This window comes from Bufo gargarizans, chromosome 5 (assembly GCF_014858855.1).
Source record: "Bufo gargarizans isolate SCDJY-AF-19 chromosome 5, ASM1485885v1, whole genome shotgun sequence".
NCBI classification, from domain to species: domain Eukaryota; kingdom Metazoa; phylum Chordata; class Amphibia; order Anura; family Bufonidae; genus Bufo; species Bufo gargarizans.
In genome coordinates, this window is record NC_058084.1 from 387,586,644 (window position 1) to 387,658,732 (window position 72,089).

Here is a 72,089-nt window from a genome sequence, read left to right on the forward strand (position 1 = left end):
ATCAGAAGTTTAAGATTTCAAATTTTTGTAAATTATTACTTAAAGGGGTTCTGCAGTTTTTTTAAAACTGATGATCTATCCTCTGGATAGATCATCAGCATCTGATCGACGGGGGTCTGACACCCAGGACCCCCGCCGATCAGCTGTTTGAGAAGGCAGCGGTGCCGCGGCCTTCTCTCTGTTTACCGCAGGCCCAGTGACATCATGGCTAGTATCAATGGCCTGAGCGGGGCTAAGCTCTGTTCACTTGAATGGAGCTTAGCCCCACCCAGGCCATTGATACTAGTTGTGACGTCACTGGGCCTGCGGTAAACAGCGAGAAGGCCGCAGCACTACTGCCAGCGCCTCTGCCTTCTCAAACAGCTGATCGGCAGGGGTCCCGGGTGTCGGACCCCCGCCGATCAGATGCTGATTATCTGTCCAGGGGATAGACCATCAGTTTAAAAAAAACTGCAGAACCCCTTTAAGACACTATTCATTAAAATACAATCACCAGGACAAAAGGCCTGGGGAGTTGATTTCCCTAGGATACAATCAGAGGGATGGGGAAATATATTTGGGAATTTGAGTTTAATATCTCACAATTTTGATCACGTATTGGTACAATTTAATATTCTGCATAGATTATACGTTACGCTTTTATGACTTAATAAAATGTGGCTTAAGAGATAGTTCTAAGTGCCCACGGTGCGATTCTCCTGGGGCTGATCACCTACATATGCTCTGGTCTTGCCCAGAATTAAAAGAATACTGGACTGCGATTAATAATTTTGTTGCTCATGAATTGAGACTCTCGATTCCGTTTATGGTTGAGTGTTGTATACCGAGTGATCTCTTCAAAGGTAAATTGGCATAAATAAAAAAAAAAGATTCTTTTGAATAGAATACTGTTCTTGGCGAGACTCTTGGTCTCCCGAGTTTGGTTTTCACTAAGGGTACTTTTACACTATCGTTTTTCTTTTCCGGCATTGAGTTACGTCCTAGGGGCTCAATACCGGAAAATAACTGATCAGTTTTATCCTAATGCATTCTGAATGGAGAGCAGTCCGTTCAGGATGCATCAGTTCAGTCCCTCTTACGTTTTTTGGCCGGAGAAAATACTGCAGCATGCTACAGTTTTCTCTCCGGCCAAAAATTCTGAACACTTGCCGGAATGCCGGATCCGGCCCCAAGTGTTCTGGAAAAACAGATCCGGTTTTGCGGTCTGCGCAGACCTTTAAAAATGAGAAAATAAATAAATACCAGATCCATTTTTCAGGATGACAACTGGAAAGATGGATCCGGTATTACAATGCATTTGACGGATCCGCATCAGTCTCACAAATGCATCCGTTTGCGTCCGGATTGCCGGATCCTCTGCAGCAAGTGTGACCATGGGTAAACTTGGTCAATAGGGTTAAAAGCTATGAGAATGTTCTATATAAGCAAAAGAAGTCAGGAGAAGTGGACTAAGATATGGGAGGAGGTTTTAACCTTTCTCGCATGACCTTTCTTATTCTCTTCCTAACCTTTCTTTCCCTTTTTCTTGTATTGGAATGATGGAGGGTTTTGAGATGCACCCGAGGTTAGGGAGGGGTGGGGAAAGGGTGGTTATGGGTAAGGTAAAATAATATTACTATATTATAATTTTGTATGAAAATGAGAATGGTTTATACATCTTTCATTCGAATAAAGATATATATAAAAATAAAAAAAAAAGGGTTGTGTCGCTTCAGCAAGTGGCATTTATTATGTGGAGAAATTTAATACAAGCCACTTACTAATGTATTGTGATTGCCCAAATTGATTCCTTTGCTGGTTGGATTCACTTTTCCGTCACATTATACAGTTATGACCACTATGCAATCCATCAGCAGTGGGCGTGCTTCCACACTATAGGGAAAAGCACCAGCCTACGTGCGCGCCCCCATTCCTGGCCAGCAGTAGAGAGGCGGGTGCTTTGTGTGGAAGCACGACCACTACTGCTGGATCTGGATCTGAAACCATACAGAGACAGGACGATCACAGATCCTCCACTTTAGAACATCCGTCTGCTCTTCACACAGACTGAAGTGAGAATTTTAAGTACGGTAGATGTATCTCACACCTATACCTGCTCAAGGTCGGGATGATCATGGTGGTCTTGTAGCACTGAGCTACCATGTTCAGATCTGTATGGCATTATCTACATGAAACATGCATGTTCTGTTTTCTTCATTAAAAAAAAAAAAAAGAAAAAAAAAAAAGCTAACTTAGGGAAATTAGGACTGATGGCTCCGATTGCAATAAATGTACAGCAGTTATGTTACCAAATTTACTGATTCCCAGTAACATTACCATGGGAGTCCCCAACGTTTCCTCCACTGCAGGGAACAGCTAATGTCACTTCTACCTTAAAACAACATCATGCAAGGGACTTCAATGACTGTTTTTGTAAAAACTCTCAAACATATTACAATAACTTATATAAAGTATTCTTCCGTTAAAAAAAAAAAAAAGTAAGAATTAGTCTTACCGGTAATGATGTTTCCAGGAGTCCGACATGACAGCACTACATGGAGGTTATCTCCCCCGCCCACTAATGGGACAGGAAACAGAGAGGTTAAAAGCTCCCCCCCCACCCACCTTCACCAGTGTTTTATAGATTATCACACAATAATGGGTATCATAGCACAAAAGAAACAAAATTAACTAATAGGGAGGGAACTACCAGTGCTGTCATGTCGGACTCCTGGAAACATCATTACCGGTAAGACTAATTCTTACTTTCCAGGACGTCCTCCATGACAGCACTACATGGAGTAGGAATACCAAATTAATCCAATAACTAGGGAGGGACCGCAGCCTGAAGAACCTTCCGCCCAAAAGACTGGTCAACATTCCCTGACACATTTAATCTGTAATGCTTACAAAAGGTTTGGGAGCTTGCAAAGGTGGCCGCCTTACATATCTGTTCGATAGAAGCATTCGCATGCTCGGCCCATGAAGCCGAGACTGCTCTTGTAGAATGAGCCCTAACCTTTTGGGGACAGGGGAGCTCCTGGCTCTGATAGGCTTCTTTAATGACTATTTTAATCCATCTTGCCAATGTCGCTTTAGAAGCTTTCTTGCCTTTATTGCGGCCTGAGAACTGAACAAAGATTTGAGTCCAGTCTAAAAGGTACTGGTAACGTCTAAGTAGGAAAGGAGGGAACGTCTGACGTCTAGAAGGTGGAGCTCCTTCTCCCTTTCGGTCTTTGGATCTGTGTAGAAGGTTGGTAGTACAATTTCCTGGTTCCGGTGAAAGAAAGAAACTACCTTAGGTATAAAGGACGGGTCTAGCCTTAATATGACCCTATCTTCACAGATTGTAAGGTACGGCTCACGGATGGTGAGGGCCTGGATCTCCCCTAGCCTACGGGCTGATGTGATGGCTACTAAAAACATCATTTTTAAAGGTTAGGTTTCTTAAGCTACTCTCGTGTAGGGGTTCAAAGGGTGGTTTTGTTAAGGCATTAAGCACTAGCGACAAGTCCCAAGGTGGAACCGGAGATCTTAGTGTTGGTCTAATCCGCGTGGTTGCCTTTAAGAACCTGCTTACCCATCGATTTTCTGACAGAGTAATTTAGAAACCAACTCAAGGCTGCAGTTTGCACTTTGAGGGTACTGGGCCTAAGACCCATGTTGAATCCTTCTTGGAGGAAATCAAGAATATCTCCTAGACTCGGGAGTAGGGGATTCTTCCCTCTCAGCGTCATCCAGGAGCAGTATTTCTTCCAGATTTTATTATAAATCGCCGATGTCACCTGCTTATGGCCTCTCTGGATAGTGGCTATTACTTCGTCCGAGGTGGTGCCCAGAGCTAGGTCTGGCATGGTCAGACAGCAGGGGTGCTGTTTGGCCACTGGGTCCCGCCGCCGGCCGGGATGGCGCCACAGCGCTGGTGGTCGCCGTGCAGCGCCGCGCCAATTTCAGGTTAGGACCCACTCATTGAGGCGACCTTGACGCGGTGAGTGGGCTTACGCCTTTTGATCAAAATGTACACTAATGCCTCATTTAGCGAATAGCATAGAGGTGGTACACATGCGCTATTTAGTGCTGTCTCCTGCAGAAGTGCAGGGATGAGATCATAGCGTTTGCAGTGGATGTGCGATCCATTTCCTTTTTTTCTCAAATTGTTTATTATTATATAGAGCTTCTGTCCCTGGGTCAGCACTCCGTCCACTAGTCAGGTGATTTTAATTAGCCCAGTATCCTGTAGTAAGGGTTAAATTGGCCTATCATGCTCTCAGTTGGAGTTCCTGTGAGCTTCAGAGCAGGTGAGCTTAGACAACTGTTCACATGGTGCGGTGCTGCACGGGGGCCACTGTGCTGTTTTCCTGGCTGGTTGGTGGTGCCCAGAGCTAGGTCTGGCATGGTCAGACAGCAGGGGTGCTGTTTGGCCACTGGGTCCCGCCGCCGGCCGGGATGGCGCCACAGCGCTGGTGGTCGCCGTGCAGCGCCGCGCCAATTTCAGGTTAGGACCCACTCATTGAGGCGACCTTGACGCGGTGAGTGGGCTTACGCCTTTTGATCAAAATGTACACTAATGCCTCATTTAGCGAATAGCATAGAGGTGGTACACATGCGCTATTTAGTGCTGTCTCCTGCAGAAGTGCAGGGATGAGATCATAGCGTTTGCAGTGGATGTGCGATCCATTTCCTTTTTTTCTCAAATTGTTTATTATTACTTCGTCCGAGAACCCCTGTAATTTTGGATCTATAAAGGTGTCTGCTGAGGAAATCTGCCGACTGGTTTTTTGAACCCTGTAGGTGTACTGCAGAGATTGATAGCACATTCTCCTCGGCCCCGGAAAAATTTTTGTTTGTTAGACTCTGGAGAAGAGGGTATCTTGTACCCCCCTGATGTTTGAGGAAAGAGACCGCTGTCATGTTGTCTGATAGGATTCGTATGTTTCGACCGCTTAAAAGATCCTGACTCTGTCTGAGAGTCTCCCACACGGCCTGAAGTTCTCTGAAGTTTGAAGACCTGTTCTTTATGGTCTGACTCCAAGTTCCTTGGTAGTAGTAGATTCCAACCTTTGCACCCCAACCCTGTTGGCTGGCATCTGTAGTTACTACGACGTATGGACTTGGGTTCCAGGAGACGCCCTTTGACAGGTTGCTTGATGTCTGCCACCAATCCAGGGATCTCCGAGCATTCTCCTTTATCAGGATCTTCCGGTCTATGGATCGGTGGTCCCCGTCCCAGGCAGACAGGATCATCTTCTGTAGGATCCTCGTGTGATGCTGACTCCACGGTACCGTAAATATGCAAGAAGTCATCAGGCCCAGGACGCTCATGGCGTTTCGGATGGTGCACACGGATTTTCCCTGAAACGTTTTCAATTTCCTGACAAGGTTCTGCTGCTTTTGAGGTGGAAGGAAAGACCTCTGTAGGTTCGAATCTAGCAGCGTTCCCAGGAAGATCTTTCTGGTCTCTGGTACTAGGTCCGACTTTTCCCAATTTATGATCCAGCCGAGATCCTGTAAGAGGGATATTGTTGTCTGTGTATGTGCCGCTAGAACTGGAGCAGAGTCTGCGGTTAGGAGAAGATCGTCTAGATAGGGTACAATCTTTATTCCCTTCAGTCTGAGAAAGGCCACTATCTCTATGACTAACTTTGTAAACACCCGGGGGGCTGTTGAAATCCCAAAGGGCAGGCACTGAAACTGATATTGGTTTACTTTCCCTGCTTCCCTTACCGCGAACCTTAGGAATTTTTGGTGGTCCGGATGTATTGGTACATGGTAATATGCATCTTTTAAGTCCAAGGTGCACATTACCGCTCCCTGAGAAATGAGGGGTGTTGTCGATCTTATCGATTCCATCTTGAAACGACGGTACTTTATGAAGACGTTTAGGGGTTTTAAGTTGATTATGGTTCTGAATGAACCGTCTGGCTTTTTGACCAGGAATAACCTTGAATAGAAGCCCCTGCCTTCCTGACCCGCAGGGACGCGAGTCACTGCGCCCAGCTTCTTTAATTTTGTGATGTCTTTTAAAAGATTTTCTTGAGGTGTACCTCCTCCGTACCCTGTCAGCACAAATTTGTGTTGCGGAACAGACAAACTCTATCCTTTATCCCTCCTGAATAATTTGGAGCACCCAAGGGTTCTGGGTTATTTGGCTCCATGCTGGGAGAAAAGATTTTAATCTTCCCCCGACTGGCCTGGCGTCATTGTTTGTCTTGGGAAGTGTTGGGGTTAAGCAGAAATCCTCTGCCCTTACCCCCTTTAGGATAGGACCATCTTCCCGATTTACCCTTATCTTTATACGTTAGGTTCTTCGGCTGAAATTTTTTCCGAAAAAAATGTGTCTTCCTAGTTTTTGTTTCAGGAAACCCTATCTTTTTATCTGAGGCCTTTTCAAGAATCTTGTCCAGGCTAGGGCCAAACACATATGATCCTGAAAATGGAATTGTACATAGTTTTTTTTTTGAGGTGAGATCACCAGACCAGTTCTTTAACCACAAAGCTCTTCTTGCGGTGTTTAGAAGGGCCCCACTTTTGGCTGCGAACCCGACTGACTCAGCCGAGGCGTCCGCTGTAAAGGCCGTTGCCATCTTCAGGAGTGGGATAGTCTCCAAGATGTCCTCCCTGGGAGTTCCCATTGACAAGTGATTCTCCAGCTGAGATAACCACAATAGTAAGGACCTAGCCACAGATGTGGCTGCAACGTTAGTGGAAATCAAGGCCGCAGAAGCCTCCCAAGATTTTCTCAGGAGACCGTCGGCCTTGCGGTCCATGTGGTCTTTCAGCTGGGAGGAGTCCTCGAATGGGATTGCTGTTTTCTTAGCTACTCTGGCGACCGGGGCGTCTATCTTTGGGATTTCCTCCCATAGTTTAGTGTCCTCTTTGTCAAAGGATAGACGACTTTTGAATTCTCTGGGAATAAAAAGCCTCTTTTCCACATCTTCCCACTCATCCAGGATCATCTGTTTTAGGCTGGAATTCAAAGGAAAAACTTTTTTTCCGTTTAGTAATCAGGCCTGCAAACATTTCCTCCTGAATGGACCTCTTAGTTGGTTCGTCTGGGATATCCATGGTCTGTCTAACCGCAGTCAGAAGGGAATCCATATCCTCAGATGAGAAACAGTATTTGCGTTTCTCCTCGTGGGATGAGGAAGGTAAAGACTCTTCTTCCTCCTCCTCTCCTGAATATTCCATCTCAATAACCTCTGGGTCTGATTCCAAGGCTTCCCTAGGTCTTTTAATCCCAGTGGTCTGCTCAGCCACCTTAGGCGTTATTAAGGAGGAAACTGATGCTTTGACCTCTTTAATGATGGCTCTAAGGTCTGTTAAAAGGGACGACTGTTCCTCTTTCATCATTTTGTTAATGCAATCCGCACAAAGTTTCTTTGTATACAACTCCTGAAGCCTTTTGCTGCAGATAGCGCATCTCTTAGGCTTCTTTTTAGCATCCACCTTTAAGGTAGGATCTTTTTCCCCCTAGGAGACATGATGATAGAAACAGGCTATAATGCTTGCTAAACCTATCACCGTACACCACCCTGCAGTGCTGGGTTTACTCACATGTCCCTGGGCAGGAGGGTCTGGGGACTGCTCTCTCATACTTGATGACTCAATGACTTGAGGGACTCACACTCAACCCCACCAGACTTTAAATGCCACTGGCACTTACCCCTCCTGGCGTGGATGCTCCTCCCATTCCTTCCGGTCACTGCAGGGGTTCCGGATGGGACGCGAGGCCCAAACGCTAGGCCTCTAGCGTCCCTCGCCGCGGGGATCAAACACAGGGCGCCGCCATGCTGGATCCGGTGTCGGAGGTTACGCACATGCGCACTCCTTCGACGTCACTTCCGGATCAGCGCCGAAACCGGAAGTAAAAGAAAAAGGCGCTCCGGCTCCCGCGTCTCCCCTGGAGAGAGCATCCTGCAGCCCAGAGCCCCAGCGGGGTTGCAGCTAGCATTCCCCAGCCCCTGCGAACCTCCTTCCCAGCAGTGAGCCGCATGACCCACAGGTACTGGAGGGGCTGGGAGGCTAAGGGACCCCAGCTTAAGGGTTTTAGCCTGGCGAGAAAAAAATAGAAAAAGGGATTTAAAAAAAAAAAAAAAAAAAAAAAAAAAAAAAAAAAAAACCACTGGTGAAGGTGGGTGGGGGAGCTTTTAACCTCTCTGTTTCCTGTCCCAATAGTGGGCGGGGGAGACAACCTCCATGTAGTGCTGTCATGGAGGACGTCCTTGAAAATTGCTTTTTTACTACTACTTTATTTATACTTAAATATTTTACATTTCATATAAACTCTGGATATTGAAATGATGCACATAGTTCAGTTTTGATCAGTACAAAAATCATTTATATATAAAACAAAAACAATATCACTCTTTACGCTGCTGCAGTCCCAAGGTAAAATCAAAAGGTAAAACCTCCTGCGATATTTGAGAGAACTGATCATCATATGACCGCAAAGTCCACAACTTCTCCAGTTCATAGGTCTCTCTGGTTTCAGGCAGCATGAAATGAACAACAATATTCCCTAGTAAAAAAAATAGAAAATATATATAATTGTATGACGTCACTAGATTTTATGTAAGTCACAAAACTGAAAGAGGTTCTCCAGAAAAGGATAATGGCTATTGGCAGGATAGGTCATCATTATAACATCGGGGGGGGGGGGCTGAGTCGGGCACCCCCCGCCGTTCAGCTGTTTTAGGGATCCGCCACACTCCCCGGAGCTTTGATGAGCATGGCTGCCTCTCGGCCGCTCACCAAGCACAGCGCCGTATACTGTATAGAGGCTGTACTTGGTATTGCAGCTCAGACCCATTTACTTCAGTGAGGCTGAGCTGCAACTACACCATGTGACCGATGTACAGTGACGTCACATGGCCTAGGCAAAGGCCGTGGCGCTCACGGAGCACCGGCCTCTTCTAACAGCTGATTGGCGGAGGTCTCGGGTGTCAGACCCCGCCCTGATCTGATATTGATGACTTATCCTGAAGATAGATGTAGAAAGGAAGATGGCTCCGGCAGCATGTAGCAGTATCAAAAACTTCTTTATTCGTACCTCCAGACACAAATGGCAACGTTTCGACTGTTCACCAGTCTTTATCAAGCCTAATGACATCAGTGTTTGTAGGCATATAAATACCCCCCCACATTAAAAGACACGCCCCACATTGTATCAACATAGCCAATTATTGTAATGGAATGAATCTATGCAAGTTGCTACTTACTGAAGCCGGCATGGCCTCATAGTTGTGCGCACCATATGGGATGTCACGTGAGAGTCGCGCAGACGATGACGACAGTGTGTGCTTCTGGCTGCCCATTGGCCGGAGACGTCAGTGCCGGCCGTAGTCATGGTGACTGATGACACTTCCGGCATGTGAAGCCGGCGAGCCGCGACTGCGCAGTGGGGGTGACAACACGCTGTGGCGCACATGACGAGGATAGAGGCCATGCTGGCTTCAGTAAGTAGCAACTTGCATAGATTCATTCCATTACAATAATTGGCTATGTTGATACAATGTGGGGCGTGTCTTTTAATGTGGGGGGGGTATTTATATGCCTACCAACACTGATGTCATTAGGCTTGATAAAGACTGGTGAACAGTCGAAACGTTGCCATTTGTGTCTGGAGGTACGAATAAAGAAGTTTTTGATACTGCTACATGCTGCCGGAGCCATCTTCCTTTCTACATATGTATTCCAAGGCCTGATGGATCAAGGGCCTACGGCTAGGCTGCTGCATTGATCAACGCATTATCTTGAGACCATAAGGTGCTGCTTCTACACCTTCACGTTTATCCTGAAGATAGGTCATCAATATAATTTCCATGAAACTCCCTTTTAATTTGGATTATTTTCCTGAACTGAAGTCTATAGGGGTCACAGAATGAGGCGAGCAAGCAGTGGCAGAAGACTCCCGTTCTCCCGACAGGTAGCGGACCTAGCCCAGTAATTCAGCTCAGCCGTGTTGAAGTGGAGCTACGGTCCCGGGCACAGCTGCACTTCAGTGTAAGTTAGAGCATTCCATGAACTTGCAGTAGACGCCTAGAGTGATTTATGTTAAATGATAAATTTAATGAGAAGAAAAGAAATTATTGACGCCTTACCAAAATCTATACACATCCAGTCATCTGTGTCCTTTCCCTCTAGGCAAACATGCGGCTCATTTTCTCTCTTTAGAAACTTATACTGCAAAAGAATATAAATGACATTTATCATTGTCGGTCAAGCATATAGGGGGTCATTTATTAAGACAGAGCTTATACTTGCATCATCGATCCCTCTCCACCGATGTTCTGATGGTGCCTGGGTCCCCACTGCACTCAACCTCCTGTTCCTGTCCCAACTCGGCAGGAACTGGCTGTGAATTCAGCTCAGTCACTGGCTGCAGCGATGACCCGCCTCAGCCAGTAATTTCCAATCGCATTGGGATGACAGAGGGGACCCAGGCACCATCGGAGGAGAGGGATCGATAGAGTGAGTGTTAACACTTTTTTGTAGTTTTCTTTGCAACATGAGTATTCTACTGCAAAGGAGGGAAAAGGGGGAACGGCAACACCGCCGTGACTGAAGGGGGGGGGGGGGGGGGGGAAGGCAACACCGCCGTGACTGAACTGAAGGAGGGAAGAGGGGGGGGGGGGAAGGCAACACCGCCGTGACTGAAGGAGGGAAGAGGGGGGGGGGAAGGCAACACCGCCGTGACTGAAGGAGGGAAGAGGGGGGGGGGGGGGGGGAAGGCAACACCGCCGTGACTGAAGGAGGGAAGGGGGGGGGGGGGGGGCAACACCGCCGTGACTGAACTGAAGGAGGGAAGAGGGGGGGGAAGGCAACACCGCCGTGACTGAGAAGGGGGGGGGGGGGAAGGCAACACCGCCGTGACTGAAGGAGGGAAGAGGGGGGGAGGGGGGGGAAGGCAACACCGCCGTGACTGAAGGAGGGAAGAGGGGGGGGGGGGGGGGGGGAAGGCAACACCGCCGTGACTGAAGGAGGGAAGAGGGGGGGGGGGGGGGGAAGGCAACACCGCCGTGACTGAAGGAGGGAAGAGGGGGGGGGGGGGGAAGGCAACACCGCCGTGACTGAAGGAGGGAAGAGGGGGGGGGGGGGGGAAGGCAACACCGCCGTGACTGAAGGAGGGAAGAGGGGGGGGGGGGGGGAAGGCAACACCGCCGTGACTGAAGGAGGGAAGAGGGGGGGGAAGGCAACACCGCCGTGACTGAAGGAGGGAAGAGGGGGGGGGGGGGGAGGCAACACCGCCGTGACTGAAGGAGGGAAGAGGGGGGGAAAGGCAACACCGCCGTGACTGAAGGAGGAGGCAACAATTATGTGACTACTGTAGGACACAAAAAGGTCTAGTACATTGTTAGCGTGTAGGAAAATGTTTTCTCACTCTCATTAACAGAAACAAAATAACTGTCTTGGAGGAATGATACAGTTTAACTGCTAATACCTTATTCACATCTCAGTGTTTTGATCAGTGATTTCCATCGGTGATTGTCAGCCAAAACCAGGATTGGAGCCTCAGACATAAGGTATAAGGGTCCATTCACACGTCTGTAGTGTATTGCGGATCCATAATACACCCAGCCGGCACCCCCTATAGAACTGCTATTCTTGTCCGCAATTGCAGTTTGTGGCCGTACTCCGGAAATGCGGATGCGGAGAGCACATAGTGTGCTCTCCGCATCCATTCCTGCCCCATTGAGAATGAATGGGTCCGCACCCGTTCCCGATATTGTGGAATGGACACTGACCCATTTGTGGACGTGTAAATGGACCCTAAGGGAAAGATCTGCACTTGGGTTTGGCTCACAATCACTGATGTGTGAATGAGGCATGACAGCTAACATTTGCTAACAAAAGGAGCACCGCCGTGACTAGCGGGAGGCAGCAGCAGAGCGGGAGCACCGCCGTGACTAGCGGGAGGCAGCAGCAGAGCGGGAGCACCGCCGTGACTAGCGGGAGGCAGCAGCAGAGCGGGAGCACCGCCGTGACTAGCGGGAGGCAGCAGCAGAGCGGGAGCACCGCCGTGACTAGCGGGAGGCAGCAGCAGAGCGGGAGCTCCACCGTGACTAGCGGGAGGCAGCAGAGAAGCAACAAGATGTGAATACTGGAGGAAACAAAATGACTGATGTGACACTGGGAGGGAAGGAAGAAGAAATACCACAGGGTCTGTTGGAGGGGAGGAGGCGGCAATACTGCTGTGACTAATAAGAGTCGGGATGCAACACTACCGTGCCTTCTGAAGGGAAGGAGGGGGTAACACTGCTGTAAATACTGAAAGCAGGGGAGGACAACACGGATATGCCGGTTGAAGGGAAGAAGGGGTGAATCCTGGAGTGCAGAGAGGAAAACACTGCTGTGACTATGAAATGGAAGGAGGAGGCAATAATTCAGCAAGTGCTCGAGGGAAGGAGGAGAAAGCAATGCTATGACTAGTGGAAGGAAAGAGCAGAACTGCTGTGCCTAATGGGGGGCAGGGGGCAACACTGCTATTACTGTGAGGAATTTCAGAGAACGTCTGTCTTCTTGACCTCTACTCTCCGACGTCATATCTCAAGTTTTTAGGACATTGGGGAATGTTTAGATCTGTACAGTATTCATGACTGATCTGAACATCTCTAAAGCCACCTCTATAGTATAGACTTTACCACTTGCAATGTGTATTGTGCCATAGCTTGAAGATGTCTTGTCGATGTTCCTCCAACAACTACGAAATAATCAACGTATTTCATCTCGGGGGGGACTCGGATGACACACAAATCTTTGCCGTTCTCCTGCCGCAGCAGATTTACAAGTACATTGATGTTAAACTGTGGAGGGGCTTGATCTGCAACAAACAGCATCAGACAGATTAGTGACGAGGACACAGCCGTAACCAAGTGTATGGTGTGCCGCTATACGTTGGGCACAGACCCGAACACTGTGTGTGAACAGGGGCATCGTATTTGTGAATGGGAATCCCAGAAACATAACTGGTTATTGTGGTCAAACAAAGGCATAAAACAACGGTGAAGATATTCTGCTCTCCTGTGTGTGCCGCTCCATCCAAAGGAGAGAGATCACAGTATAAAGGAGGGGGGATCTGGTATCACACTGACTGAGGAGTCTCACGGTGTGTGAGGTGGGGGCAGGACTTTGTGCCAGAAAAGAGCAGCAGAATCCACCATTCTGCCCGTCAGTATCAACACAAACCTAAAAGGATAAGACACCAGTGTGAACAGTTCATTAAAGAGGACCTGTCAGCAGGAGCTGCCGGGAGGGGTTAATCCTGCTGATTAAAACGATACCTCTATTGTGCCGCTCCAAAGATATGGTAGTACTTAGGGCTTCAGTGAACCAAGGGGTAGGCCCTAGCCCCTCGGTGCACCTCAGCCCCTCTCTGTAGAGCACCAAAATGTATGGGCTCCAGCGAGGGAAATTCGTTATCACCGAAGTTCTGCGAGACTTCAGTGAATAACTTCAGTAATTGATTTTTTAAATTGAAAACCATTTTAAAACAGGAATCTGAAGCCGACTTCGGAACCAAGTTTTAAAATGGTTTTCAAGTTAAAAAATACAATCCTGAATTTATTCACTGAAGTTTCGCAAAACTTCGGTGATAACGAATTTCCCTCGCCGGAGCCCATACATTTTAATGCTCTACAGAGATGGATCTCCGTACAGCTTTAGGCTACTTTCACACTTGCGTTCGGAGCGGATCCGTCTGGTGTCTGCACAGACGGATCTGCTCCTATAATGCAAACAATGGTATCCGTTCGGACGGAACCATCTGCATTATATTTTACTAAAAAAGTCTAAGTCCAATTTGTACTCAGACGGATCTGTCCAGACTTTACATTGAAAGTCAATGGGGGACGGATCCGTTTGAAAAATGCACCATATTGTGTCACCTTCGAACGGATCCGCCCCCATTGACTTCCATTGTAACTCTGGACGGATCCGTTTGCCTCCGCACGGCCAGGCGGACACCCGAACGCTGCAAGCAGCGTTCGGGTGTCCACCTGCTGAGCGGAGCGGAGGACAGACGGTGCCAGACTGAGGCATTCTAAGCGGATCCGCATCCACTCAGAATGCATTAGGGCAGTACGGATCCGTTCGGGGCCGCTTGTGAGAGCCTTCAAACGGAACTCACAAGCGGAGCCCCGAACGCAAGTGTGAAAGTAGCCTTAAAACAAAGCTTTGAGCGAATCAACTTCGGATCTTAGATCTGAGGCCCGATTCGCTCGTCCCTAATGATAATGCTTGGCCTTGGCAATCTCACTACAGCTGAGGTGCACCGAGGGGCTTAGTGCACTGCAGCCTACTTTGCATATCAATTAAACAACCATATCTCTATAATGGTGTCACAGCAGGATCAACCCCACCAGGCAGAAAGTCTGGTTTTAAGGGTTTGTCTCACTTTATCTAACTTCATGTATAGAAAGTCAATTCAGGGCACTTGCTAATGTATTATGACTGTCCATATTGTCTCCTTTAATGTATTGTGATGGTTTCCATGGTTATGACCACCCTGCAATCCAGCAGCGGTGGTCGTTCATGCACACTAAGAAAAAGCGCTCCTGGTGGCCGGGATCCTGCATAGGCTGCTCCTTTTTCCTATATTGTACAGGCACTGAACCATGGAAACAATCACAATACATTAGTAAGTGCCTTACATGAGAAATGCCATTTGCTGAAGTGACACAACCCCTTTACTAATGTATGGCGATTGTCCATGTTGCCTCCTCTGCTGGTTTGATTCCTTTTTCTATCACGTTATATTCTTCTCATTTCCATGGTTACGACCATCCTGCAATCCTTCAAGTGGTGGCCGTGCTTGCACACTGTAGGGAAAAAATGCCAGCCTCTGTAGACGTGAGCACAGCAGCTCCCTCCACCTTGTATCTGCGCTGCAGCGGTGAGACTAGCAGTGTATAATGTGATGGAAAAATGAATCCAGCCAGTAAAGGAGGCAACATGGACAATCACAATACACTAGTGAGTGCCTTGTATTAACTTTCTCTGCATGATAAATGGCATGTGCTGGAGTAAGACGATCCCTTTAATAGGGCTGCTCCTGCTAAAGTCTACCAGAGGATAGCTCTTTTGCAGGGGGCACAGTATACAGCTCTGGGGCTACCATGCAGTATATGAAGACAACACTCGGGATAGGATCTGTATAATAGAGAATACAGCAGGCTCCCTCCATATTACAGGACTACTATGCTTATGAGGACCGGATGGCAGCAGCGTGCAGTGTATTACGACAGCGGTGCAGCACACAAACGGTTAACACAGTAATACCAGGTCCCCTCTCCGGACCGTCCTCCGCGCAGCCGCAGTCAGGATCCGTGCTGAGAGAGCTCCCTGCATCAGGGACACGGTGGCTGTACGGTCGGTCGCTGTGTACTATACAAGTCCTCACTCCCGGGAGCCGTGCTATTCCGGGATACGTTATCCACCCAGCAGATACACCGGCATGCTGACGACATAACCTGGCAACGGTTCTGGACAACCCGCCCGGTGCAGCGAGGAGAACACACAACCTGCTCAGCCTTCGGGCAAACATCTCATGTGCGTCTTCCTGTTCAGCATAACTTCCGGCGTCCTGAGTCTGACCGCCTGGAACGCACCAAGAACCTGAGCGGCTATTGGTTACTATGACGCCGCATTGAATAAAGCGGTAGCTAAGCATGTGATAAGATCACGTGACGTCATGAATATGTATGAGCGCTCGGCTGGGATAACTGTATTGGATTAACCCCTTGAATACCGGAGGATTTTTTTTTTTTTTTCGATTTTTGCGGTTTCATCTGTCTTCCTGGAGCAATAATTGTTTTTAAATTTTCCGTTTATTCAGCCAAAAAAATGCAATTCTGCCACAGTTTTACAGGTTTAGTCTCTATAGCGTACCCTATGTGGTATAGCCGACCTGTACCCTCTATTCTCCAGGTCAGTACGATTACAATGATAGCACACTTATATAGTTTTACTTGTGTTTTAATACTGAAAAAAAATGTAAGCTTTGAAAAAAATTATTATTTCTTTTCAATGCCATATTCTGTGGAGCTCTGTAGGGGCCCATTTTTTTGCCGGGCGATCTGTAGTTTTTATTGGTAAAATTTTGGAGTGTGTATGTGGAAGCTGGTCCTAACCCAGAAGCACTTGCTTCCGTTTTTTCAGAATTTAGAGTCCGTGGTCACGCAAGATTATCCAATACTATAAAAATGCCCCCCATATGCCTGGGCTCTCCGCACCGCCGCTGCTGCTTCTCTCGTGTGCGGATGAAAACATCCGGTGTCGGGGGGGGGGAGAGCAGCCAATGGCAGGCGAGGATGGGGAAGAACCTCGTTATCATCGCGGGTGACGCTAGGGAGCAGTGGCGTAACTACAACTGACTGGGCCCCACAGCAGATTTTTGAAGGAAACACAACTTTTTCGCTAACCCCAAAATCACGTGCAACCTCATGTGGCTAGTCAAGATTGAGTTCTCAGACAAGGTCCGCCAGCTGTTCCATCCGTTTCCTACTGTGTCATTGTATATGATTTCATTGTATACTACTGTTGAGGGGGCCCTGACAATAAAATATTTTAGTACTCCTTCTGAGGGGGCCCCTAGTGAGTCTGGGCCCCAAAGCAGCCTCTTCCCCTGCTTCCCCTATAGTTACGCCCCTGCTAGGGAGGTTCATCCCCGTCTGCCATTGGCTGCTCCCCCCGAACCAAATGTTTTCATCCACTTACGGGGAGAATCAGCAGCGGTGGTGCGGGGACCAGGAGCGGCGCAGGGAGCGGGGTAATTATGTTCACTGGGAGAGGTCTGGCATATGGGGGACATTTTTATAGTATTGGATAACCCCTTTAAGGTAACCGCACGTGGTCTAGATTTTAGCAGCGGTGCACTGTAATTACAGCAAATGAATGGGACAAACAAAAATGCCACCAAACTGGCTTGGACCTGAAGGGGTTAAATACACAAGTCAATGAAGGACTTCTAATATTTCCCTTCAAATTCTGCCGTTTGCTGTTTTACACCAGTACTAATTGTATTGAAAGCCTATTAAGTCCCAGAACTCTCTGCCGACAAAGATAAACTTGACATGCTGGGACCTGTAGTTCCACACAGTGACCTGGTTGTATTGTATGCATTGTTTACAGGGCTGTATGGACAGGTTTGGTGTTTCCAGGAGCCGCCCCTAGTACTGCCTCCTCCCTTCCCTTCCGTGTCAGGTTCTTCCTGGAGCAGCCTCCTCAGTAAGCTACCTGACAGGGAGCCATGGACAGACTGCACTTCCAGGGGGCTGCGGGGGCTGTGGATGACTATCTGGAGTACAGGAGGTAAGTCCCATCATTATGAGTCTCACGTGTCTATTACTTCCACTGCAGCCATTACTATGTGCACGTAATAAGAAATGACTGAGCTTGTTGCTAGGCGACGAGGCACTCATTCACCGTTGTCATCGGTCACTGCACTCAGTAAAGTTGTAATTGTTCACAGAAGGCTTTGTCTCAGCAGGAGGGCTGTTCTTACAGTTCACTGGAGGTCTCTGTAGGGTCTCACTGTATAGTTTAAAGTGAATGGCTCCAGTCAGGAAACCATGTCCAGTAGATGGCGGACGGCTCCTGGGTTTAGTGGTCATATTGGCATGAATATTCTAACTTACGGAAAAAATCTCTCAGCAGCTTGTGGTTCAAAAAAATAAGTCTCTGCCGCAGTTTCCATCCTATTTGGCAGAAAAAAAGTGTCTGGCCTGTGGCGCTATTTTTTTTAGTGAAATTATCCATTTACACATCAATGGGGTCTGCAACATCTCTGTTCACTGTGTGACTGATCCATCACAACATGTATGGAGCCTGATGTACATAGCACTAACATGTATGGAGCCTGATGTACATAACACTAACATGTACGGAGCCTGATGTACATAGCACTAACATGTACGGAGCCTGATGTACATAACACTAACATGTACGGAGCCTGATGTACATAACACTAACATGTACGGAGCCTGATGTACATAACACTAACATGTACGGAGCCTGATGTACATAGCACTAACATGTACGGAGCCTGATGTACATAATACTAACATGTACGGAGCCTGATGTACATAACACTAACATGTACGGAGCCTGATGTACATAACACTAACATGTACGGAGCCTGATGTACATATTGCTAACATGTACGGAGCCTGATGTAAATAATACTAACATGTACGGAGTCTGATGTACATAACACTAACATGTACGGAGCCTGATGTACATAACACTAACATGTACGGAGCCTGATGTACATAACACTAACATGTACGGAGCCTGATGTACATAACACTAACATGTATGGAGCCTGATATACATAACACTAACATGTACGGAGCCTGATGTATATAACACTAACATGTACGGAGCCTGATGTACATAACACTAACATGTACGGAGCCTGATGTACATAACACTAACATGTACGGAGCCTGATGTACATAACACTAACATGTACGGAGTCTGATGTACATAACACTAACATGTACGGAGTCTGATGTACATAACACTAACATGTACGGAGCCTGATGTACATACACTAACATGTACGGAGTCTGATGTACATAACACTAACATGTACGGAGCCTGATGTACATACACTAACATGTACGGAGCCTGATGTACATAATACTAACATGTACGGAGCCTGATGTACATAACACTAACATGTACGGAGCCTGATGTAAATAATACTAACATGTACGGAGCCTGATGTAAATAATACTAACATGTACGGAGCCTGATGTAAATAACACTAACATGTACGGAGCCTGATGTACATAACACTAACATGTACAGAGCCTGATGTAAATAATACTAACATGTACGGAGCCTGATGTAAATAATACTAACATGTACGGAGCCTGATGTAAATAACACTAACATGTACGGAGCCTGATGTACATAACACTAACATGTACAGAGCCTGATGTACATAACACTAACATGTATGGAGCCTGATATACATAACACTAACATGTACGGAGCCTGATGTATATAACACTAACATGTACGGAGCCTGATGTACATAACACTAACATGTACGGAGCCTGATGTACATAACACTAACATGTACGGAGCCTGATGTACATATTGCTAACATGTACGGAGCCTGATGTAAATAATACTAACATGTACGGAGCCTGATGTATATAACACTAACATGTACGGAGTCTGATGTACATAACACTAACATGTACGGAGCCTGATGTACATAACACTAACATGTACGAAGCCTGATGTACATAACACTAACATGTACGGAGCCTGATGTACATAACACTAACATGTATGGAGCCTGATGTACATAACACTAACACGTACGGAGTCTGATGTACATAACACTAACATGTACGGAGCCTGATGTAAATAATACTAACATGTACGGAGCCTGATGTATATAACACTAACATGTACGGAGCCTGATGTACATAACACTAACATGTACGGAGCCTGATGTACATAACACTAACATGTACGGAGCCTGATGTACATAACACTAACATGTACGGAGCCTGATGTACATAACACTAACATGTACGGAGCCTGATGTAAATAATACTAACATGTACGGAGCCTGATGTAAATAATACTAACATGTACGGAGCCTGATGTAAATAATACTAACATGTACGGAGCCTGATGTACATAACACTAACATGTACAGAGCCTGATGTACATAACACTAACATGTACGTAGCCTGATGTAAATAATACTAACATACATGGGCCATAATTAATCAGTTTTTTCAGTTCTCTGAAGCAGCTTCTATAACAAACGACCTCCGTGCGATGTTCGCTGGTCGCTCACTTCCTGTATCAGATGCCTAATTTAGCTCTGTGTATGTAACTGTCCAGAAAACAATAGAGAACAGCTCCTTCCGTGTCCTTCTGTCCTGCTGACACAGAGAAGCGTCTGTGCAGCTGCAGTTCCGGGAAATTAAATTTAAAGGGAATCTCCACTTTCGAACGCCAGATCAGTATTAGGTCCAGAGCTGTGTGGAGTCACAGTGCATTATACATCAGAGCTCTCCTTGTCTGATACACAACCCCGAATCCCAGGAAAGGACATATTTTTAAAGGGATTATATCACCTTTGTTTTCTCACTAATGAAAGCCAAATAGTGAAGCATATCCTTTTTTCTAATCTGTTTTTATTTTCTGATTGTAGATTTTTTCTTTTGTATTCTGTCCATAATCATGGGGGCAGCCATCTTGCCTAAACAGCATTAAGAGATCTGCTTTACACCAGCCACGTGGATAATAAACACAATGGAAACCAGATGATCAATGATGTCTGTGAGAGAGTTTGCAAGACATGCTGTGTGACCTGTGCAGAGATCATTGTGCAGTGAAGGGGAGTAGACAAGCTGTTTGCATTACCTAATGTGAATAGTAGATCCTGTGTTATCTATACATGTAATCCTGGATGTAATTATAATAAGAGGACTGCTGAAAAGTGATCTTTACAGAACAGTCAGTGTTGGTATATTATTAAGCTTAGTGGCCAGTGTGAAAACAGCAGAATTCTATGATTTTTATTTAAAGGGAAGTTGTCTGCTTGAAAATGCAGTTCAGTCTGCGAGAATCTTGATACAGAGCAGGAGGAGGAGAATGGAATGATATATACAGTAGCTTTATGGGAAAAGAGTAAGCACAATGATAATTTACTGATTTAAACCTCTGCTCTTTCTATACTTAAAGGGGTTGTCTTATCTCAGACAATGGGGGCATACGGCTAGCCACCGCACTCATTCACTTCTATGGGCCCGACGGAAATAGCCGAGCCAGTGCTTGGCTAGTTTTGGCTGCCCCATAGAAAATGAATGAAGGGCGGCTGCGCATGCGCAGTGCACTCTCCACCACTTTCGGGGATCCATTAACTATATAGGTGCGGGTCCCAGCAGTGGGACCCGCAATGATCAGGCAATGGGGTCATATCCTAGCTATATGCCCCCATCGTCTGTGATGAGACAACCCCTTTAAGAGTCATGTGGGCGGTCCTACTCAGTGACTGACAGCCAGCTCTGCATGACAAAGCATAGAGGTGTAGCTGTCAATCCGTGTGCAGGACCTCCGAGTCCCACATGACAGAAAGGGCAGAGGTTTAAATTAATAAATTGCAAGAATCTTTTCCCATCAAACTATATATCAATCTGCTCAGCTCCTCCTGCTCTCTGCTCTATCACATGCTGCCTGCAGAGGGCACCACATTTTCACGATGACATGTTGCCTTTAACTACAGATAGTGGCGTGGAAATAAAAAAATAACATCATCAAAAATTCTTTAAAAAGTAGTATTATAGTAAGGAATGAGTTATATCAGCACTGCCTTTTACAGGTGTGTTAGGTTCCGCAATGTGGACCAGAGGCTTGCGTGGAGACGGTGGTGTTCAGTCTGACATAGAACCGTCTCTGTAGAACAGGCATCCTCAAACTGCGTCCCTCCAGCTGTTGTAAAAATACAACTCCCACAATGCCCTGCTGTAGGCTGATACCTGTAGGCTGTTTGGGCATGCTGGGAGTTGTAGTTTTGCAACAGCTGGAGGGCCGCAGTTTGAGGATGCCTGCTTTAGAACATCCTTCAGCAAAGGTGCACACAGAAGCGGCATTCACCAAAACTAAAACTCTGGCACTTTTTTCAGTAATCTCAGGGTCACTAAATACGGTTTGCACATAAGGCTATCGCCATTTTGCCTCCTCATGCGCCGCATATAGTCGGCCTGAAGAAGCGTATGCAAATACAAAACGACTGTAGCCTTATGTGCCCTGTGCGGGCACCGCATTCTTATTCATCACTCATGTATTAACAACACATCTGGTACATGTATGGCAGATGTCGGTAAGGGGTTAAAATTGATTGTAGACCACCATACTCTTGACCTGAGGCTGTATCAGATCTCAATTGCTAATAATAATCTTCATTTACAGTATCTAGCGCCACCATATTCCTCAGCGCTTTACAAATTCAGAGTGTTGATGTACAAACAAAAGACATCACAACGTAACCAGCTAATATACAACTCAATAAAACTTTTTTTTTTTTAGGATTGTTGGTGAAGATGATGGAGGTAAACTTTTTAGTCCAGAAGAATATGAAGCATACAAGAAAACAGTGCTCCCAATGAGGGCACAAAATCGACTGTTTGTCAGCTGGAGATCACCAACGGGAATTGACTGCAAGCTTGTGGGCCCGGAGACCCCCTGTTTTTGTACTCACAGGTACTGAGAAAAGAGGTAGCAACACTGGTCCCTTGTCTCCCTTACATTAAATCATTGATATAGGTGAATCTTTTTCTTTCTTACTTTCTAAACTTAGGCTTCAGTCACATAACCGTGAATACCGGGAGTCAAAAATTAGACGTCCTGTTTTTGATGGCCTGACGGATGCCATAAAAGTCAATGGGCCTGTTTTTAACGGCCAATCTGCAGAATGACATCTGTCTGTCGGCCGTTAAAAATGGGTTGGTTAATAGGAGGCGCTGAGGAGAGGCAGGGAAATCCTTTCCCATGCTGTAGAAGGCAGAGAAAATGGCGCCCGGACGATCATGTGACCATCCTGTGGGTGTTTTCATGGGATTGGGGACAAAAAAAGGACAACGGCCATTAAAAATGGATGTTTAACAGATGACAAACGGGTGTTAAAATCAGACAGACAGATACAAAAAGGCCAAGAAAAAGTGAAAGATTAACCATTTCAGCTGACTGACATTTTTTCTACATGTGTATGTGGCCTTAGAGTATGCAGTCACCTTCAACAGTACCTTATGGAACATTATGAAGGATTTGTGACTGGAAATTCAGCTCTTTCAAGTCTATGGACGACTGGGTCCTCCGATATTGGTTATGCTGTTCATGACAGTTCTTTAATAAAAAGGGTTTTCTGAAGTTTCTATACTGATGACCTGTCCTTAGGATAGGTCATCAGTATCTGATTGGTGGGGGTTCACCCAGAACCCCCAACCGATCAGCTGTTTTGAAGAGGCACCGGCTCTCCTGTGAGCACTGCTGCCTCCGTGCAGCTCACCAAGCACAGCGCCGTACATTGTATAGTGGCTGTACTTGGTATCACAGTTTTGAGCTGCGCCTAGGCCATGTGACCGAACAGAGGCGGATTGGGAACTAAAAGTGGCCCCATGTTGTAGGTGGGTCCAAATTGACCGAAGGCTGTGCAACACAAGTAGGCGGGGTCAACAATACCATAGTTAAAAATACGGTCCCCCCAGAACCATATACCACACTGTAGCCCAATATATTGCCCCAAAAGCTGTCCATCTGTGGTGGCCATCGATAGGTGCCATTTTCTGTCCTCCTTCCGTTTTCTCTGATTAAGATTTGGAGCAGGGGGCTTAGTAGGTGAGATGTGGGCCACAGCAGTTGAATTCAGGAGGGCATGTGCGGTCGCTTGTGGGGTACATGACTTTCTGATTCTCACAGCGTTAATTACCGCTGAGTGCTCATTATGTACCCGGCCAGTGGCAGAGAGAAGGGCTTGGGTGGGCCCCTGGGCATCGGCCCACCTAGAAATTTCACTGTAAGGTCTATGGCCAATCCGCCCATGTGACCGATGAACGTGACGTCACTCGACCTAGGAAAAGCAGAGAGAAGGGCACTCACAGGAGCACCGCTGCCTTCTGGAACAGCTGATCAGCGGGGGTCCCAGGTGTCGGACCCCCACCGATCAGATACTGATGAGCTATCCTGAGGATCTTTAGTATAAAAATGTCAGAAAAACCCTTTAATCTGACTAATAGTTTCAGACAACCCAACTGCATGATCAGCTAAAGCTACTTGCATGCATGGACTTAAGGTATCCCGCAGGCTGTTCTGAAAGAGTTCACCGTAATTGCCATTGCTGGACCCCATTCCTCACTCCATTAGTGATGAGTCTCAGCCAGACAAAAACTGCTGCATGCACTGGTTTTTGTCCAGCCAATACCTGGCGCTCATGGGGGAAACCGGCCAGATCCCATCATAGTCAATGGACTCTGGAGCTGAACACATCGGTATTCAGCTGAGCTGGATCCAGTGAGCTGATACCTTACTGCAGGTGTGAAACCAGCCTAACATACACAGTCTAAGGGCTCATGCACACACGTAATGCAATGTGGTCCGCTATCCGCATCGGATGGTCCGCAACACAAAAAAGTAGTGCATGCACTACTTTTTGGCGGTGCCGAGGCACAGGCAGAAAGTCCACTCCGTAGTGCTTCCGTGGGCTTACGATCCATGTTCTGCACCGCACCGCATCTTCCATATTGAGAGCCCATTCAAGTGAATGGGTCCGCAGTTATGATTTGGTGCGCACACAGCCGGCGCCCGTATGTTTGCTAACACACACAACCAACTAAGCATTCAGTACTCATCCTGGGGAAGCCATAGTTGAAAAACATCCTTGGCACTAACCCAATTGCTCATGCATCATAATGCAGCTATGTGTAAGGGGAATTTGTCTGAAGAAACAAGACCCAATGTTGTGTTAATATAGAAGTAAAATGTAACTTTATGTTCTCTGCTTAGGTACAAACAGCATAAGACAGACTTCAAGGAGCTTCCAAAGGATCGTCCTATTCTGTTGCCATGTAAAGTCAGCAAATGCCCATGCAAATCCTATCACTTCGTTCCTCGGAATGGCTCCCAACCAGTCCGTTGCCGATGTAAGCACCTTGCTGACGACCACAGTGTTACAGGATCCTTCAACTGCACCAAATGTAAGCGCGATCCTCTTCCTTCTCTATGGTTGTCACATGTATTTCTTAGTTCTACCTCACTGCTTTCACATTTTTGGTTTCTCTCTTTTTCACAATCTCATCACTAACAGCCCTAATACACAGGCGAGCAGGAAGGAGAAAATGCATTGCCTGCCCGATAGCGGCATTTACATGTAGCCATGATACCTGGTGTATGGGGGATAAACAATCGTTCTGACAATCATTCATCTCCATACAGTACCACTGTCTGTCAACAGCACATCCCTGTTCACACAGGGCAGCGTGCTGCATGACAGATCGTCTGCCAAAAGAGTGTTTACATGGGGTAGTTATCAGGAACAAGCGTTCATACGATAATTGCCATCCTCTTTTGAAAATTTCAAGGGTAGGGTCAGAATGATCCCTTGGATGCAGCTGGTCACCTCTTGTTCTCCCAAAGTAAAGGTAGAGTGCAGCCTTCAATGGCAGGTTTCCCAGATCTTGCCTGTAACATCCAATTCTATGCCTGATGGGGCAAAACCAAGCAATTCCTTAATATTGATGGTTGTACCCCATGGATACTGGTTTGGCATAGTCCACACTTTTGGATAGTGCGAATCGATTCATCCAAAGTTCTTCAGCTGTGAGTGGCTGTCCCCGCTTTTGAAGAAGCTTGATTGACAGGGCATCTCGCCTGGCCCTATCTCGTCTCGTCTGCTGGGATTTCTTTCTATTACACGTGGTAATTATCCTATCCCGTGCGGCGTGCAACCCAGCGTGTGCCGGCCAAACTTCTTTCCCTATCTCGTCCGCCTGACTGTCAAGCACAGAGGCTCTGCTTCTGATAGCGAAGGAGCCACTTTTAAAGCCTCTCTTCCCAGAAGTTTAGCGGCACATGCAATTGCTCATCTCTAGTCGCTGGGAATCTGCAGGGATACCTGTTGCAGCACGGTTATAAAAAGATGACAAATAAAAGAGATGTAAACGACTGCAAGAGGAGTTCTCACGCCCACATAGGTTATTTTATCTTTATCTATAATTGCGGCAGATCCGGCAATCCGGACGCAAACAGATGCATTTGTCAGACGAATCCGGATGCGGATCTGTCTGACAAATGCATTGAAATACCGGATGCGTCTCTCCGGTGTCATCCGGAAAAACGGATCCAGTATTTATTTTTTTCACAGATTTAAAGGTCTGTGCATGCGCGGACTGGAAGAATAGATCCGTCAATGCGGCAATTTTAATGCTGAATCCGGTACTAATACAGTTCAAAGGAAATTAATGCCAGATCCGGAATTCTGGCAAGTGTTCAGGATTTTTGGCCGGAGAGATGCTGCGGTATTTTCTCTGGTCAAAAAACGTAAGAGGGACTGAACTGATGCATCCTGAACGGAATGCTCTCCATTCAGAATGCATTAGGATAAAACTGATCAGTTCTTTTTCCCGGTATTGAGCCTCTAAGATGGAACTCAATACCGGAAAAGAAAAACGCTAGTGTGAAAGTACCCTAATATGATTGTGTGTGCGGACAAAAAATTGTTTGCCGGCAGCAGATCCTGCCACCTTAACAGCCTCTGCTGCCGGCAACCAATGATTCTGTATTTGGATCACTCACCCCTTATACTATTGAGGAGATTACTGCATGTAAATGCAGCGATCTCCTCCATCCATTGATGAGCAGGAGATTGTCAGGAAAGAAAGCTTCCTTCCCGAGGTCCTTCAAAGAGGTCTTGACTGTGGGTGTTGACATACCTAGAGTGTCTTCACATTCATATTGTGAACCTTTGTCTGGGCTTTTACTGCCCCATTAAGTGAATACATACTGAGGTTTAGCATGTTTCGTCTCCTTATCCAGTAGTGGTCCGTGTGTTATTTGTCATGTTATGGATTCCATGCAGGGGCGGACTTGGAGCTTAAAGTGGCCCTGGAAAAAAAAAAGAAAGTGGTCCCATGTTGTAGGGGAGTCCAAATTGACAGAAGGCGGGGCAACACAAATGGCGCTGGTCAGCAATAGCACAAAATACGGTCCCCCCAGAACCATATACCACAGAGTAGCACAATATATTGCCCCAAAAGCTGTCCTTCTGTTGTGCCCATCAATAGATGCCATTTTCTGTCCTCCTCCAGTTTTCTCTGGAGCAGGGGCCTAGAAGGTAAGATGTGGGCCACAGCAGTTGAATTCAGGAGGGCATGTGCGGTAGCTGGTGGGGTACATGACTTTCTGATTCTCACAGCGTTAATTACCACTGAGTGCTCATTATGTACCCGGCCAGTGGCAGAGAGAAGGGCTTGGGTGGGCCCCTGGGCATCGGCCCACCTAGAAATTTCCCTGTAAGGTCTATGGCCAATCCGCCCCTGATTTCATGTTTCCATGGCAATAACAATGATGTCTCATAGAAATTTGTCATGAATTTTGACCCTACCCTAACCTGTCACCACTAGATGAAGGGGAGGAGTGCACATGTCTATAGGTTTGCACTCTCTCTTTGATATTTGATATCTCATTTTCCTGTTTGATCTTTGCATCTCTTCACGCAGGCTCGAACTGCGCAGGGTTCCATAGTTCGTTCACTTGTGGATGTTCTCAGCCAGCATATACACACGATACCGTCGTAGAGACAAAGGAAGAAAGACAAGCTCTGGGAAAACCTGTTGGACAAGATGTTCCATATGCTGCTATGGGGGGATTGACTGGATTCAGCTCTCTTGCTGAAGGCTATATGAGACTTGATGAAAGTGGTATAGGTATGTAGCCGTGTATGTGGCCATTTTGTGAATAAGCACTGTGGTAGACATGTTCTGCATATTCTTATATTATTCAGTATACTCCGGTTGTACATTCATTTTACAATTGCCATTGATGCACTAAATGTATTTTTGTGCTAAAACAACAGTTGACCTTTGTTAAAACTTTTGATATCGTTCCGAAAATTACATTTACAGCAATTCCCTAATATGCCTATTAGCCTTTAGCGCATCATGACAGCCTCATCCTCTGTACATTGACAGAACACAGGCACGTCATTAATTTTCCTTGTATTTGCTCTCCCCTATTAGTTTAATTGTTCTAATTTGTAAATGTAGCAATTTAGCTAATAAGTAAGGATTTACCTTTTAAAGGGGTTGTCCGGGTTCAGAGCTGAACCCGGACTTACCCTTATTTTCACCCCGGCAGCCCTCCTGAGCCTGGCATCGGAGCATCTCATGCTCCGATGCGCTCCCGTGCCCTGCGCTAGATTGCGCAGGGCACAGGCTCTTGTGTTTTCAATAACACACTGCCAGGCGGTAACTTCCGCCCAGCAGTGTGTTCGGTGACGTCACCGGCTCTGAGGGGCGGGCTTTAGCTCTGCCCTAGCCGTTTTACTGGCTAGGGCAGAGCCAAATCCCGCCCATCAGTGCCGGTGACGTCACCGGGCTGCCTGTCAGCCCCATAGAGAGCCCGGTATGTCACCGGAACTCAGAAAAATGCCTTTGCCCTGCGCGATTTAGCGCAGGGCAAAGGAGAGCATCGGAGCATGAACTGCTCCGATGCTCATGTCAGGGGGGCTGCCGGGGTGAAAATGGAGGGATGTCCAGGTTCAGCTCTGAACCTGGACAACCCCTTTAAGGCAATTTTCTAATTTATTTTACGTCATCGGGACATACCTTTTAAATAAAAGCGTTTGTATTCTGTAGCTCTCCTTGGCGGAGAGTGTAGTCCCTGCAACATCTTGTAATACAATCTCCGTATTAAAAGGCTACTTGATTAACGTCTGATGCGTAAGCTGTAAGTGGAGAAAGTCAAATTCAACAAGTCACTCCCGTGCGCATAGAGGTTGCTCTACACAGGTGCGTGATTGTATAGAGCTGGCTTTTTAAACGCCACAAAGCCAAAGATCTACTATAGAGAAAACCCCTAACGTAGGTTATATCGTTTTTCAAGAACATTTAAAATACTCTTCTAGAAGCCCCTATACACGGCAGGGGCGGATTGGGAAACTAAAGTGGCCCTGGAAAAAAATACCTAAAAGTGGCCCCATATTGTAGGAGGGTCTAATTTAAAAGAAGGCAGGGCAATACCATAGCGCAAAATAACACATACCAAATGCACACAATATATTGCCCCAAAAGGGGGAAGCAATGCCATAGCGCAAAATACTACATACCACATGCACACAATATATTGCCCCAAAAGGGGGGTCAGCAATAACATAGCGCAAAATACCACATAAGCACAATATATTGCCCCAAAAGCTTTCCCTCTGAGTTGACCATCAATGGATGCCATTTTCTCTCCTCCTCTTCCAGTTGTCTCTGATTATGGAGCAGGGGCTTAGAAGGTGAGATAGTTGAATTCAGGAGGGAATGTCACTGGCCGGGTACATGACTTTCTGATTCCAACAGAGTTAATTACCACTGATAGCTTATTATGTACCCAGCCAGCAGCAGAGATGAAGGCTTGGGCGACCACCTGGGCATCGGTCCACCAGGAAATTTCACTGTAAAGTCTATGGCCAATCTGCCCCTGGATGTTGGGGAAGAGAAGGAGTGAGCAAATAGAATTTTTCATCTAATTTGTTCTCCTGGGAGATAAGCCACCGCCAATCGGGCGAGATAGCTTTCGGCTGAACAAGTGTTCATCTGACTGCTAATGAAGGTGAATAGCCAGTGACTGGATGCAGGCGATGTCAAACCGGATATTTTCAGCGATAGACCCCAGCGGAGGATCGTGGGCCTGGAGGAGAAGGAGCTGGGAGCCGGCGCTGAAAAGCAGGGAAGTAATCTTCCCTTTACAAGTCCGGCAAAACCTCCCGTTCTTGCACAACCCCTTTAATGTAGTTTAATTTGTTATCTTTATGTCTGTTACTCCTTTACAGACATTTACAGCAATTGCTTGTTTTACCAACGACATTGAATGTTATACATGCAAATTAAAGATGAGCGAATTGAAGTTGACAAAGTGGAATTCGATCCAATTTTCAGGAAAAATTCAATTCGGAATCCAAATTTCCTAATGTTTCGTGGTAACGAATCAAATTTTTTCCTAAAATGGCTGCTGCACGTGTTAGGACATGGAGTAAGGAACTCTGGGAACGAGGGATTACCCACAATGCCAGGCATGCAGCCAATCAGCAGCCAGCCCTATGATGTCACAGCCCTATAAATAGCCTCAGCCATCTTGGATTCAGCCATTTTCCCAGTGTACATAGTGCAGGGAGAGACGTTAGGACGTTAAATTTTTATTTTGCTGTATAGAAATTCAGGTGAAGGATAGGGAGGAATCATTCCACAGTATTGAAGCAGAACAGGGTTCAGTAGGGGAGGTTGCAGCCTGGGTAATAGGCACAATCCTATTACACCTTGCTGCACTGACTGCGGATTCAAATTGCCATTATACTGCTTTGTAATTCCAGAAAACTGTTCTTGTTATTGGGGTGAAGGTGCTGTTTGATACAGCCATTAACAGGGTTTATTACAAGGAAATATTTCTACCTCCTATTTGCCCTTGTGCGGTGCAGTTATATGTTCTAAGGCATTTTTGGTTTGTATTAGTGGTAAAAAAGGGCTTATTAGCCGTTGTGTGGTGAAGTGAGAAAATTACAGCCCTTTTTGGCGTGTATTAGTGGCAAAAAAATATATTGCTTGCTGTTCAGCGGTGCAGTTATATGTTCTAAAGCCATTTTGGCATGTATTAGTAGCACAAAAAAAAGTATTTGCCGTTGTGCGGTGCAGTGAGAAAATTACAGCCCTTTTTGGCATGAATTAGTGGCAAAAATATATATATTTGCCGTTCAGCGGTGCAGTTATATGTTCTAAAGAACTTTTTTGCGTGTATTAGTGCCACAGAAAAAGTATTTGCCGTTGTGTGGTGAAGTGAGAAAATAACAGCCTTGCTACCAGTCCAAAATGGGGTCCTTTTTTACACCATCTGAGAGGCAGGACAAACTGAACTATTATAGACACATCCTATGTAGTCAGTTGGCCGCTGCCTATCTTGGCCATCGTCCATCCTCTTGCAGGTCTGACCGGGGGGCCCTTTGTGCTCAATTTCCTCTGCCATGGCTGCTGTGGCAGGGTGAGGGGGTAGGAGCAGTTCCAGCTCCATCAGCAGCAACTTGAGTCTAGAGTCGCTGATGAGCAGCTTTCTTCGCCCACCTAGTGAAGAAACTACTCACCAGCAGCAGCTAGACCTGGAGTAGGTCCTGAACCAGCAGGTGGTGGCATACTTAGACAGCACCCTGCCACCCCACATTAAAGATCCACTGGACTACTGGGCAGCCAAACTGGATTTGTGGCTGCAACTGACAGAGTTTGCCCTGGAAAAGCTGTTCTGCCCGGCCAGTAGTGTGGCATCAGAGCGGGTGTTTAGTGCTGGGGGGCCATAGTTACCCCAAGAAGAACTCGCCTGTCCACCCAAAATGTGGAGAGATGACCGTTGTCAAGATAAATCAGGCATGGATCAGCCAGGATTTCCACCCACCAATGCCTGATGATTCAAACTAGATCATCCATGGTGCGACACCAGCACTTTGACAAAAGAGACTAGTTTCTTCTGGCTACCTGCCCTAGCTACTATTCTGATACTGCCACCCACCTGATGTCATACATCTGATGCCAAGTACTCCTTCTTTCCCCCACTATCTTCAGCTGGTGCTTGTATTGCCACCCACCTCCCCACTCTGTCACCGGGTCACTCTGTGGTCTCCTGATGCTGCTGCCACCTCCACACTATGTCATCTTGCCACTCTGTGGCCTCCTAATGCTGCTGCCACCTCCACACTATGTCACCTTGCCACTGTGTGGTCTCCTGATGCTGCTGCTACTTCAACACTATGTCACCTTGCCACTCTGTGGCCTTCTGATGTTGCTACTACCACCTTCACACTGTCATTGTGCCACCCTGTGGCCTCCTCCTGAAGCTGCCACCGCCACCTCCACAGTGTCATTGTGCCGCTCTGTGGCCTCCTGATGATGTTGCTACCACCTCCACACTCTGTCATTGTGCCACCCTGTGGCCTCCTCCTGATGCTGCCACCTCCACACTCTGTCATTGTGCCACTCTGTGGTCTCCTCATGCTGCTGCCACCTCCACACTGTCATTGTGCCACCCTGTAGCCTCCTCCTGATGCTGCTGCAGGAGGGAAAAATGAGATGCACAAAAGATCCTGTCTATGTAACAGCTGTAAGGCCTGCATGACATGGTCCCTAATTTGCATCAGAATTGACTCATGATTTGGTAGCCAAAAGCAGGAGTGGGTACAAAACACAGAAGACATGCAAATATTCCATTCACGCGTCATCTCTGTTTTGGATCTACTCCTTTTTTTTATTTTTTTTAGCAATACTGGTAGATTACTGACCAAATACTGACCGAGTAAAGGCGGATGCACCACAGACAGGATCCATTTTTGGGGGTTATTGTTCTGACGGATCAGAAGAAGGGCAAAATAATCAGTGACGTCAACACAAAACTACTGCTGACACCCTCTCCACTCTGTCGGGGGGGCTCTGCTTGTATAAGCGTTTAATAGAACAGGTTCTGTAGACATCTATGTGGAATCAGCTGAGGACGGTGTAAAAGGAGTGCGCTTCTTCTTGACGCTAACATTGACCTGTAAGGCTGAGTTCACACTTGAGTTATTTGGTAAGTTTTGGCCACGTGACTGCCCAAATAACTGAAGTGTGCAGTGATTCTAAGAGCGATGTCTGTCATCTGCATGTCATACGGACTCACAGTATTATTTCACTACCACAGCAGACTCCCTATGCATGTTACTGCAAGGCACAGTGTTCTACACCACTATAAATTCTCTCTGCAGCCAGTAAATAGCTATTTTTAACACGATTTGCCACAAATAAATTCAGATTGAACAAAATTTTTTGGTAAAATTTGGTGAACCGTCCGAATAGAATTTTTGCTAAATTCGCTCATCTCTAATGCTAATATATGCTTATCCAGTAAAATCCTCCAGATACCAGATCAGTGAAAGGAGCTGTTCTGTAGACTATGCAAAATATAATAATTTTATTCTATTGGCATCTCTGCAGACAATGGATGCAAATGTTTTATGCACTAACTTTGTAATAAGGATTGTGATAGTTGGCTGTTCCATGGATACAACAACCATATTGGACTTCTATTCTTAGGTGCCCCTAGTAGGCGTTTTCTGGAATCCCCTGATGATGGTGGATCTCACCCTTTTCTAAGAGCATATGGCCCACCATCTTCTAACATTGAAGGTAATTAATTCTTAAGTCACAATGCTTTTAAAGGGAAGTTACTCTCTGTATGCATGCTATCTTTCTATTATGTTGTATGTAAATATGATCATATTAACCCCTTCGTACACCGCTCTATATGTATGGTACTGGCACACTGGCTTCCATTTATAATGGATGTCATGGCACTGTACCCGTTCAGTTGTAAGATAGATAGAAAGGATAGCCCTGAACTATTTGTGTAGTCAAATGGAGGGTCTGAACACTCATGTGAATAGAGCTATCCGCCCCATCTTATTGCCAACCTGCAGACGTTCTTGATTCTGTTAAATTGCTACTGAAATAGGTCCAATTGCCAAAATATACACATGTGGAATCAGAAGACATATCTGTTTGATGCATGATTGCAATAGTCACCACACCCTAAAGGGAGCTATTAATGTATATTCTTGCTGTAGGGGTATGCAAAGTAGTGTAATTCATAGTAGCCAGTGCCTAAAGGTCCCTTCGCACTGCCCAACTGAGCAGACAATTGTCAGGAAGGAAGCGTCCCATCCCGACAGTCGCCTGCTTGTCAGTGAAGGTGACCACTGTATTTATATGCAGCGATCTCCTCCACAGTATGGGGAGGAGCGACTGTTAATGCCATCGCTTATTCCCATACAGACTCATCGTACGCTGGCACGAGAGTGCAAACGATAATTTAGGTGACTGCACCAACAATTTATTACCCGATGAAAGAGCATTTCGCGGCAGCACCTTCGGGCAGTGTAAAGGGACTTTTAGTCATAGTGTACCTCCATTTGCAATGCCTGGAAAGTGTTATTCACTGATCATCCTAAAGCGGCTGTCTCATAAGGAATATTTTTACAGTTTCTGTAAATTCAGCCCATTATTATAAACATTTTTGTATTTACACTTATTAGAATGATTCTATCTTCAAATATTCCCAGAACAATGATAGTAACTATTTAATCACCTGCTGTTTTTTTAGAAAAACCTTTCTTTGTCCACGTTATTAAGGGTGACGTGGTGGACACACATGCTCTGTCTTGCCTTTCTCATTCTGCTCCTTTGGTTATGTGGAGAGACCCTTGGTGTGGGAAGTCGCCTGCTTCTGAAGCTGCAGCATCTTTCCTGCTTTTCAGAGGATATGCTGAGTAATTGATAAGAGTATGAGACAGAGTAAATGCTGTATAACAGTGGCCAATTATTCATCTGATAATCACTAATGACTGCTCACCTGAACAGTCGTTAGCGATCATCTTGCAATGTAATTCTGTCGCCGATTGCCCGATGAATGAGCAAATGCTCGTTCATGAGGCAGCTCTGATTTTTTTAAGCATGCTTAAAAATCTGCACTTGCTGACGGCGGATCACGCTAATACCAATCTGCCGTCAGCAAACCACGAGACAGTATGGCCTCATGCACACGGCCATTGTGCGGCCGTTCCATGTTATTGGGGACCATTCAACTTGTATGGGTCCGTGGTATGTCCGCACTGCGAAAAAATATGATGTCATATTTTTTTGCAGTGCGGAACCACGAAAATAAACACCACGGAAGCACTCCGTAGTTCTTCCGGTGGTCCATTCCGCATCTCCGGAATTGCTGACCCATTGACTGCATCCGTGATGTGGGGGCGCCCAACGGTCGTGTGCATGAGGCCTTTGGGGGCGAGTGGTGGCATAGCGATCGCTCCTCAACATGCTATGGAGGAGATTGCTGCATGTAATAGCAGCGGTCTCCTCCACTAGCTAGCAAGCAATTGCTGGGAGGGACAATCGCTTGCCCAATCGGCCTGTGTAATACAGCCTTTACTGTTAGTGCACTTTTTCAAAGAAAAGTTGCTGCAGCTTCATAATCAGCTGCTGCAGCCCTTAGGAAGTTTCTACAAAATATGTCCCTCTTATAGAGCAAGTAGTCGTGACGTCAGTTAAAGTTAAGCAACGAGGACATGGAGTCCCCTTTGTAGAAGGTAGTGTTGGTACCCAGATGTAGGATTGCCAGAGTGGCCTACAATCTCCCTCAAGGTGTTGTATGCACGTGTTACGGTGCTCCTACCTGGATATCCTTGGATGCCAGACGTGGCTGTCCGAAGCAGTGCAAAAAGGGGTGTTGAACTTGGGTAGTGAATAAGTAGAATAAATGGAGTCCAGACCTTGTATTAATGTTGAACACAGCTTTACTTGAATAAACCGTAATCCAAACAATTTCCAGACTTTATCTTGGTCATCAGCAGGTATTGGCTTAAGTTTTGGCAGGCAGACACATCTGCAACAATCTAAGCTCTGCTACATCTGCACTCTCTCAGCTCTGCTATATTAGCTGAGTTAAATAGGAACTTTCCCTCTTCTGCTGGAACTTAGCTGTCTGTAGTCTGTCTCTTACTTTTTCTTTAGTCCTAAGAACTTCTTCCTGGCTTCAATCTCACTTAGCTTGGATATAGGCAATGCAAGCCCAGGAGGGGACATGCAACCATGTAGAACTCACAGGCCTGGCCTGCGGGCTCAGCAGAGCAGGCAGTGCTCTGCTGGCCGACACACAGCCTTCCTGTCATGATCAGTGTGGGGGGGGGGGGGGGGGGGGACTCCACACTGAACACAGGAGGGAAGGGGAATAGTAACTGGGCCTGTAAACTAGGGAAGAAACAGGTCACCTCCTAGACAACCCTAATCCGGGCCCTGACTACCTATCAATATGAATAGACCTTGAGGGTAGCAATATTTATATGCAGGATACCTAGGCCCTGATTTCCCTATAAGGCCCTGGAATAAGTTTAGGACCAGAGACAACCCATTCCTCCCCAGATGGACGAATGGAAGTCTCTGTCTCAGGCCCAGATACAACAGGGAATATAATGAATACAAACAAACGTGACACTTAACTTCTGTAGAGATGAAAGAACAGGAACACCAGAGATGACCTCACACCAGCTCAGCCAAACCAAAATGAATCTATCTACCGCTTAAGAAGAGTGGGGTCAGACTATAAAGCATAGAAGTGATGACCACTGAGCAACAGCTGAGAAAAGGGAAGTGGTCATTAACCCTATAAACACTGAATAAAAATAAATTAAGAAGGCTGTTAGATTCCTCCACGCTCAGCCAGTCTCTTTGATCTCATGACACCAGTCACCTGAGGGGCCGTGACACTTCCCCTAGGAAGAGGTAGACTAGACTTCACACAGCCTGTCTAGACAGAGGAATAGAATGCAAGAAGGGTTTCATTATATCTAAGATAGCTCTGCACAGATTGCCGCCACCTGCTGGTGAACCAGGCACATTATGTGTAAATAGTAATTAGCAAGGAAATATATACACATATATTGCAGGAAATGGAAATAAATATATGAGATGATACATGATGCACCAATAAAGATAGTGGGGGTACAAAAGAGGTGGTAATGCCATTCTGGGGTATTACACTAGCTCACCACATGGGATTCCTCCGCATACCCGAAGTAGCATTGATGTGGACCCATAAAGGCTGTTCAACAGAAAAACTAGGTGCCGCTATACCAACATTATTCCTGGAATATCTGGGGATAGAAGCATTTAAAAAAAATAAGTGTTAATATAAAATAAAAGTTTTCAATATTGGGCTGGATTAAGCAATATTCTTTATGGGATATGGGATAACAGCCTTTAATTAGAATAGAAATGTCTGGTTGGGCAGGATATCACAATTAAAGGTACACTTTAAATACAGAGTAATTCATTGAAATATGTTGTGGCAAATTTATGATCCTGACCATTACTGGCTCCTTTTCTACGACAGTCTCTACGTGTTGTACAGACTTACTTTTTTAAAAATATATTGTTAATCGCACTCAAGGTATAAACTCCCCTTTTTTTTACTCTGCTTTCATAATCTGTTGTGCATGCTCTTAGTGCAATTAAATTCTAAGACTAAACCTCTTAAATTGCGATGTACAGAACATTTTAAATTACTTTTTAGGACTCCCCGATAGAAGTAAAGAAATGTCTAAGCTGAAGGCACAAGAAGAACAGGACATGGCTTTTTTTGAAAGGCGCTATCAGGAAAGGGTATGTAACTCATGTACTGAAAAGCCCCGGAAAGGCCAAATGGTCCGTCTGCATGCAGTCAGCCATACCCGCCCATGGCAGGGGATGCCCAGACCATGGCTGGATCATGTGCCCTTACCCTCATAATGAAGTTGATTTCTCTGATGAAAAATACTTTTGTGTTAAAACAGGCAGAAATATTATAACAGTGACACTTTTATTGGTTAACTATCAGAAGGACCCGGCTTCGCACGGGTATATTTAAAGGGGTTCTGCACTTTCATTTAACTGATGATCTATCATCTGGATAGATCATCAGCTTCTGATCGGTGGGGGTCCGACACCCAGGACCCCCGCCGATCAGCTGTTTGAGAAGGCCGCGGTGCTCCAGCAGCGCTGCGGCCTTCTCACTGTTTACCGCCGGGCCGCGGTAAACAGCGCCGCTGCCTTCTCAAACAGGACCCCCGCCGATCAGAAGCTGATGATCTAACCAGAGGATAGATCATCAGTTAAATGAAAGTGCAGAACCCCTTTAATCTATTTCATTTAATGTTTATCGTTAAAAGATATCGATAGTATCCACTATGACAGTGACATCTAGAGTACCCCGCCCCCTTACAGTGACCATCGTAGCCCTCCACCCCTCCCCACAGTGCCCCATCTCCTTAAAATGGGACCTCCGCAGCGGCCCACCCCCTTAACTTTGACCTTCACAGCGGCCGCCCCTTTATTAGTGACCTCCACAGTATCCCATCTCAACAGTGATTTCCACGACACCCCGTCTCCTTAACAGTGGCCTCTACAGCAATCTGCCTCTTAACACTGACTTCCATAGCGAACTGTGACCTTCACAGCAGCCTGCCCCTAGGGTGGCCATAGATCCGGTTTTAGGCCGGACAGTCCACCTTTTAGACTCCCTGTCCTCCGTCCGGCTCAAGGCCCGGACGGACACAGGGATGTCCTTTTGAACTACTCACTCTCAGAGAGCAGCACTGTGTGCTTTTTTGTTTTCCACACGGAACGAAAAAGCAAAGAGTACATGAGCTTTGTCTAATCTCATACGCTTTGCTGGTACTGTATTACACTGCGTTTTTTCCGCATGAGAATCTGCATGGAAAAACCATGAAACGTGTGCAGGTAGCCTTAAGTTCAGCTTTGACTATTGTCATAGAGCTCTACAAGACCAACCAGTACACGCAGCCCTTAGTTAAAGCCTATGCTTGGTGTGATGAGCCACTTGTAGCATTACAATTTTAGGGCTCATGCGCATGAATGTGTGCTAGCCAGGCCGGCTTTGCAGGCCACAAACAGCGGGTCTACAATATAGGGGCCTTGACCATTTGTGCACCGTATCACAGATGCGGACCCATTCACTTAAATGGGTCTGCTATCCGGAAGGTGTGGAACAGAGGCACGAACCACTGTGGAGTGCTTCCGTGAGGTTTCTCTCTGTGCCTCCGCACTGCAAAAAAAAAATAGAACATGTTCTATTTGTTTTGTGGTTCAGATGGATCACTGACCCTATCAAGTTGGAAAGGTCTGCATCCATCTGCAGAAACCGCACAGATGTTGCCTGTACATTGGGGACCACAAACAATGCACGGACCGGCTGGCACATGTTTGTGTACACGAGCCCTTACAGTAATGATTAGGCTCACAAATGGCGGTTTTACATTTTCCCCAGCCTAATCAGAAATGATCGGTCTTATTGAGTCCAAGCTTGTTTTGTGATATGAGTATTTTTTTGTTCTTTAGATAAAGAAAGAAAAAGAACAGAAAAGACTGAATTCCAGACACCCCGGCACTCAGCGGCCTTAAGGATGGTGGAGCAGTCAGCAACATGTGACTTATTAGCCATTTTAAAATGTCAGCAATTTGAGTTAAAAACAAAACAAAAAACTTGTAGTAATTATTCTAACCATATCATATGGACGGTATTAAGGTGGACTGACAGATTTTATTAGCTGCATCAGTAGATTTGGTTTGCATCTATTTATGAGTACACTACTTTTTTTTACTGTAGTTCCTGATCAACACAATATAAGTGATAACTGAAGATGTCAATTGTGATCCTCTGTTTTGTAGAACAGGTTCTCTTTAAAATGTAATTGTCATTTTATTTTTGTTTAGTATTGTGTAGGGATGAGGATGTTAAAGGGAACCTGTCACTTTAAAGATGTGTCTGACCTGAAAGCAGCATGTTATAGAGCAGGAGGAGCTGAGCAGAGAGATATATAGTTTTATGCAAGAGATTCAGTAAAACTTGTAATTTATCCATTTATATCTGTGCTCATTTTGGGTTGTTAAAGGGCTTCTGTCACCCCACTAAAGTGATATTTTTTTTTTGGGCTAGTGAAATTAGTTATATTGTGATATATGACAATATAATTGTGTTACTTACTTTGATCCAGCAGTTTCTGCAAAAAACGAAGTTTTATAATATGTAAATTCGGTCTCTACCAGCAAGTAGGGCGGCTACTTGCTGGTAGCTGCTGCAGAAATCCGCCCCCTCGTCGTGTTGATTGACAGGGCCAGCCGGGATCTCCTCCTCCGGCCAGCCCTGTCGGCATTTCAAAAATCGCGCGCCTGTGTTGATTCGGCGCAGGCGCTCTGAGATGAGGAGGCTCGTCTCCTCAGAACTCCCTCAGTGCGCCTGCGCCGATGACATCACCGAAATAGAAGACGTCATCGGCGCAGGCGCACTGAGGGAGTGCTGAGGAGACGAGCCTCCTCATCTCAGAGCGCCTGCACCGAATCAACACAGGCGCGCGATTTTTGAAATGCCGACAGGGCTGGCCGGAGGAGGAGATCCCGGCTGGCCCTGTCAATCAACACGACGAGGGGGCGGATTTCTGCAGCAGCTACCAGCAAGTAGCCGCCCTACTTGCTGGTAGAGACCGAATTTACATATTATAAAACTTCGTTTTTTGCAGAAACTGCTGGATCAAAGTAAGTAACACAATTATATTGTCATATATCGCAATATAACTAATTTCACTAGCCCAAAAAAAAAAATCACTTTAGTGGGGTGACAGAAGCCCTTTAAGTCCACGAGACGGTCCTATCAGTGATAGACAGCCTTCCCTCTATGACTGTATACAGAGATAGCTGTCAATCACCGATAGGAGCGCCTCCTTTATGTCAAAGCCCAGAACAAGCATGAATGAAACTTGTTATTCTGAATCTTTTCCCACTAATATATATATCGGGGTATCAGTCTGTTCATCTCCTCTTGCTCTTACATGCTGCCTGCAGATTAATTTGCATTTCTCATAGTAACAGGTTCCCCTTAAGGGAACGTGTCACTAAAAAGGTTATCTGCCAGCTAAATCTAGGTAGTAACAAATGCCTTTTTTCCCCAATTAGTTTTTATTTATTTTTTGTATTCTAATTCCTGAACATGATTGTGGGGACTGCCATCCCATCTGAGCAGTTTTTAACAGCATTTAGAAAATTGATTTACGGCAGCCCCATGGCCCATAGACACACTGGACAGAAGCTGATTCTATTGACTATGGGAGCTTTCTAGACATACCAATGACCTGTGCAGAGGTCATTTATTGTCAAAGCTCATCTATTCTTTCCTCCCACACCTATTGTGAATGGAGGATCCTGTCTTATCTATACACAGAGGTGATATCATTACAGGCAGGATTAGAATGACAGATAAGGTAACTGCAGTGAAAAGAGCTGTACAGACCAAGAATAGGCACTTTTTAGGCTTACTGGCCAGTGTGTCAGCAGATTTGTACCTATGAAACGAAACTGGTTGACCTGTTGCATGTGCACTTGGCAGCTGAAGGCATCTGTGTTGGTCCCATGTTCATATGTGCCCACATTGCTGAGAGAGAAAAACATTTTTGGGGGTCAAATCTTTTTATTTGAAGACAAAATCTTCATGTTTTTATGTTTTTCATCACAAACATCAAGAACATCACAGAGAAACCCCTTCCCAACCCCCCCTCCCCCATTTCCGAAGTCCAGGTACAGTCCATCTTGGAAACATCGTGCAGCAAAGTCCAGGATACGATCCGACCCACGCTCATGCTACAGGCATTCCTGCTCATACACGCTCCATTCATTTACCAGACTAGATCCAGAGTATGTGCTACCTATAACAGTCTCCTCTTACTCTACCTTCACATCCCTCCCCTAAACAACCAAATGGAAATGGTCAATCCATGCATACCAAATTTTGTTGAACTTTTTGTTATTTCCCCTCTTCTGATACACATAACTCTCAAGTTGGACCAAAGTGTGAATCGCCTCCACTAACTACCTCCTGCAACTCCGGTGGATCTGAAGCAATCCATCGGGACGCTATCCGCTTCCTGGCCTGATATAGAATACGCTGAATTGCCAACTTAACCTCCTTTAGCCCCGAAATTCCACCAGCATATCCCAATACACATAATAGAGGTGAACATTCAACCGTGACCCCATAAACCTTCTCAATGAGGTCAGCCACATCCTTCCAGTATGTGCGCAATCGCGGACAGTTCCACATTAAGTGTATGAGGTCAGCGGACGCAACCTCGCATCTAGGACATTTATCGTCGGCACGAAACCCTATTTTATGCAGCATTTTCGGGGTTCTATATGCTCTATGAAGCAGCAGCAATTGTGAGACCCGATGAGCCTCACTTACTGCTACATCAGGGAAGTCAGTAAGCACTTTTTCCCATTGGTCATCTTTCAATTCCGGTATATCTTTTTTCCATTTTTCAAACAGGTGCAATGGATTCTTTTTATGTAAAGCTTCCATTAGGCTCAGATAATGCAGCGATATCACTCCCCCCGAGCCGCCCCCAGTAGCCGTGAGGTGTACAATCAGATGTTTCTGGGCAGGCAACAGCTTCTCCCGCCGCTCCTGCACTTGTATGGCATGTCTTACTTGCAAATACACATATAAAAGAGCTTTAGGAAAGCTAAACTCCCGTTGCAAAGCAGTAAATTCTTTAAGGGATGTACCTTCGAATAACTTACAGTCTGTCCAGACCAAATTTCCTCCATGCCCTAGCGCTGGAGACTTTGTTGAGTTCATCATACATGATATTCGGCTATATGGAAGTAAATTTCATATATCCCGTAATACCTGCCATTTTCCTTGTCTTCCACCACACCTTATGAATCATGCCCAACATCTTGTACCTCCTCCCTATTTCCCTGAAAGTGCCGTCCTCTAGCGCCGACAGAAGGCATCCCCTTTTAAGCAAGTATTTAACTAACCTACCTGTCTTATTAACCTGTTCCTCCTCGCCCCAACCCCTGATGTGCTGCATTTGGGATGACAAATAGTACACCAAGGGATCAGGGACACTCAATCCTCCCTGGGTCTTAGGTCTGCACAGGGTGCTCAGTTTTATACGGGGGATCCCCTTCTTCCAGATTAGGTCTCTAAAAATGGCGTTGACAGTGTAAAACACCTTCAGTAGGATCCATACGGGAGCATTATGCAGCACATAGAGGAGCTGGGGCATAAGAATCATTTTAATCAGGTTTGTTCGGCCAACAATAGATAACGGCAGCTTAGACCATGCCTGCACTTTCTTCCTGAACTTTTCTAGTAATGGCATTACGTTTAGATCTATAAAGTCCTCACTATTTCTGGAGATCTGTATCCCCAAATATCTGAAGCTAGACACGATCTGTAACCCACCGGTCATGACAGGATCCAAAGAAACATCTCCAGCCAGCGGCAACAGGATTGACTTAGTCCAATTTATTCTCAGGCCCGAGATTTGTTCAAAGTTATCGATGATCTCCATTGCAGCCGGCAGGGACGTCTCCCAATCATCTAAAAACATAAGCAGGTCATCTGCGTATAACGCAACTTTTTCTGTTACTGACCCATATCTAAATCCCTTAACTCCCGTGGATGAACGTAGAGCTTCCGCCAAAGGTTCTATTGCCACCGCGAACAATAGCGGCGACAACGGGCAACCCTGTCTGGTACCCCTCTGCAGTTTGAACGAGTCAGATATGTATCCGTTCACCTGCACTCTGGCCGAAGGGCACGTGTACAACATTTTCACCCAATCGATAAAGACCAATTCCACCCCCATCTTTTCCAATACCAGGAACAAGTATCGCCATTCCACGCTGTCAAATGCTTTGGCCGCGTCAAGAGACGCGACCGCCGCATTCAAGGCGTGAACCTGGCCCGCCTGGACATTTAAGTGTATTCTCCTGATATTTACCGCTGTCGACATGTTTGGCATGAATCCTGCCTGATCCTTATTAATAAGCGAGGCAACGACTGAGTTAAGCCTGTTAGCCAATATCTTAGCCAGCAGCTTAACATCTGCCTGCAACAATGAAATGGGCCTATATGATTCCGCCTCCATCGAATCCTTCCCCGGTTTTGGTATTACAACTATAATTGCCTCATTCATTATATCAGGCAGTTTCCCCAGCAGCCGGGCTTCATTAAACACTTCCAGTAACTGGGGCAACAGGATTGGGGCGAATTGTTTATAAATTTCTGCAGGCAGGCCATCACTCCCTGGGGCCTTATTGTTAGCCATATCACCCAGCACTATTTCCAACTCTTTCAAAGTGAAAGGGCCATCCAGAAGTGCTCTCTGGTCCTGATCTAAAGTGGGCATCCGTAGGGGATGGAGGAAATCTTTGATGTCGGCTTCCGTAGCCACAATTTTAGAAGAGTAGAGGTTCCTATAAAACCCCGCCAATACCTGGGATATCCTGTCTGTGGTCACCTGCACCGTACCATCTGCGTCGCGCAGCGCCGCCAAGTAATTAGAAGTCTGTTGCGCTCTAGTAATCAGAGCCAACAACCTGCCCGCCTTTTCCCCTTCCTCATAGTACGTTTGCTTCAGGAAAAAACGTCTATTACGGGCATTACGGAGTAAGCGGTCATCCAACTGTTGTGTAGGGTTATCTACATAACTATTCTCTGCCACCTCTACCGCCGAAAGCAACTGTCTAGTTAGGGCACTATTCTCCTTTTTTCGACCATTAATTTTGGCAGCTAGCACCCCCCCGCAGGAACGCCTTCATTGTATCCCATACTACTATTCTACCAGCTGACGGGAGATTATGCTAAAAAAAACTCATTTAAAGCGTCTCTGACATCTGACATATCAACCAGGACATTCAGCCAATATGGGTTAAACTTCCATAAATTAGATCTGCGCGACACGGATGGCAACATCTGAAAGGTCGCCACAATCGGCGAGTGATCAGAGACCCGTCTTGGCAAGTATCTAATATCCTCTAGCAAATAACCCATTACCTCATTGCCCAGAATGAAGTCAATTCTGGACAAGGACCCTTACGTGCTGGAACTACAGGAGAACTGCTTAGTGTCAGGGTACCTCAACCTCCAGAAGTCCAAAATGGATGCTTCCCGAAGTAGTCGGCCGAAGGGAGTGAGATCGCTGCTGACAACCTGTGGAGAAGCATGAAATTTATCTAGCGACAAGCAGGGTACATTGTTAAAATCGCCTAACACTATTGTAGGCACATTAGGCCTTTCCGCCATCAAAGCTATAATCTTTTTCATCACCTGGGAGGAGTACGGTGGGGGAATGTAGACTCCGATGATTATGCACTCCACTGAGTATAGGGAACCATGTATATACACGTACCTACCCTCTCTGTCAAAAATCTGGGAGATACATGAAAATGCAACAGACCTATGCACTAAAATGCTCACCCCCCTCGCATAGGCAGAATAGGTGGCATGGAAGCAGTGACCAGCCCATCTCGGTGTGAGAATGCTAGTTTGTTCTGGTAACAAATGGGTCTCCTGGAGACAGCAAATCAGGGGCTGATACTTCCTCATGCCATCTAGTACTGCCCGTCTCTTGTTGGCCTCCTTAATTCCCCTAACATTCCAACTGAAAAAAGTCACCTTACTAGCCATTAGACTTAGGTGACCATCTGTGAGTGAGGCGGATCCGCGTTTGACCTATCACATCAACATGCCTCAGCTGCATTTCCTGTCCCACTAGTATAGCGAGTAATTGAGCATTCCTGCACATCCTGGCTCCAAAGCTAACATCATCCCCCAACATTTGAACAAAGACAAAAGAGACAAAACAGACAGACAACAAAAAGAAAAAAACAAAAGAGTAACACAAAAACACAAAAAACAGACCTGCACTCAAGTAGTCTAAAACAAGGTCATCGGTGTGTCCAACAGGTCTCTGCTCACTCTCCCGAAGGGACTGCAGGTTCAAGGAGTCAACCGTGTCGGAACCACCAGCTCCTCAGTACAGGTGACACCTCTAGTGACGAGGCGTGACTGATTCTGGCTATCAAAGCTATATACTGCCCACCGAGGTACACAATACACAAGCTTCCGTCCCCTCGCATCATCTCTTCAATAAAACTGCCTGCTATGTAACGAACCCGCTATATAAGTGATATTCATGAAGCACGTTAGCATAAAACATAATCGCATAGTGAGCAACTGATAATAGAAACGCTAACCCTGCGCACATGACTGTCACTTCTCATAAACACTGTATCTCCAACACACCATACATTCAGTCATTCACACTGAACCACTGTAATCGCCCTTCAGCCATCCTCTGCCTGCGGATCAGCATTCCTCAAGCGATTTTCATGACTGTCCACCCATCGGAGAGCCTCCTTGGGATCTTCGAAGAAGTTGGTTTGGCCTAAAGCGACTACCCGCAGCTGCGCTGGAAACAGCATCGAGTAAGGGATATTCAATCCACTCAGCCGCCTTTTTATGTCCAGGAACCGCGATCTTCGCTTCTGGACCTCCATGGAGTAGTCCGGAAACAGCAACACCCTTTGACCGCTAATGGAAAGATCAGGTTGTTCGCGGGCTTTACGCAGAAGTATATCCCGATCTTTGTAGTGCAGAATCTTCATAAGAACCGGCCTTGGTGGAGCACCTGGCGGTAGCGGCCTAGTAGGAACCTTGTGAGCCCTTTCAACAGCAAAGAGAGGGGTCAGAGTCTCTTTTCCAAAAGTGTCTCTTGCCCATGCTTCAAAGTATTCAGTCGGGTTAGACCCCTCCACCTTTTCTGGCACTCCCACTATACGAACATTATTCCTCCGCAACCGATTTTCAAGGTCGTCTTGTTTAGCCATTAAAAGCGCAATTTTCTGTGTATGGTCAGCAGAGGCTCTCTTAAGGGGGGGGGTACAGCATCTTCCATTTCCCCCACTCGGCCTTCCAGGGCCGTTGTACGGTCTGCCAATCGTTTTTGATCATGCCGCACTATAGACACATCTTCTTTTATGGAACCCACTTGCATCCTCAGGGCCGTCAACGACTTCCCACATTGCGTGATAGCTTTCAGCACATCTTTTAGAGTAGGCTCCTCTATATACGATTCCATATTGTCCATGCCATCTGTATCTGCGCACAATCGCAGCGCATCATACCTTGTTAGAGCTGCGGGGAGACATATCACGCTCCCTATCCTCTTATCCCCCACGATCAGGGTCGGGCTGAGACGATGGTCTGTCTCGCTACCCACTCGTTTCAGGTAGGTCCAGGGGGTCTGTTATGTGCGCGAATCTCCCTAACTTGGCAGCCGCTTCCCGCTGTATATCTTTCGCGCGGTCACTGCGCCGCGGTGTGTCAGGCCCGGCGCCATCTTGCAGCTCCCTGCACTGGCCTTTAGAGTCTCTCTTCGGGCCCATCTCGGCTCGCAAAACGACAAAAAAAGTCTCAAACTGGAGCGGGCAGACTTCAGCAGCTCCGAGGCTTCAGCTTAGGCGAGATGAATGCAGATTTAGGGGGTTCTATACAGGATAAACTGCCGAGACTGTGCTGGAGCTCTGCTTAGCACGTCCGCTCACATCCTCCGCTGGCCACGCCCCGCTGAGAGAGAAAAATGGTAATATATGCAAGTGGGCATCTAACAGCGATTGGGGGGGGGGGGGGGGGGTGTATTGCAGTACACCCCCTCCCCTTTGACAGGGCCAGGCAGTGCAAACACCTTCATGTCTGATTTCTCCTAAAGTCAAAGTGGAGAGGACACAGCAGTTTCTCTAGAGCAAGGATCAGCAAACTCTGGCACTCCAGCTGTTCTGCAACTACAACTCCCAGAATCCTTTCACTTTTATGGAGTTACAGGAACAGCTACATAGGTGTGCATGCTGGGAAAATTAGTTTCACAGCAGCTGGAGTGCCAAAGGTTGCTGATCCCTGTCTTAGAGGATCATTTTTATCATATGCAAATTTCTTCACTACCAGCAAGTTGGGCGTGTACTTGCTGGTAGCCGCCGCATCTGCCGCTTCTAGACACACCCAATCTCCTCTTGATAGACAGGGCCAGCAAGCGCTCTCCTACTCCCTTTGGCCCCGTCCGCTGCTAAATTCCCACGCCTGCGCTGTAACGTTCCTCGATTGATGTAGGCGTACTGAGTGAAGGACGCGCACTTGCCAGAGAAGACTGTCGATTATCGCTGATGTCGGCAGTCTTCTCTTCTAGGTGTAGTGTGATGTAATCGGCGCACCGAGGAAGGAGCTGGCAAGCGCACGTCCTTCACTCAGTATGCTTGTGCCGATCGAGGAACGTTACGGCGCAGGCATGGGAATTCAGCAGCAGACAGGGCCAGCGGGAGGATGAGAGCGCTCGCTGGCTCTGTCTATCAAGAGGAGATAGGGCGTGTCTAGAAGCGGCAGATGCGGTGGCTACCAGCAAGTACACGCCCAACTTGCTGGTAGTGAAGAAATTTGTATATGATAAAAGTATGATTTTTACAAGAAATAAGCCACAGACAGAGGTAGGACATGTATGATTGCACTCAGCTGACATTAGCAAATAGCTAATGTCGGCTAATGAAAATTGCACAATGGGGGTGACAGAAGCCCTTTAAGCACTATAAACTTCAGCTGCCTTCTAATGAAGGCCTGAGTTTTAGCCGTAAAGTACTTCAGGCCGTTGTCCCACCCTAGATAGATCTTGCTCATATCTCCATGGGTGCTGTCATAGGCAAGGGGGAAAAATAAGTAATCGATTTTCTTTGAGCCTATGACAGCACCCGGCTAATTCCCTTCCCTCAAGAATAAAAAAAATGAGAAGGCCTACATTAGAAGGCAGCTGAAGTTTATAGTAATAAAAAAAAATGCAATTGCTTTTACCGGTAATTCAGTTTCCATGAGATCACCACAACGGCATACAAGGAGATTAACCTCTGACCTCTGTAGGGGCAGGAACAGAGAAAGGTTTAAATCCCCCCCCCCCTCCCGCCACCAACACCAGTGTTTCCAAAATCACGCAGAGCAACAGAAAAAAGGTGGTGAAACACACAAGAACACACAAGAACCAAAATAGGAAGAGGCCCTTCCGAACTTAACAAATAAACTAATAAAAGGGAGGGAATAATGTGCCATCGTGATGATCTCATGGAAACTGAATTACCGATAAGACTAATGCCGTTTTTTCCATAGCATCACCACAACGGCATACAAGGAGATATACAAAATATTATATCAAGGGGGGGCAACTGCCTGAAGGACTTTCCGTCCAAAAGACAAGTCCGATTTTTGGAAAAAATCAAGTCTATAGTGTTTCACAAATGTATGCACACTTGACCATGTAGCTGCTCTGCAGATGTCTTCGAGGGATGCGCCTGCCCTTTCAGCTTGAGAGGAGGACATGGCCCTGGTTGAATGGACCTTCAGGTTGTCAGGACAAGGATGGTTCTGAATCTCATAGCAAAGAGAGATAGTATTCTTGATCCATCTGGATAAAGAAGATTTGGACATTTTTTGGACCTTGTTTTTCCCTGCAAATTGAATTAGCAGACTGTCAGATTTCCTGAAATCCTTGGTAGATTCAATGTAATTCAGGACAGAATGTCTGACATCCAGGGAATGGAAAACAAATTCTTTATTATTTGAGGGATTTTCACAGAATGAAGGCAGGATGATTTCTTGACTACGATGAAAATCGGATAATACCTTTGGAAGGAAACCCGGATCTACCTTGAGGATTATTCTATCGTCCATAACACGTAGGTACGGTTCTCTGATGGAAATTGCCTGTATCTCACCTAATCTATGGGCAGATGTGATTGCTATTAGAAAAGCCGTTTTTAGTGATAACAACTTTATAGAACAATTGTCCATAGGCTCAAAAGGAGGTAGAGTCAGTCCTGAGTGTACGATATTTAGATCCTAGGAGTGGACCTGAGATTTTACAGTCATGAACCTTTTAATCCAACGATGGTTTGCGATATACTGGTCAAAGAAACAGCCAAGTGCTGACACCTGGACCTTAAGAGTAAACTGTCATAGTCCTAGATCAAGCCCTTGTTGTAAGAAATCTAGTATTTTCTGAATGTTTGGTTTCTCTAAATTCGGGGATGTTTCACCTGACCAGGAACAGAATTTTTTTTCTATATTTTCAGGTAGATTGCCAAAGTTATTTTTTTCCTGGAGGCTCTAAGTGTATCTATCACATAGTCCGAAAGACCCTGGAACTTCAGTATTTGGATCTCAGCATCCAGGCCATTAGTTTCAGGGACTGAGGATTAGGATACAGAACTGGTACCTGATGCAGAAGATCCCTCCTGAGAGGGAGAGGCCAAGGTTCCGAGATGGAGAGCTTTTTGATGGACGAAAAACAGCTTCTCTTTGGCCAAAAAGGGGTTGTCAGAATTAATGTTGTTCTGTCCTGACATATTTTTTGAATCACTCTTGGGATCAATGAGAGAGAGGAAAAAGCGTAGCATAGACTCCAGTTCCATCTTAGAGAGAAAGCTTCTAACACCCAGGGATTGTCCCTGGGGTTTAGGGAACATAATTTTTCCACCTTTGTATTTGCTTTGGAGGCGAAGAGATCCACTACGGGCACTCGCCATTTGTCTACTATCATCTGAAAAACTTCTATATTCAGGGACTGTCGAATATCTTCTATATAAAAAGAATCTTCAAATAAAAGAGAGGATCCAAAAAATATAAAAAAAATAATATGATCCTTCAGGCGGACATAATCGCCTCTAAGTTCTTTTGTCGAGTATCTTAATTTGATTTGTGCAAGCAGTGAAACAAAGGGACAATTGTCTATGCAAAAATATATATGTAGTTTATTATACACAATACAAAACAATGAATATAAAATCAATACAATTGCAAAGACAAACAATGAAGCTGTAAAATAATACCCCAAATATGCCACACGGTGGTGCTAACACACCACTATCTCACCAGCACAGTACTACTTAAATTTTACTATCACAAAATGTCAATGCTATACTTTTAACAGGCAGACCAATAATTTATATACCAGGAGAAACTTAGGATCTTCTGTTTACCAAACAGGGATTAATAATAAAACACAGATTAATACAGTAGGAATAAATGTTATCCCTTGACTCTGTTTCCCTATGACCAATCAAAAATATATGATATTAATATGATAAAATGTCCAGCTCGGCAATCAGACTACGGAATATAACTTCCTCTTTTCAAATAATGTCAGATCTTCCATTAACAATATGCATCTTTGCTAAGAGAATAATCAGTATTATGGAGGTGCCTAACACTATATATTCCCACAGTATGGGGACTTTTGGCTATATACCGAGAGAAATATCTTATTAATATCACAAGCAATAAGCACAGTATACGTTACCGGGTCAGAGGTAGACAGAGTTTCAGATGGGACCAGTTCTCAAGAACCTTCCTAGTAGTCCAAAAAAATTATCCAAGTTTCTTTTTGGCATCTTTCTTGTGATCAGTTTCCTTTGTGAGTTTTTTTCTTTTGGTTTGTTAGTGAGTTTGTTTGAGTGAGCTGATGCTCTGCACACAAATAATTTTTCCCCACCTTATCTAAGAATCATCCCCTTCTGGATTAAAGAGAGTCTATCACCAAAATTTGACAATATAAACTGCTTACATGGCGCTCTAGCACAACTACACAAGATTCCAATGGTACCTTTGCTGTATTCTTCTGACTTTTACCGGCTGAAAAAATGTAGTTTTATCTATATGCAAATGAGGGCTCGCAAGTGCCCAGGGGGCGGGGTTCTTGTTGTAGGTGCCCGGGCTGCTCTGCCATCTTTTCATATGACCCCTCCCCAGCCTCTTGCTGGTCCCACCCTATAAGTCTGTTTCATCATCCCAAGTACAGGCCGATGCCCATTGTGGGGAGCGGCATCGCTTCATGTTGTGCGCAGGTGCCGGCGGACCGGAAGCAAGCAGGGAGACTGGAGGCAAGCCGAGCAAGAGAAAGGTAAATATATATGCAACACGCCAGACCTGCAGGGTATAGCGAAGTGAGGTCACGGTTATGGGCAATCGAGGGTTACTCACTGTATTGGAGAACCCTGGGCAGGCGCGTGGCAGTGAAGGAGAGGTAGACACGGTTCTTCTGGGGCACACTCTGTATGTAGGGACCAGGCCTGATGGTGGATGAGGTGCCCTGGATGTTTCAGGTATTTTGAGTGCCTGGGGCAAGGTCCCTGTTGGATTCGTGACGCCAGTGCCTTTGGACGGTGGCATGCCGGTTAGTAGTTGGAATGATGTAGGTACACAGGTAGAGTAGTGAACCAAACGTACTTTTACTGAACAGTTCAACTTTGTACAGCAGGTGGTAACACAGTCTTTCAATCACAGTTCCACAAGTAGGCTTATTCACAAAATGGCAGGCACTATTTATGCAAGATACGCAGAGGGTAGCTTCACAAGCACTCAGCAGCAGGTTGTACCTTTCCTCAGAATCAATGTACACTGTCCTTTCTAGAACTCCTGCTCTGGCTTTATCTCCCAAGGCCCGGATGCCTAAAGGGTGGCTTAAATCCTTGGTTACTATCTTCCTCAGGTATTAATTAAATCCTTGCTTTCCTTTCTATTTGCATCTGCCCATCAGGGTTACTTAGCTTACCCTGGAGTCTCCTCACTTGGCTGTTGATTGACTGTGGGTTTCTCCCAGGAGGTTGGGTCCTGCAACTGGGGTGTCTTCAGAGCTAACTAAGGCTCTCTTGGTTCCAGGCAGGCTGGGTCTTCTCACTAGCCTCCTGGACATCACTAGCAGCCAGGGCTATCAAGCTGCATGTCAGGAGCAGGCTTTCTAACCTCTGTCTTCTCAGACTCCTGACTCTGCACACACTCCCACTCTCCCTGTCTAGGCCTGGACATTTATACTAGGGGCTCCCTATCTCCCTCTAGTGTCTGGGATGTCTAACTACACCCAACTAGGCCTGTTATTGCATCATACAGGGGTACATTGCATATAAAACCACATTAGAACATATATTAAATGCACAATTAAATATAACATTTCGGTTCCTTGTGAGTAGGAGTAACGCGCACACCAATTGACCCTTGTGTAGTGCCCACCCCTACCTAGTGGGACACTACATATACACATTGCAGTGCGCATGCCCAGGCCGGCGGTGAACTGCGGACGCGCCGGATCTCAGACGGTACTTGGGATGATGAAACATTGCCGAAATGGAGCTTATAGTGTGCTCTGCTCAATCAAAGATCTCTGATGACAGCGACAGAAGAGCGTCTGACTTTGTCCCTCCCTGATGCGAGAGGTAAGCAACAGCCATCGTGTTGTCTGAGAAGACTTTTATGTGATAACCTTGCAGGCTCTTTCCTGCTACTTTTAGGGTTTCCAAGACAGCCCTCAGTTCTCTGAAGTTTGACGACTGAGCCCTGCCTGATTGGGACCAGGATCCCTGGTACAAGAGGTCTCCCATTTTTGCTCCCCACCCCGACTGACTGGCGTCTGTCACAATCTGTATGTAAGGAGTCTTTTTCCACAGTACACACCTGGAAAGATTTGTTGATTCCGTCCACCAGTTTAGGGACTTTTTTTTTATCAACAGGGGTATAAAAATTGTGCAGTCTAATGAGATCTGCTGTCTGTTCCAGACTCTGAGGATCCAAACCTGTAGGGGTCGGAAATGACTCTGACTCCAGGGTACTGATGGCATGCAAAAAGATAGGCCCAAAAGACTCATGGCTTCTCTTATGGAGCACATCTTCTTTCTCTGAAAAGCCCTGATATTTTGCTGTAGTGATACCATCTTGTCCTGGGGAAGATATGTGGATTGAATGTGGGAGTCTAGGATCACCCCCAGAAAACGTGTTCTTGTGGAAAGTTTGAAGTTGGATTTGTTTATATTTACTATCCACCCCAATCTGCTCAGTACTGATAGTAAGGTGTTTAAGTCGTCTTCGGTTTGTTGAGGGTTGTCGCCAATCAGGAGAAAATCATCCAAGTAGGGGATTATCGGCACTGTGATAAGGAGCTACAGAGTATAGAAAGTGCACTGCAGGTACGACATCCCGACAGTGGCTGACATGCTACCTTAGGCTACTGCCGGTGCCTGCTAGACTCACGCGACCTGCGGCTGTAGCGGGAAGGGAGCCGCGTGGTGGGCGCCATCTTGACAGCGGAGGTAGTGCGCCGAAGAACTCCTCTCTGAGCCGGCGGACAGAGTGTGGCTGCAAGGCAGAGTGTCTGAACGTCTACCCACTTAGAACACTGTCAGTGTAAGCCCTATTGCGGTCTCTTCATAAACGTTATAGTGGCTTCTAGAAGACCCCTTTGAAGTATACAGTATTGCTTGATGGTGGGACCGACATACCTACCCCCCTATACAGTGTAAAAGTTAATGACAGTCTGACTGACTGATATTCAGGACTTACTGGAGTCAATAAAGTAACTATCTGATATACTGCAGTTCCATACCTAAGCTGACCTTGTTTTTGTGGACTATTTCTACGGGCCATGAGTCAGACAGAGCAAGAAGGTGAGGGGTGAGAAGTACTTTGCAACTTGTGACAAAAAAAAAAAATTCTAGGAACTCGCCATGCCCCTCACGGAATACCTTGGGGTGTCTTCTTTCTAAAATGGGGTCACTTGTGGGGTAGTTATACTGCCCTGGCAATTTAGGGGCCCAAATGTGTGAGAAGTAGTTTGCAATCAAAATGTGTAAAAAATGGCCTGCGAAATCCGAAAGGTGCACTTTGGAATGTGTGCCCCTTTGCCCACCTAGGCTGCAGAAAAGTGTGACACATCTGGTATCGCCGTACTCAGGAGAAGTTGGGGAATGTATTTTGGGGTGTCATTTTACATATACCCATGCTGGGTGAGAGAAATATCTTGGTCAAATGCCAACTTTGTATAAAAAAATTGGAAAAGTTGTCTTTTGCCAAGATATTTCTCTCACCCAGCATGGGTATATGTAAAATGACACCCCAAAACACATTCCCCAACTTCTCCTGAGTACGGCGATATCAGATGTGTGACACTTTTTTGCAGCCAAGGTGGGCAAAGGGGCACATATTCCAAAGAGCACCTTTCGGATTTTGCAGGCCATTTTTTACACATTTTGATTGCAAAGTACTTCTCACACATATGGGCCCCTAAATTGCCAGGGCAGTATAACTACGCCACAAGTGACCCCATTTTGGAAAGAAGACACCCCAAGGTATTCCGTGAGGGGCATGGCGAGTTCTTCGAATTTTTTATTTTTTGGCGCAAGTTAGTGGAATATGAGACTTTGTAAGAAAAAAAATAAAAATCATCATTTTCCGCTAACTTGTGACAAAAAATAAAAAGTTCTATGAACTCACTATGCCCATCAGCGAATACCTTAGGGTGTCTACTTTCCGAAATGGGGTCATTTGTGGGGTGTTTGTACTGTCTGGGCATTGTAGAACCTCAGGAAACATGACAGGTGCTCAGAAAGTCAGAGCTGCTTCAAAAAGCGGAAATTCAAATTTTTGTACCATAGTTTGTAAACGCTATAACTTTTACCCAAACCATTTTTTTTTGCCCAAACATTTTTTTTTGATCAAAGACATGTAGAACAATAAATTTAGCGAAAAATTTATATATGGATGTCTTTTTTTTGCAAAATTTTACATCTGAAAGTGAAAAATGTCATTTTTTTGCAAAAAAATCGTTAAATTTCAATTAATAACAAAAAAAGTAAAAATGTCAGCAGCAATAAAATACCACCAAATGAAAGCTCTATTAGTGAGAAGAAAAGTAGGTAAAATTCATTTGGGTGGTAAGTTGCATGACCGAGCAATAAACGGTGAAAGTAGTGTAGTGCCGAAGTGTAAAAAGTGGCCTGGTCATTAAGGGGGTTTCAGCTAGCGGGGCTGAAGTGGTTAATTAATATTCCCTCTCTGGATAGGGACAACAGGAAGTCCCTAGTGGCCGATATATCAGACCCAGAGATTGAAGCAGCCATTAATTCTTTAGCAACCCCAAAAAAACGGGTCCCGATGGATTTCCAGCTGAATGGTATAGGCGCTTTTCTAAGGACCTTGTCAACAGAATAGGGAACCTGTTGAGATATGCACTGGAGCAAGGTTCGCTACCTCCTTCTTTATTGGAGGCAACAATAGTAGTGATTCATAAGCAGGGGAAACCATCTGACCAGTGTAGCTCTTATCGACCTATCTCAGTTCTGAATCTTGATGTCAAAATCTTTGCGAAGATTCTGGCTCTAAGATTGTGATAATTCTTTCCTTGGTTGGGGTAGATCAATCGGGGTTCATGCTGGGGAAGACTACCGATATTAATCTAAGATGCTTGTTAACTAATCTTCAGGTCAAACATGATAATCGAGGTATGAGGGCTCTCGCTTCCCTAGACAATAAAAAAGCCTTTGATTCAGTAGAGTGGGAATTTATGTGGGCGGTGTTAGGGTCCATTCACACGTCCGTTTTTTCTTTCCTGATCTGTTCCGTTTTTTCAGGAACAGATCAGGACCAGATCTGGACCCATTCATTTTCAATGGGTCCTGGAAAAAATCGGACAGCACAATGTGTGCTGTCCGTTTCCGTTGTTCCGTTCCGCATGTCCGTTTAAATATAAAACATGTCCTATTCTTGTCCTGAAAAATCGGATCCTGGTACAATACAAAGTCAATGGATCCGCAAAAAACGGATGACATTCGGATGTCATTCCGTATGTCATCCGTTTTTTGCGGATTCCGTTCCTGGAAACACATAACAAATTTTTTTTTTTTTTTTTCAATTTTTTTTCAAAGAAATCCAAACAACTTTATTTGATTATTGAAATGTATACATGCTCCCGTTTTTTGCGGATCCGCAAAAAACGGATGACATACGGAAACATTTTCAGGAACAACGGATCCGCAAAAAACGGACCGTTTTTCAGGATGAAAAAAAACAGGACGTGTGAATGGACCCTTAGACCGGATGGGATTCCCCGCGGAATTTATACGCTGGCTACAGATGCTTTATAAATCCCCCTCGGAGAGAGTCAGGGTAAATAGATACACATTGGATTCCTTCCCCTTAGGTAGAGGCACTAGGCAGGGCTGCCCTCTCTCCCCCTTATTATTTGCATTAATAATGGAACCTCTATTGATACTCATTTCCTCTAACTTAGGTATAGAAGGCTGGGAAATAGCTGGAATAACAGAAAAGTTTTCATTATATGCTGATATGTTGGTATACCTAGCTGATCCAGGGAAGTCCTTAGATACCCTTTTGAGTGTGGTGGATTATTTTGGGAGCTTCTCGGGTCTTCGCGTGAACTGGGCCAAGTCAAGTCTTTGCTTAATTGATGGCTTTAATCCAACTCGAATTTCATTGAACACTAAGCTTCAGATTGTAGAGTAATTTACATATTTGGGGATTATTGTTCACAAAGAAGTGGCAAAGTTTTACGACTTAAATCTTGTTCCTACAATGCAATACATTACTCAAAAATTAGAAGCATGGGAAAACTTACCCTTAAATCTCATTGGGCGTATCAATATTATAAAAATGATTCTTCTCCCAAAACTGTTATACCTTTATAGGGCTGCCCCAACGCTGCTTCCTAGGAAGCACTTTACTACCATGGATAGAGTAATCACTCCCTTTCTATGGAACAAATCCTCTCCCAGAATAGCGAGACGCACCCTTCGGGCTTCTTACCTGCGGGGGGGGGTCTTGCTTTACCCAACCTATACATATATTATGTAGCTGTCCAGTTATGCTATGTGGCGGGTGGGTGTTGGGGCAGATTCGGGTAATCCGGCGGTAGTGTTGGAGGCAGCGTTGATGGGGTCCAATGAAGCACTTACGAATTTGGCTTATAGGAAAGGGTCTGGTTTTGCAGAACACTACACCCAATCGATGGCTGCGGCAGTAAAGATTTGGGTAAAATGTAGTCGGATATGTAACTCCGGCGAGAATAGTGTTACTTGATCACCATATTTGCCATTGTGGAAAAATAGAGTGTTACCGGAGTTGTTCTCATTAATAGAATTAAAATTCTGGCCCCAAAAAGGGGTTGCGTTATCTCACCCAACTATATGATAAAGGTCTCTTCAGATCCTTTAAAAGTCTAAAACAGGAATTTAATCTGCCTCAACACAGTCTATACATATACTTTCAGTTTAGACATGCCTGTCATGCTTAGTTTGGCAGAGAACCACTAAAACTGGAATGTGGCCCTGTGGAAGCAGTGGTCAGGAGGGTTCCTTTGGTCAAACCAGTGTCAGCTCTCTATGCATCGCTGATGACGTTACAAGATTCTCCCGTTGATAACTTATTTGTCAAGTGGAGAAGGGATGTAGAAAATTTTGAAGATACGCATATCAAAGAATTTAGCCATACATGGAGATCCACAGTGGTAAGCGCTAGAGATCAATTAATTCAAGTAAAGTGGCTTCACAGGATATACTACGCCCCTGAGAGATTATTTAAAATGGGTAAATTACCAGACCCTCAATGTACGAGATGTGGATATGAAAAGGGTTGCCTCATACATATGATTTGTCAGTGTCCGGTCATTTATAGCTTCTGGGAGGGGATTCATGCTTATAAATAATGATAAACTAGGCTTTCCTAATGTCTGTTAAACCTACAAAACACCTCTCTGTCTAATCTAGACAGCAACACACACCACCTGTATATCATCTAATCTGGGAGCAACAAAATACAAGTGGAAAAAATATATCAAAATATCACTTTATTCTCAGATATAATAAATACGGGAAAAGACAGGATGGAAAACAGTATAAAGAGAGCCGTAGGGCAATATACACAATGCGGGATCATGTATGTCCACACATATAAGCATGGACAGCCTAAAGGTAAAAATGATTATGGTGCATGGATAATCGGTCCTATATAGAGGATATAAAGAAAAAATAGTTATAGAGCCCACCAAGGGGATATATCCTATACAACAGGATCAATAGAATAACTGCGCTCCCGGGCTTATACTTGCGGTCATCATGTCCTTAGGTACGTTCCTTGTATAGTACTACCGTGTATCTATACTTGGTATTTCACATCCACATTAGGCCCATGTTACCACCTGTGGGATTTTATTATTATCTGACATCCAGTGACGGTATTATTGTATTATATATACTGGTGTCTTGGAAGTCTATATATGTATACATAACTCCTGTTGATGTGAGGTCCATGAATAATCAGTTATTCTATTGATCCTGTTGTATAGGATATATCCCCTTGGTGGGCTCTATAACTATTTTTTCTTTATATCCTCTATATAGGACCGATTATCCATGCACCATAATCATTTTTACCTTTAGGCTGTCCATGCTTATATGTGTGGACATACATGATCCCGCATTGTGTATATTGCCCTACGGCTCTCTTTATAATGTTTTCCATCCTGTCTTTTCCCGTATTTATTATATCTGAGAATAAAGTGATATTTTGATATATTTTTTCCACTTGAATTTTGTTGTTTCCTAATGTCTGCACTGAGCTGACGAGTCTGTTGGGGATAGCTTAAGAGGTTGTTCCCACTAAATTTGGTAGCACATTATACAGAATACTTTTGTTTTATGCTAGGAAAACTATCCTCCTTAATTGGAAACCCCCTAACCCTGGGTTCACACCTGAGCGTTTTACAGCGCGTTCAAACGCGCTGTAAAACGCTCAACACGTGAAAACCAATGCTTCCCTATGGCCCTGGTTCACACTTGAGCGTTTTACAGCGCGTTTGAACGCGCTGTAAAACGCCCGACGCATAATCAAGTACTTGAGCTTCTTTGGGGCGTTTTGACGCGCGTTTGTGGCCATAGGACACTGCAGTCAATCACACAAACGCGCGTTTACTATTACAAAAAACGTGCATAAAAACGCGCGACTAAAACGCGCGTTTGAGAAACGCTCAGGTCTGAACCCAGGGTTAGAGTCCTACGGTGCAACAATGGATACAACTAGTCAATGCCGACCTTGAATCATATAAGTTTATATATGAGAAACACGGGACCCCTGAGCATTTCATGAAGATATAGGATCCTTGGATTGGAGCCCAAACACTGATACCCTGAGAGGCAGTGATGTTTGTTCTGACCGATGGTGTGTATGAATGTGTGTGTGCATGCAGTACTCTTTATTATTCCAAGACATAATCTATTGGGTGCTATTCACACTATTAAGTTGATATCCGCTTCTGACCTGAGTAAGGGCTAAAGGAAGCTGTTGTGATTAATCCCATGTAAATCAATGTACTGGATTTATTTGTAGTTTGCCTGCAATTGGAGTGTTTATTATGCTTTTTGTTAAACTTTAATAAAAAAGATACTATTAAAAAATTAAATAAATTGGTGAAAATCCTTGGAGCAGAGGCAATTCCAAATGGAAGGGCTGTGAACTTATAATGATGAACCAGACCTCTGTTGTCTTTGATGGCAAATAGCAGAAATTTTTGGGATCTTACATGGATTGGGATGTGATAATAAGTGTCCTTCAAGTCCACTGTACACATCAAGGCGTCTTTTCCCATCAATGGTATTGTGGACCCTACGGACTCCATCCTCAATTTTTTATAAGTGATAAATCTGTTTAGAGACATTAGGTTTATTATTGTACGGAAAGAGCCCTTCCTCTTTCCCTTACGTCCTAACCAGCAGCACAAGTGGGGTATTTGCCCCTGTGAAGCTGGTCAGGACAGGCGGAATTTTAATGAAAAAAAAAAAAATTCTGCCTAAGTATCCTAATTAACAATTAGCTAATTAAGCCCCTACCCCATATAACCCGGCCCCAACTGGACGGGGTTGCTTTTTTATTGTCCTGTGGACTCCAGGACAGGCTAGACTCCTTACTGGAGTCTCCCAGTATTGACCATAATGTTATAAGATGGTTATCATGTTCTTTAATTCTGCCTTTTTTTCTTTTCCTAGGTATCCTACAGGGGAGCCTGTCTCCGCCTACCTTGGGTGCCTCTGGTGAAACTCCATCTTCTGGATGTCCTGCTGCTGCAGGGATCTGATGTGTTACAGGGGGGAGATGGCGCCGGTTGGCTCCCTGCCTCCCTCCACGTGTGCCGCCGAAGCAGTCGCTTCGCTCCGCCGGCATCGCGCGTGTACCGGAAGTGCGTCACACTCGTCACTTCCGGTCCGCGGCTCCGGCTTCAGCGCTGTGTTCAGCGCTTTCAGCTCAAGATAATATGCTTAAATTAGTGCCCCCGGTTGCTGGGGCACCAATAGGGGGTAAAATGAGGAGAATAGCGTATATTTATTAAAAACTTACCTTCTAACCAGGATTCCACCCCCTGGCTGGGGGAGTGACGGTAAGCTCCTCCCCCTTGTGCTATTTAAGGCACCTGTGTGAGGCAGGTCAATGTTGCTCTCAGTTTTCTGAGCTCAACTGACTTCTGCTGTTGGTTACTCCTGCGCCCAGGAAGTTTTCCTTGAAGTTACCTTTTGCTTGCTTCTAAGATGGCATCGCCACCTCACGGTAAGGTACTGCTTCCCCTTTTTTTGTACCATTTTGGGTCCAAGTTCTTATTCTGTGCTCTGTGTCCTAGGCAAATCTACCCAGAAGCAGAAACATCTCGCCTGCTCCACCTGCAGCACCCCATTGCCGGATTCATACGAATTCCACCGATGCCCAGGCTGCCGTCCCAGACCAGTGGACCCAGAACCAACGATGGTGGATATGTTTTCATGGATGAAACAGTTCATGGATACGTCTATCGCCGAAATTAAGGGAGCAGTCTCCAACAAGAGGCCCAGACAGGCTTCTCCTGGTCCTGTTCCCATGTCTGAAGACGTCGTCTCCATTGAAGACAATTCTTCCTCTGAGGAAGAGAGTTCGGCCTTCCTCTTTCCGGCCGAAAAGACTCAAAGACTATTGCGCTCCATCAGGTCAAGGGACCATGATGTTGAGCAAGGGGAAGCTCCACAGTCCACCTCTAGGGGGCCAAGGGCCTTTAAAGTGGACGAGTCTTTAATGAAGTTAATGGCAACCGAGTGGAAACACCCGGAGAAGGGGCCAGTGTTAACAAAAAGGTTTAAACTAATGTTCCCTCTACAGGATGCGGACTCCTTAGTTTGGGTTCCACCTCCAAAGGTGGATATGGCCATATCAAAGCTCTCCAAGAGAACCCTAGTGCCTTCAGACGACGGCAGCAACCTAAAGGACCCCTTAGATAGACGAGCTGAGTGCACGCTTAGACGCAACTACTCGGCTGCCTCCGCTTCAGCCTCGGTTGCTATAGCGTGCTCTGAGGTATCGGAGTTCATCCGTGCTCGCACACTCAGAATCCAATCAGACTTGGATTCTGGGGTTGCCCGGGACGACATCTTGGACCAATTCAAGACCCTCTTACTGGGGATCGATTTCTTAACAGACTCCTCCCAGCAACAGTTAAAATTAGCGGCCAAGTCGATGGCGCTCTCCTCAGCCAGTAGACGCCCACTCTGGTTAAAACCATGGGCGGCGGACAACACGTCCAAATTTAACCTTTGCTCCCTTCCCTACGAACCTGGTAGATTGTTCGGTTCCGAGTTAGATGCTCTCATGGAGAACCTAGCGGACAAGAAGGGTAAATCCCTCCCCCAGCAGTCCTTTCGGGGTCGAGGAAGGGGTAGAGGAGGAGGAAGATTTCAGGGGGGAGACAGAGGCGTTCTGAAAATAATAAGAGAGGTAGGGGTCGCGGTCGCGGGAACCGCAAGCCTGATCTATGACTCTCCACAGGCCGTCAACCCCCCTCCCCTCCCCCCTGTTGTCCCAGAGGAAGGTACAGTTTTCAGTCCCCCAGTCGGTGGACGTTTGAGTCTATTCAAAGATTTTTGGGTGCAAAAAATTCCAGACCCTTGGGTGCTACAGGTGATAGCGTCAGGGTACACAATAGATTTTATTTCCCTTCCTCGGGACAAATTCGTCCTAACAAGGACCTTAGCACCCGACAAACACTTAATCCTGGAAGACTCGGTCCTCCAGTATATACGGAAAGGAGCATTAGAGGAGGTTCCTCCTCGCGAACGGCGGCAGGGGGTTTATTCCCCCATCTTTTTGGTGCCAAAACCGTCAGGAGACTGGCGGATGATCATCGATTTACGTTATTTAAATCGCTCCATCAAGAAGAAGCGTTTCCGGATGGAGACCATTCGCTCTGTCTTAAACATCCTGAACCCAGGAGATATGATGGTAACCATAGACCTGAAGGATGCTTACCTTCATGTTCCCATCTGCCCAGCACACAGGAAATATCTCAGAGTTGCTGTGGCCTTGCAAGGGGTAGTGAAGCACTACCAGTTTGCTGTATTGCCCTTCGGCATATCCTCAGCTCCGCACACCTTCACAAAGGTAGTGGCTCCTGTGGTCGCCCATTTAAGGCTCCTTGGGCTAGAAGTCGTACCGTACCTGGACGATTGGCTTTTAAAAGCCGCAAACGCAGACGTCCTGCAGAGTCAGCTTCAACAAGCTCTCCAGATTCTCCAGGGTCTGGGGTGGTTGATAAATTGGGACAAGTCACACTTAGTCCCGTCAACCACGAGAACGTTCTTGGGCTTTGTGATCAATTCACAACTGATGACCCTATACCTGTCCCCTCAAAGGAGGGACAAAGTAATAAAAGCCGCACAGTCTCTTATACCACCCAGACGAGTCTCCATAAGGGTTCTTATGAGGATGTTAGGCCACATGTCAGCATCTGCAGAGGCAGTTCCGTGGGCCTTATGGCACTTACGCCCTCTTCAGGAGGAGGTCTTAGCAGCTTGGACTCGCAAGCCCAAAGACCTAGACAGGTTGCACTCCCTGTCGGTAGAAGTCCGTTCCTCGCTCAAGTGGTGGAGGAACCTAAAGGATGGGAGGTCTCTGATCCAACCTCGTTGGATCACCTTGACCACGGACGCTTCTCTGCTGGGCTGGGGGGCCCATCTGGAGGACAATCCAGTACAGGGTACTTGGAATCCCCAGGAGAAAATACTCTCATCCAACTGGAGAGAGCTGAGAGCGGTCAAACTAGCCCTCCTTCATTTTGCTCCTCTCATCCGCGGTCAGGCGGTGAGAGTCCGAACAGACAACACTTCTGTGGTCGCCTACCTAAACAGACAGGGAGGGACGAAGTCCCTAACCCTCCTGAGGGAGGCGGGTTCTATTCTTTCTTGGGCAGAGATCAATCTATCCCACCTAATGGCAGTCCATATCAGAGGGGATCTCAATGTACTGGCAGATCGCCTGAGTCGGGGTCTACCAGTTCCAGGGGAGTGGTCCCTGAACGAGAACATCTTCTCTATGATTGTCCAGCGGTGGGGCACGCCGGAAATCGACCTGATGGCTACCCGATTGAACGCCAAGGTGAGCAGGTTCTGTTCCCTTTACAGGGAGGACAACCCGGTAGCGATAGACGCTCTGTCCATAACATGGAGGTTCAGGCTGGCATACATCTTCCCTCCAATTTCCATGATACCGAGGGTATTGATGAAGATCAAGCAAGACCAGACCTCGGTGGTTGCCATCATGCCATTCTGGCCAAAGAGGTCTTGGTTCACCCAGCTCATGAAGATGAGTCAGGGCAATTATTGGAGACTTCCCCTAATACAGGACCTTGTGTATCAGGACACAGGTCCCTGTCTAGATCTGAGGAGACTCAATCTGACAGCCTGGAGATTGACAGGTCCCTTCTAGAAGCTAGAGGGTTATCTGTGGAGGTCCTGAGAACAATCTCTCACTCCAGAGCGGAATCTACAAGCAAGAAGTATTCCAGAATCTACAGAATATTCCTGCAATGGTGCAATAACAGAGAGGTAGTTGCCTCAGACCCTCCTCTCTCTGCTATTCTACAATTCCTACAGGATGGTCTAGACAAGGGTCTAAGCCCATCTACTCTCAGAGCTCACGTCTCTGCCTTATCGGCATTCCTTGGCAGACCGATTTCTCAGGACCCCCTAATCAAGAGGTTCCTGAAGGGAGCCGAAAGACTTAAACCCAGAGTCCTGAGACCAATCCCACAGTGGGACTTATCGGTGGTTCTAAAAGGGTTATGTGTCCCCCCTTTTGAGCCTTTGAATGAAGTGGACTTGAGGTTCCTATCCCTAAAGATCACATTCCTACTGGCTATCACATCAGCTAAGAGAGTTGGGGAACTTCAGGCTCTGGGGGCTTCTGAGCCCTATTTAAAAATCCTTCAGGACAAGGTCCTGTTAAGGTTTTTACCAACCTTTTTACCAAAGGTTCCCACTTTTTCTAATATTAATCAGACAATATGTCTGCCCACCTTTTCACCGGCTGCAACTTCTCCCGAGGAGGAAAGGCTCCGTACATTGGACATTTCAAGAGGTCTTAGAATATATTTGGACAGAACAGGCGAATTTAGAAGATCAGAAAACCTCCTTCTGACCTATGCAGGGAAAAACAGGGGCCTGAAGGCCTCAAAACCCACTCTGAGTAGGTGGATTAAAGAGGCAATCCGTCTGGCCTTTCTGTCCCAAGATTTGACGCCTCCTTCCATTCTACCAGGGCTGTATCCACCTCTTATGCGGAGAAGAAACTGATTCCCCTGGATCAGATTTGCGCAGCCGCCTCTTGGAGTTCTCTGAACACCTTCATTTCGCATTACCGTCTAAAGTCTAGACAGACGGAGGGAATGGCCTTTGGACAATCCGTTTTAAGTGCCGCCCTCTCCTGAGAGGGGAGTAGGGAGCCCTCCCAATTTGGGTGAGGTTCTTGCTACTTCCCCACTTGTGCTGCTGGTTAGGACGTAAGGGAAGCGTCAATTTTGACGTAAATTTGTTTTCCCTTAGTCCTAACAGCAGCACACAAATTTCCCTCCCCTTGTATGATTTTTTGTCATTTACTTGTTATAAAGCAACCCCGTCCAGTTGGGGCCGGGTTATATGGGGTAGGGGCTTAATTAGCTAATTGTTAATTAGGATACTTAGGCAGAATTTTTTATTTTTTTCATTAAAATTCCACCTGTCCTGACCAGCTTCACAGGGGCAAATACCCCACTTGTGCTGCTGTTAGGACTAAGGGAAAACAAATTTACGTCAAAATTGACTCTTTTTTTTTTTACCAGAAAGAGATTTGAGTAGAAACCCTTTCCATGCTCTGGGGAAGGAACTTGGACTATGAAATTCATCTTTAAAAAATCCTGTACTCCCTGACAGATCTTTTCCTGCTACCGGGTTGATAAGAATCAATTTGGGGGTTTTGAAGAGTATTTGATCTTGTATCCCAATCCTAAAATTTCCTTGGTCAAGGGATTCAGGGAGATTGATTCCCAGGACGTAAGGAAATTTAGCAATCTCCCTCCCACTCTGGCGTCATTTTTTTTTGCCAGGTTTCATATGAGAGGAGGGGAGGAAACCCCTTCCTCCAACACCCTTGGGGTAGCTCCAGCGCCCCTGACTTTCCTTTTCCTCTATATGACCTGTCTTAACTTGTGGAGGAATGAAAGGGGATACCTACGCTTATAGATTCTGATTTCAGGAAAACCCTTTTTCTTGTCTGAGGCCTTCTCTAAGATATTGTCCAGCACTGGACCAAAGTGATTAACTGTTAAATAGATAACTATTTGGCGTACTAGGTGTATGACACTATTAACTGCCTGAATAGAGTACGTTTAAATGCATTTTATTAAATATCGAATAAAATTTGGTTCTCCACCACATTAAATAAAAAAAAATACAGCTTAATAGCGGCAGAGAAACGCGTTGAGCAATACAGAGCACCTTGTTAAGTTCAGTAGTAGTTTAATAAACCAGCATTGAGCCATTAAAACCATACCACCAGTGGTTGTACCTTTTACGCCAATCTACATTGGAGTCACATAGTGTAGTAGTACAGACCCAGTATAGTGGCCTGGACTCCCATCACGCCACTTTATGTGTGGGCTTTTTTTTTATGTGAGTTTTGCCGAGCTGGTACATATTTATACGAGACTCCAGACTCTAACTCGCACGACCAGCCTGATTTTTTTTGAATGTGGTGGAGAACCAATTGTTATTCGATATTTAATAAAGCGCTTTTAATCGTACTTTATTCAGGCAGTTAATAACAGCACTGGACCAAACACAAATTCTCCTGAAAATGGAATGGAGCAGAGCTTCATTTTTGATGTTTTGTCACCTGACCAACACTTCATCCAGAGTGCTCTATGGGCCACATTGGAGAGACCCGAGTCTCTGGCAGAGAACCTCACTGATTCGGCCAAAGCATCTGCTAGAAAAGCTGTGGCTGATTTTAGTAGGGGTATAGAATTTAAAATTTCCTCTTGGGATGTTTTATCCCTGATATGATCCTCCAGCTCGTTTAGCCAAAAGAACATAGACCTGGCTACAGACGTTGCTGCGATGTTGGACTTAAGGTTGAACATTGCTGCTTCCCATGACTTTCTCAACAGACTGTTGGCCTTCCTGTCCATAGAATCTCTTAACTGGGAGGCATCCCATGTAATGTTTTTTTTTTATTCACTTGCCACCTGTGTGTCTATTTTAGGATTAGATTCCACCGGATCAAATAGTAGCTGATTTTTGAAGGTGTTAGATACCCCCAAGCGTCTTTCAGGGTCTGACCATTCCACTAAAACCATATCCCTTATATACTCGTTGATAGGAAATACTTTTTTGACTCAGACCCCAAAACATTTCATCTTGAATGGAGTGAAATTTCTGCACTTCCTCTACCCCCATAATAGATCTGACTGCTTTCAACAGATCTGCCATATCATCCATAGAAAAATAAGATCTTCTATTACTCAGGATTCTGCTTCAGAAGCCCCCTCCTCATCTTCCGCAGTTTTAAAAGAGGAAGCATCATCGACAAGGTCCTCAGAATCTGAGGATGAAGGAGATAAACTTTTTCTTTTGAGGAGGAGGAGGATTCCCAGGAGTAGACGACAATTGAGACAAGGAAGATTTTACTTCTTCCTGTATCATTTGAAATTCTTTCCTTAGTGAGGGAGTTTCCTCACGAACGATACTAGTAATGCAAACTTTACACATTTTTTTGGGGTAATTATCCTGAAGCCTTATGTTACAAGAAATGCATTTGAGCAACTTCTTAACGTTCTTTTGTGCCTCCTTGGAGGCTTAAAAGTAAAAATAAATCAGGAGGCACTTCGTATAAAAAGGGATCTACCCCATTTTATAATATAACATGGTTGGAGGGGGGGGGGGAGTGGAAATCAAGCAGACACCCTGACCAACACACATTATGAAAAGTCAATAAGTGAACTTCCCAATGGCCACAATCGAGCATCTGGCTCCTTAGGAGGACAGACCCCTTTATGTCAGTCAGCCAGAATGCTGCCCTGCGTCACTGTCAGCTGGAAGCGAAGTCATCATTATGCGCATGAAGTGTCGGGCGTGCAAAACCCAGCTTAACCTACCAGAGGCAAGGTGGGAGATTTTGCCCCAGGAGCAGCCTCTAGATCTACTGGAGCAAGCCCTCCTGATCCACCCCCTGTCCAGGGTTCGTACTGGATCGCGGGAGGACACCATTATCCCAAATGGTGCAACACTGTCCAAGAATCCAGGTGAAGAGGAAACTTTATCATCCTGCATACAGGGAGACCTTTCTCTGCCATGTCCTCTGTAGGGACAGGAAACATATTTTTTTTTTGGGGGGGGGGGGGGGGGGCAAATTTAAACCTCTCTGTTCCTGCCCCTACAGGTCAATCTCCTTGTATGCAGTCATGGTGACGCAATGGAAAAAAGGACTTGAGGTGGAGAGGGTGGTCCATCTTTTAGAGCGGTTTCTGATTCCTGTTCCCTGTCCTGAGGTGGGGTTTGCCCAGACAGCTAGGCCCTTCACTGTAGTTATTAACCCCATTCACTAAAGGGGAACTGCTGAAAGGGGTTACGAACTATTGTGAAGGCCCCCTCCCCCAGTGGTAAGGGTGTGGCTTCACATGGGCTCATGCCCTGGATCTCTTCAGACTCTAGCAACGCCCCTGCATTAGGGCAAAACTGATCTGTTTTGGATCACTTCTGAGAGCCCTGAACGGATCTCAGAAACGGAAAGCCGAGACGCCAGTGTGAAAGTAGCCTTAGGGGTTAAATATTGCAAGTCATATACAAGCTATAAATATCTGTTAATAAATGGATTTATAAATGACTGCAACCCCTAAAGACAGTTTTATACAAAATTCAAAACCCTCTTGTGGCTGACACAGAGCTGGTTATTCCCACAAACAAGCTCCACAGTGAAGTACTGGAGTGGTGACAGCATGTTGGGAAGATTTTCCTCAGTAAACTACGTGAATCAATCCAATCCTGCTGCAGCAGGTAAGGCTACTGGTTGCACATGTGAGGAACGGTCTCAGTACAAATTAGGCACTTTAATACAAGTGTTTCCCGTTCTTTGAAGTTAAATGTCCTATAGAGCAGAAGATTTGAATCATGAGGGTGCTGCAAACAAGTCCATTACTCTTGGGTAATAAACATTTTTATCAAATCTACAGTTCCACTGATCACATGCAGCACAAGACCTATGATCAAAAAGTTTCTTTCCGTAGATAAAACCTTGTGTATGGATTCTCTACTGTAATACCGAACTGGAGGGATAAATGTATATTAACACTGTTCCAGACGGCCTCTGACTGCAAGAATGACCAGGTTGTAACCATTACCCATTTTAGACACGACACCAGTTAAAGGAAACACTTTATTAACAAGTATTTCTACTACAGCTTTATGACTGAGATTAAGGACCAAGCAGCAGCATACCAAGATATGGCAGACATTCTGAGTTTTAAGAATCTTATATTATTGCAGCCTTGCTTTTCAGAAGAGGATCGCGCTCGTTGCTTTTTTTGAAGAGAACATCTTTGATCTGACTGAAGTACACAATGATGCCTTGATCATTTCTTCCATCTGAAGCATTTGCAATTGGTTTGTATTCCTTGCATTTCCTAGATGATAAAAGGCAGTTTGCTTAAGTATGAATACCAAGTTCTTCCTTAAATTGATAGAATCAAAATTACGGTACATGCAGCAATTGTGCTTAAAAGTTTTGCTATATTATAGCCAGTTATAACGTATGAAAAAAAAAAAAAATCCTGTATTTACTAATGTGAGTGCAACTAGACCTTGTTCTATAAAAAACAGGATTCAATTTGGCCCATTAGGTTTTGAAATATTTTGGTGCAGTGTCCACCAAATCAGACTGGTATACATGCTTTGCACCACATTAAAAGGCTATGCCCCCTGGTCAAACAAAACAGTGGAAAGTTCAACTTTAAGTGGTATAAACTTAGACAAAAAGGTTGGCCAGACTACCCAGAATTGTCCACTAGTGCAATTTGTTTAGATGTTCTAATCCAAGTTTACACTGCGCAGGCTAATCTCTAGAACACCAATAGATTTCTGGATATCGACCCAGGATTCCTGGCCAGAGAAGTTAATATTGCCACCAGCCACAATGCTGGTTGGAAGAAAGTATCTTTACAGCTCCAAATGCTAAGATGTCAAATGGAAAAGCCAAAACCATGTTTTAAATGAATGCAGGAGTACCAACTTACCTGTAAAGGGTAATACCAAGCGCCACAGCAACAAGTGCAACCAAAGCGAGGGGAACAAGTACTGCGGAAACAGTCTGCTGCGTTTTAGAACCTACAGGGGAAAAATTAAAAATAAAGTAGATTTCCTTATGTCTTAATACCTTTTTTGAGTCCTGTTGCACAAATGTAATAGTTGGATGCAAATGACTATCTTCAAGTCAAGCTTTTGAAAGTTAAGGATACATTTATGGTTGGGAGAGGTAGTCAGAGGAAGCAGGTTGGACTAACAAGCTGCACTGTCACTCCTTGTTGTGAATGTTTGTCTAGAATATGAAGAGCGGAAACTCACTTGAAAGGGTTCTCCAGGACCGATTCAAAATGGCTGGTGGCAGCATCATGTCCTAGAATGTGAGGAGCACTGGTTGCCTCCACTTGCGGAAGGGGGGGGGGGGGGGGGTCTCGCTACACTATGCTCTGGCACTTACATATACTAAGTATTAGTGAGTTCTTCTGTCATACATGGCATGTAGGCAGGATCACATCATCACCATCTATTGTACAAAAGGTGCAGGGTGTAGTGAGGCTTCCCCCTCCCCAACCCTCACCCCCCAGGCAACCAGTCTTCCTCACATTCTAGGACAGGTTGCTGGAAGCCTTTTAAAATCATTCCCGGAGAACCCTTTTACATAGGCCTATGTTTCAGGTAATTTAATGAGCCAGATGTCCCTCATTACCCAATAATCAGTGGAGGTAAGAGATGCATTTACATACAGCAACCACCTCTGCTGTATGGGGACAAGTGATTAGGCACAAACAATGGCTGTAGCATACATTTTTTTTGGGCAGCAGATCCTGTTTACACAGGCTGATCTGCTGCACAGAAACTGATCCTAGGAGCTAGCTGAAAGACCTGAACGCCAATAGCTTTTGCACAGGGCAATTATCGGGATCAAGAGTTTCTACAAATGCTCATCCCCGATATTTGGGCTGATTATCTGCATGTGTACAAGAGGTCATAACAGTTGAGACAGCAATTTGCTGTATTAAATTTGTAGAACCCTGAAATGTGCCCAATAGGGGTTAACATCCATTGGAAGCTTTTACAGTGTGAGCTACTTCAGGCTGTCAATCCTATGGGCACTAAAAACCAATAGGGCGTCACTTACCACCATCTATAGACACCAGCGTACTAGCAAGAGCCAAACTTGCACCATCACTTAGTGTGATATTTACACAGTAAGATCCTGGCTCAAATGCTCTTCTTAGGATCAGCAAGCATTGATCAGAAGATGGAACTTCTTCACAAACCATGTCCTGGGGAATCATGCAGCTAGTATCCAAGACTACCGTGCAGGCATCTGTAGGCAGACTGAAGGAACAATGTCAAAACACAGGGAACATCAGTCTTACAGGGTGTTTGTCAAGACATACCTTCCTTCGCAAGTCACCACAAAGTCAACAAGAGAGCCTTCAGTCTGAGATGTGGCTACTTGAACGCTTGTCATTTCAACAATGTTGACCTCAAGGATACCATCTGAAGTAGGAAAGAGCAAGTCAGATTCTAGACACAGTACATTCTAAGCCTAGCTGTATAGGTGACTGACAACTTACCTACAACTGTAATCTTAGTGCTGTAATAACCATATCTATATATGAAGCAACCAGGAGTAGAAGTGGTGTATGGAATGGTTGTAATGTTTGGCATTTCAGTTGTCAGTAGTGAAGTTTCAGTTTCAAGTGGTGGTAGTTCTGTTGAGTTATCTGCAAGCGGAGGAGGTGAAAATAAAGTCCTCATGCACATATGGCCCACTGTACTTTTTTTGTTACAGAGGATTACCCGCAGCACCGTCAAACCCCCACCCCCTTCCCCACACATTATGGACACAAGATCAATCCCACTGCCTGATACTACTTGTGCATCTCCTAAGCAAACCTTAAGGAGTTTCCAGGCTGATATTAATGATCTACCTCTGGATAGGTCACTAACCTATAATCAGGGAGGGTCCAACACCCTGCACCCCCCCCCCCCCCCCATGCTAGAACTAGCACTGTAAGTGGAACCAGCAGCTTAGTGGTTGTGCCAGGTTACTTCAGTGGTAGCGGAGCTGCAGTAATCGCACACAGCCACTACACTCAGCCATGCTTCCCGTTCCTTTCAGAGTGCTAGCGCCAGAAGATGCAGGGAACAGCTGATTGGCTATTAATGACCCGAGGATGGGTCAACGCTTAAATTGGTTTTACAGGCTCCTTACAGTGATGACATCCTGAGGATAGGTCATTAACATCCAGTCGTTGAGTTTCCAACACCCCCACACTCTGCCAATCAGCTGTTCCCGGCAGCCTCTGGTGCTAGAGCCAATACTTTGAATAGAACAAGCACAGCTCTGTAGTGGCTATGCTGGATTACTGCAACTCAGCTACCACTAAAGTAATTAGAAGCAGGCTGGGCTGCAGTAACCTGGCACAACTACTGCTCTTCCTGTACCATTAACAGTGCTTGGGGGTAGGGCGTCAGACC

At 45.7% G+C, this 72,089-nt stretch overlaps 3 protein-coding genes across 3 annotated transcripts in view; 1 reads left to right on the forward strand and 2 right to left on the reverse strand.

Moving 5' to 3' along the window:
- Nucleotides 1-8,214: 8,214 nt before the first annotated feature.
- Nucleotides 8,215-15,779, reverse strand: MALSU1 (mitochondrial assembly of ribosomal large subunit 1). The gene is made up of 4 exons (XM_044294815.1): nt 15,256-15,779; nt 12,621-12,799; nt 10,080-10,161; nt 8,215-8,497 (listed from the first exon to the last, which is right to left on the reverse strand). The coding sequence occupies exons 1-4, from the start codon at nt 15,644-15,646 to the stop codon at nt 8,340-8,342; spliced, it is 810 nt and encodes a 269-aa protein (XP_044150750.1). The 5' UTR covers nt 15,647-15,779; the 3' UTR covers nt 8,215-8,339.
- FAM221A (family with sequence similarity 221 member A) lies at nt 15,774-38,967 on the forward strand. The gene is made up of 8 exons (XM_044294814.1): nt 15,774-15,903; nt 17,107-17,286; nt 22,039-22,212; nt 24,511-24,701; nt 27,222-27,428; nt 32,811-32,903; nt 36,844-36,932; nt 38,667-38,967. Exons 2-8 carry the CDS (start codon nt 17,225-17,227, stop codon nt 38,727-38,729), a joined length of 879 nt encoding a protein of 292 aa, XP_044150749.1. The 5' UTR covers nt 15,774-15,903; nt 17,107-17,224; the 3' UTR covers nt 38,730-38,967.
- A 29,865-nt stretch (nt 38,968-68,832) lies between these two features.
- The window catches only part of LOC122939190 (protein QNR-71-like), a 10,030-nt gene continuing 6,773 nt past the window's right edge, over nt 68,833-72,089 (reverse strand). The window contains exons 7-11 of the mRNA XM_044295214.1: nt 71,183-71,332; nt 71,003-71,105; nt 70,738-70,940; nt 69,593-69,683; nt 68,833-68,983 (exon numbers count right to left, since the gene is read on the reverse strand). Of these exons, the coding sequence (XP_044151149.1) occupies nt 68,833-68,983; nt 69,593-69,683; nt 70,738-70,940; nt 71,003-71,105; nt 71,183-71,332 (698 nt within the window). The remainder of the gene's footprint in view (nt 68,984-69,592; nt 69,684-70,737; nt 70,941-71,002; nt 71,106-71,182; nt 71,333-72,089) is intronic.

Coding starts and splice junctions, on each gene's coding strand:
- FAM221A (XM_044294814.1), top strand. CDS start 17,225: ATGGACAGACTGCACTTCCAGGGGGCTGCGGGGGCTGTGGATGACTAT. Junction 27,429..32,810: donor ACTTGATGAAAGTGGTATAG/GTATGTAGCCGT, acceptor TTCTATTCTTAG/GTGCCCCTAGTAGGCGTTTT. Junction 36,933..38,666: donor AAAGGCGCTATCAGGAAAGG/GTATGTAACTCA, acceptor TTTGTTCTTTAG/ATAAAGAAAGAAAAAGAACA.
- MALSU1 (XM_044294815.1), bottom strand. CDS start 15,646: ATGCTTAGCTACCGCTTTATTCAATGCGGCGTCATAGTAACCAATAGC. Junction 12,800..15,255: donor CGGTCCGGAGAGGGGACCTG/GTATTACTGTGT, acceptor TGTTTGTTGCAG/ATCAAGCCCCTCCACAGTTT. Junction 10,162..12,620: donor CACAATACACATTGCAAGTG/GTAAAGTCTATA, acceptor ATTCTTTTGCAG/TATAAGTTTCTAAAGAGAGA.